The sequence below is a fragment of the Pipistrellus kuhlii genome, unplaced genomic scaffold (assembly GCF_014108245.1).
Source record: "Pipistrellus kuhlii isolate mPipKuh1 unplaced genomic scaffold, mPipKuh1.p scaffold_m20_p_10, whole genome shotgun sequence".
Taxonomy (NCBI): Eukaryota; Metazoa; Chordata; class Mammalia; order Chiroptera; family Vespertilionidae; genus Pipistrellus; species Pipistrellus kuhlii.
This window is the reverse complement of record NW_023425405.1, coordinates 6,450,031-6,522,119: the sequence shown is the minus strand read 5'-3', so window position 1 is coordinate 6,522,119 and position 72,089 is coordinate 6,450,031. Positions and strand designations below refer to the sequence as shown.

Here is a 72,089-nt window from a genome sequence, read left to right as displayed (position 1 = left end):
TCCCTATGTGTCTCTGTTACTTTTCTGTATCTCAATTCCTTTTCTCTTAGCCTCTTCATGAATTGATTTCATCAAACTGTAACTTACTCATAGTAACCAAAGTGAAAGGACTTTTTCTTCTACCTACAAGTAGGAGAAGCAGAGGGTCCGGATAGCATAAAGATTGGTTGTAGGGGTGGTAATAATATATGGAATCCACGAAGGAAAGTGATGAATGGGACCTGTGGAGGAAGGACCAGTGAACTGTGGTCCAATTGTTCCATAGGATAGAGTCTCAAGGTCCGGGCAGTTGCCCATGTTATTTCCTGCTACGTGTTAAAATGTGGCGTAGCATTTTGTAGACGCAGCAGTAAACAGGCTGAGTTTACAGGAACTCAGCCAGATGCAAGCAGCCAACTGCAAAGAGGAAACCAGCATGTAATGAGCAAGTGGTCGATTCAGCAATGGCTACACCTCCCTTCGCCTGCACAAGAGGTGCATTCGGTGCTGACACACGTTCTGGAGGCGTGAGGAGGCAGGAGGCTCTACAGGCAGGCATCCTGAGGGATCATCTTAAGGACACAGGCTTTCTAGATTCTTGTGTCTTTTTCATACAACAGGGATCAGACACTCTAAAATGACTTTCTAACACGTACATCACAAAACCACTCATGGCCGAACACAACTTTTAATTTGCTGTGTTAGAGGAATTAGCAAGGATTTTGGTGTTGACAAGACCTGCAGCTCTTGCAGTCCAGCTGCTTCTAGGCTGCGGCTGTTTTTTAAATATGAACAGACAACCATGAAACGGAGAATTTCTTTTCTTTTTTTAAGTTTTCTTTTCATCTTTATTACTGAAAGTACTATATATGTGCCCTCTTGACCTCTTGCAGCCTCCCCCCACCCTAGGCCATCAGCACCCTATTGTCTATGCCCATGGGTTATGCAAACAGTATAGGTACACAAAGTCTTTGGTTGATCACCACTCACCCTCTCACCCTCCCACCCTCCACTCTGAGATAGCCCACTCTGCTCCATGCTTTCATGCCTCTGGATCCACATATGAGTGAGATCACGTGATACTTGTCTTTCTCTGACTGAAATTGAGAATTTTCTCTATGAAATTGAGAATTTCTGACTAGGACAACTGAAGGCCCTCGTATTGAGCTCACACTAAAACATGTGTAGCACCACCCTGTCAAGACAGAAGTGAATTACAGCAAAACATGCACACCACAACCACCACTGAAGCTCATTTCTCATTCTCCAGACGTGTGCACGTGACCCCTTCGGAGCTAACTCAGCGTCTGCATCTCCTGCAAAGAGCAGCTTTGGAGGAGCTGCAAGAGCAGACGTTTAGGGAAAGTGGGACTGTGCCCCGTCAAGGTGGCAGCTGCAGAGCTTGAAAGTCAAGAATGATGAGGCCACTCAGCATGCAGGGCCCTGAATACTAGTCCTGCCAGCTCGATGGGCACCCAAGTTCACATACCAAACATGGCCGGTCTCCTGCCTCAGAGGTGAACTCTCCCTGACTAGCAGATTTTGGCAGGAGAGCTTCCCACTTTCTCTGTCACCTGACATCATAAACTTGACAAATGTTGTCTCTGCAATGCTCAAAGCCTTCTGTGGTGGCATTTCCCGCTGACTGCATCCTTTGTGTGGCCCAGGGCAAAATGGAAATGGAGAACTTCTATTCAACCAGCAGAAAAGAGGTTCTGTTAACGGAACTGAAAGTCTTCCTCCCTCACTCTGCCTGGTGTGTGTATCTGTGGTTTAACTTAGCCCTTCCCTGGGAACAGGGTCAGCCAGGTCCCTCCCCATGGTGACAGCAGTCAGGTTCTCTCTCCCTCCAGCTGCTGGATCACTCCCCAGGTCCCGGGGGCCATCAGCCCGACCCTCTGCCCAAATCTCCAGGAGAGAGTGACTACCCATAAGACTGTGACCTCTTGGCTAGGACAGGCTTGGCGCCTGAATCAGGGAGGGACACAGCTCACGCCCACAGAGTGGCTCCCTAAACATGTCCTGGCCCAGCGGCTGGGGCTGGGCCTATAGCAAGGTGACCAGATTTTAACATTGGTAAAGCGGGACACCATTGCCGGGGGAAGGGGGGGGTGGTTCTTGATTAAAAATTTGATCTATAGGGAGCAACAAAAATTTTCATAGAAGGCAAAAACAGTATTGTAATATATTTTTTAAAATTTCAACATAAGTACAATTTACAAATACAATAAATTAAAAAATCATGTATAGTATTATTTTATTCTTTGGCATATTTCTTATTTGAATGAATTCTAACTACTGATCAACAATGTGAACTTTGATAAGCAGTTCTCAATAATCAGTTCTCAGCAATTATTTGTTATTATTAAAGTTTAACATTATAAAATTAACAAAAATAATATAAAACTCATATCCTGGCTAAATAGCCACATGGCCGTCAAAAAGTCACTTCCCGTTCTCCCACCGTTCCCTAGCTTGTCGTGCATTCTTTCCAAAAATCAGGACTTTTTTAAAATGCTGCGGGACAAGGGACAAATTGTTTAAAATTGGGACTGTCCCGCCAAAAGCGGGACGTCTGGTCACCTTACCCTATAGACCACCCACTAGCAATCCTCCCCATGCCCACACCAGGGCAGCCGAGGGCAGCAGCAGCCATGAGGCCACGGCAGGGAAGACAAGGCCTGTGACACTGGGGGACGATGAGGCTGGCGGCAGAGAACCCTTCGGGCGTTGGATGGCCAGGGAACAGTGGCTCCAAGCCTCCAGCATGCTTCCTGGCCCAGTCAGGTTTCACCCACAGACACAGACTCAAAGATAAAGTTATTAAGAACTTTAAGTCAGTGGCCACAGAGCATTAAGCTCCAAGTAGGAGCTTCTGAGTGTGGGGCCCTGTGATGGTTAGTTTCGTGTGTCAGAGTGATTGTGCCATGGGCTGCACAGGTATTTGGTCAAACGTTATTCTGGACCCTGGCTGGGTAGCTCGATGGTTACAGCATTGCCCCTATATGCCAGCCAAGGTTGTGGGTTCGATCTCTGCTCAAGGCACATAGAAGAATCAACCAATGAATGCATAAGTAAGTGGAACACCTTACCAGTGTTTCTCTCTCTCTCAAATCAATTTTAGTAATAGTAATAATAATACCGTGTTTCCCCGAAAATAAAACATCCTCCAAAAATAAGACCCACTTACAGGTTTCCTTCTGAGTGAAATATAAGGCATCCCCCGAAAATAAGGCCCCCCTAGGCTCTGTCTCAGAAACTTTGTGAAACCTAAACTGCAAGAAGTTGTGACTTGGGTGAAGAATTCATGGGAGAAAATCACTGACAGTTGCATTACAAATGCACTGCGAGCAGGCTACCTTGACAAGAAGTACTCATTTAAAGACAGTGCTATTGCTAAACATGAGAGATTTGGTCCACTGATTCTGAAAGAAATGGAGTCACAAGAAATTCACCAGGAAATTCAGGAATTGGATTGTTATGATGATGTTCCAGAAGATGATGATATGATTGTCATTGAATAAATGAGTAAATTCTTGATACTGTAGGATTCACAGTTTGTCTGATTTGTGTTGACAACTACCGTACTACCATACCGTATACAGGTAATAAATTTCCTCCCTCCCTCCCTCCTTCCTTCCTTCCCTCTCTCCCTCCTTCCTTCCTTCTCTCCCTCCCTCCTTCCTTCCCTCCCTCCCTCCCTCCTTCCTTCCCTCCCTCCCTCCCTCCCTCCCTTCTTCCCTTCCTTTCTTCCTGTCTTCCCTCCTTCCTGTCTTCCCTCCTTTCCTCCCTCCCTCCCTCCTTCCTTCCCTCCCACCTTCCTTCCTTCCTTCCTTCCTTCCTTCCTTCCTTCCTTCCTTCTTTCCTTCCTTCCTTCCTTCCTTCCTTCCTTCCTTCCTTCCTTCCTTTTTTGTTTTTTTTTTTTTGTTTTGTTTTGTTAATCCTCACCAGAGGATATTTTCCCCATAGATTTTATTTTTAAAAATTTTTTTTAGAGAGAGTGGAAGGCAGGAGAGTGAGAAACATCATGTGAGAGAGAGACATTGATTGGTTACCTCCCACACAAGCCCCAATTGGGGCCTGGGATTGAACCTACAACCCAAGTACGTGCCCTTTGACCCGGAATTGAACCACAACCCTTTGGTGTGTGGGCCTATGCTCTAACCATTGATCTACACAAGCCAGGGCCCCCTTCTATTTCTTTAATCCCCACTGTTTCCAGAAGAGCCCTGAACTTTCTCTCCTCTTTCCAGCTCCATGCAGAGCTCCCTAGCTGATCTCTCCTTCTGGCACGCCCCCATCACACTCCCACAAGTACAATCAATTAGTGCCATCTTCTGCTAAGAAACAATCCATGGCTCTTCTTTATCCTAAACTTACTTTCATGACTCTTTGGGATCTAGCCTCCGTGTAGATCCCCAGTCATCTGCCTTCAGATCAGCCATTTTCTCTAGTCAGTTTTACTTCCTGCAGACTCATTTGGGCCCAATGCTCGTTTTCATGACAACCCCTTGGCCCACCTTATTCCTCAAGCCTAAAAGGAAATCCTCTACCCTCTAAGACCCATCTCAACCCATTTTTTTCCTTCATAAAGCCCATGAGAAACCTAGCCAATGCCAGTTCACAAAGGACCAGCCTTCTCATTTCCTGCACTTGAACCCTGCTTTCACTTGTAGTTAGTTATGCATTCCTGTAGCTACTGTCATTCAGCTTTGGCCTGTATTTCCTCCACTGTGTGATAACAAGCTATTCATAGATGCCACAGTGCATCAATTACCAGTATCTTTCCTTGGGTAGTATTATGTTCCTATTAGGAACCCTAGGCACAGTTCTTGAAATAATGAGTGGTTGAATTAATTATTGTTCATTGTAGTAGGCTGAATGGTCCCCCCCCCCCCCCCCCCCCCCCCCCCCAAAAAAAAGATACGTTTACATCCCAAACTCTGGAACTTGTGAAGGCGATCCCATTTGGACAAAGGTTCTTTATAGATGTATTTAAGGACATGGTGATAAGATCAAACTGGATTATCCAGTGAAGATGCAAAAGAAGAGAAGACACAGAGAGAAGGCAGGTGAAGACAGACACATTGATTGGAGTGAGGCACCCACAAGCCCAGGAATGCCTGGAGTTCCCAGAAGCTGGAAGAGGAATTCTGCCTTCGGGGCTCCAGAGGGAGCACAGCTGCATCGAAATCTTGATTTCAGAATTAATTCTGGCCCGAGAACTGTGCCAGAATGAATGCCTGTTGTTTAAGCCATCCAGGTTGTAGTAATTTCTTAGGGGCAGTCCTAGGAAACTAACCTGTCCATCATTCCCCTGGGCTATTTGTTGAAACTTGTCTCCATGGCTTCGGTGTGTAGGAGTGGAACCATTTTTATCTTAGAAGCCAAAGGGACAATGGCCCCAGGATCTTTGCATAATTTGAATTCTTTAAAACAGCTGGTGCAAAATCCCACAAGTTCTTTCAAAAATGGACATTCCAGAGACATGATTCTCAAGAATTCTGTCTTAGTCAAAAATGTTTTGTGTATAAAAAACAAAACTTTGAGATCATTGCCTATTCAGATGCAGTATAAGAAATGAAAGAGCGATCTTGTGTATCTTTTACCCAGTTTCTCCAAACAGTAACTTATGCAAAATCATAGTGCAATGTCACCAGTAGGACATTGAAATAGATAATACCCAACGATTTTATTTAGAATCTCCCAGTTTTCATTGTACTCATTTGTGTGAATATAGTTCATGTAATTTGATCACCATTGTTGGCTCATATACCCACAACACAGTCAAGACACAGAATTACTATTCGATTACCACAGGGACCCCTTTTATAGCCACATCCATCTCCTTCTGTTCCCCACCCCAACCTTCTTCTTGAGGCTAACAAATTACTGCATCTCTAGGAAATTATGTGGGGTGAAAAAAGCCAATTCCGAATTGTTACATAGCATATGATTCTATTTATAGATATGACATTCTTGAAATGACATTTCATATATGGATACCAGGTTTGATATGGGAACCCAGATTCTTTGTCCACCAGAATCAAAGAAATGAATCCACAAACAGAAAGTGGTATAGCAAAGGTGGAGATTTATTGAACAAGTACAGACTTCCATGTAGAAAGAGGGAAGAGTCCCACAGAAAGGATCCCACGTGGGGAGGGGGAAAAGGGTCCCACCGAGTTCCTTTTCCCTAGGGCTTATATAGGCTGCAAATCCTGGTGTCCTGATATCCCCTCTGATTGGTCACCATTCCCTTAGACTGGTTACTATGGTAACTCCAGGGCTCAAAGGTTGGACCTTGCGTGGGACGTGTGAGGTTCTCCCCCTCCTTCCTTATTGTTTTCCTATTCCCCTTGGACTTCCTTCTTCTCCTTATCAATGAAGGGCTTCCTTTTCTTTGTTTTGTAAATATAGACTTTTCTTGGCTACTTCCAGTTCCCTTGTCTTATGGTAATATACCTGCTGAAGCCTCCTTGTCTTATGGAAATGAAAATGTAACTGCACCTGGCTTCCTGGTGTGATGGAAATGTACCTGAAGCATGGTAGCAACCGTGCTTGGGTCTGTACTTACTTGCTTGCTAAAACAATAGAAAAGCTATTTTGATTTTCTGAACTTATGTATGCTATCCCTATACTCCATCGATGGTGGTTTGAATATCCCATTGATTGTGATCTCACTGGTCATCTAAGCACATTCTTCTGGGAACCAGGACAGCTCAATTATCCTAAATTGTCTCAGTAGCTACAGATAACTGAGCTTTGGTTGACTCAATGGTCCTGAAACCAGACAGCACAATTATCCTAAATTACCCCAGTGGTCACAGATAATGTGTTTCTGTTGATTCAGTGATTCATAGATACTTTAGATAACTAACTTACTCAATTTTGCTTCTGTAAATGCTTTGCACAAAACAGGTTCCTCATTCCAGACCCAAATATGTAATTGATACCTTTGTGATATTCTGCCAATATGAGCCAGATGTGGCAAGCTGTTCAGGGCTGTGAGATTTGGAGTGCTGAATGGCTCCCTCGTATGCCGCTGGCTTTTAATAAATGACTCCGTAATTTGACTTCTTGAGGCGTCCTTTGTAAGATGGGTACACTACAACATACCTTTTCCCAGTCTGTGTCCCTGTGTTTTTTCCCATGGACCCCAATTCTAAAAAATCCCTAAGCCTGCCTACATCCCCCTCAAATTCCTGCTTTAGGTTGGTGGTTGACAGGAGGTGTGTATTCTCATCAAAGTCTTTAAAAATTTTCAGGGGACTCAATGTTGTCCTATACAGTAAATTATTATTTTTTTCATTCAATAAACATTTGGGGAAATCTTTTGTGTCCCTGACAACACTTTCTTTGATGCTGGAAATATTCACTCTCTGCCTCAGGAAATGCAGAGATGCCTCTAAAATGGAATTATCAATATAAGGTAAGCCCTTTGGTGGGGAAAAGGACCCACCACGTAGGAGAGGCTTTAAGAGAGATAGATATGACTAAACAACAATTAAAACAAAGAAGCAAACAGAAATGGGGGGAGGGGTGATACAGAGATACAATGGTGTTCATGTAGAAAATAAGTTAAAGTTCTGTCTCCATTAAGGGGTCGTGAAAACCTGTGAGAGAATCAAGCATGGAAGTTAAGGATTTGGGAAAGTAAGCAATTCAGTTTAAGTACCCACAATTAATAACAGACCATGTGGCCTCTGGGCTCCCAGAAGAGGATAAAGAGACCAGAGATGAACTTGAGCACCTAGGAGATGTACCACTGGTAGGAGACGTCACAGTTCTGCTGGGCTGGGTGGTGGCAAGGGGAATGAAGAGCTATGGGGTGTCAATTCCTACAAATTGGCACAGGGTCTGTGCAAAGAATAACAGCACAGAAAGTAACTGCAACTGCACAATAAAGTCCTAAGAGGTCTAGAGAGAACTAAAGAAAGACTATGCACCGTTCCAGAAGACTGGTAGCCCATGCTGGTAAACAGTTTTGAATGCAGATGGGGGTGGTGGTTAAGAGCATTTAAGAATTCTCTGGGACCGAATATAGCAAGTGAGTTTCATCTCCCAGACTAAAAACTACACTACATGTTCTCTACTACTAACACAAACAAACAAAAAAACACCAAAAACTCTGTGAGGAAATTGTTTTTCTTCTCATTTACAGGGAGGAAGCGGGCTTGGGCAGACCAAGCATTTGTCTGAGGTCACTTAGCAGCTAGTAATGGATGGAGTTAGGATATAAAATTCATCTGTCTGACTCCAAATCCAGCCCAACTCTCTGGTCTCAGGCTTTTCAACAAGAGGAAGAATAATGGGGTCAGGGAGGGGCGTCCTGGAGGCACAGAGAAAAGGGGAGTTTGCAAAGGCGGCATTACTTTGGAATCTGTGGACACTGAAGGTTAAGTTTCCTCCTCCTGTTTTTTTGTTTGTTTGTTTGTTTTTTAGCTAAGTGAGTAATTTCCCTGGCGCTTGCTTCATGAGTAGAGGTGGAAAATTTGACGATCAGATAGAACGCTACAAAATACCAGATGCTATTTTTGAGTAGGACTTCTCTGGGTAAATAAATTACACTTAAAAATATGTACCAAACCTCAGTAAGACCGCAGCACTCTACAAGAAATGTTTCAAAATAAAATGAATAACGTAGGGACTCATAAATACCCTTTCATATTTGACCATGATACAAGGTCTGAGTGGCTCAGATGTGGTGCCTTTGGCGGGAGAGGGGAAATGAAGAAACTGTCATGGAAATTGACCTAAAATTGACAATCCAGTTAAAGAAATTGGACAGGTAACCTGATTCCTCTTACCTATCTAGGTTGCAGGTATATCAAGGAAAGACTGCACATACAGCTTTGCACAAATCATGCATCCTGTAAGATTTTAAAGTTAATGGAATTTTCTGGAATTCCAATGTTTTCATCTAATCCCCTGGACAGGTGATATTGAAATGAGCAATATTAAGAAAACATTTCAACAAACTTAATCCTGTATATAAAACTTCATGAAAAGAGCACACAAAGATGGCAACCATGCATGGAGATTTTTTTTTTCTTTGTTTTGCTTGTATATTTCTTAGACTCACTGTAACCACATGGGATTTTGCCTCATGGAGTTTTGGTGAATTATCTTAAGTGACTATGAAATAGACTAAAGAACAGGTCTTAATGCAATACTATCAATCCTATCTAATAAAGAGGGAATATGCTAATTGACTGTCACACCTCACAAAATGGCAGCGCCCACAGCCAATAAGGAGGAACTATGCTAATTGACTGTCTTGCCCTCAAAGATGGCAGCATCCACAGCCACAAGATGGCAGTGCCAAGTCCCCTCAGCTCCATCAGGGTGGAAAATGTGCAACACAGCCAGGACTACCCTCAGGCGGGTCCGGCTGCTCCACGGGCCTGCCTCCAGAATCCCCCAGTACCCTCAGCCCCCCAGCTGTCCAGAGCTGGTCTAAGGCGCAGGTCAGCTTTGGATGGTGGCTGCCCAGCTGCCCAGAGCTGCCCAAGGCTCAGGTATCCAGGGACAGCCGAGGCTTGTGCTGCCTGCAGTGGCAGCAGCAGAGGTGTGATAGAGCATTGCTTTCCCCTGAATGCCAGGCCACCTCCCACCCCTGAAAGCTCCCAGACTGTGAGAGGGGCAGGCTGGGATGAGGGAACCCCCCTCCAGTGCATAAATTTTTATGCATTGGCCTCTAGTTGGATAATATTTTGTTACCCATACTTCTACTGCTTTGCCTTTCAAAGCAAACAATGCATTTTCATTTAATGTAACCAGAGATCATAATGTTTAATAAAAATACCACAGTGTCAGTGAATCCTTTTGTGCTTAAAGGATTCCCGTAATAATTTCTTAAACAAGAACTGAAGTCACAGACTGAAACAATTACGTTTTAGGAAAACATAAACTTTTCTCAGTTGCTTCCTCTCAGAGTGTTCTGGTGAACTTGTTTGTAAAGGCATGTGGAAAGAAGTGTTTTCAGATGAATTAATGTGAGGCATATTCATCCATTTAATTAGAATTATTTGAATGTCTGGGGTGTAGTCACATTTTTCTATTTTCTTTGTAGCAGTAAGAATGTATTTTCTCTTGAGGATAAATATCTATAATTATAAAAGCATAATATGCTAATTAGGCTGGACAGCTGAACAACCTTCCAGATGTCCTTCTGGATGAAGCTGCAGTGGCAAGGGCCGAGGCAGAGGCAGTAGAAGGTGATCAGGCAGGCAGGCAGGAATCCCTGTGGGATTGGGCCTAAATCGGACATCCCCCAAGGGGTCCCATATTGCAAGAGGGTGCAGGCCAGGCTGAGGGACCCCCCTCCTGTGCACAAATTTCAGGCTCCAGGCCTCTAGTATATTTTATAAGACACCTTATACAATCTGTGTAATCTATCTATATCTATATCTATATCTATATCTATATCTATATCTATATCTATATCTATATCTGTATCTACATATATTAGTGACCTAGTGCACAGACTTGTGCACATTAAAAGGAAATTAACTAGATGGTGGCCAGTAGGGTGGGACTGGGTGAGATGGGCTGGACAGGCTCTGGAGCAACCTACTGTGGTCCCTCCCCAGCATCTGTGAAGTGAGCGGGGTCCCTCTGGCAGGTGGAGTCTCTCAGCCTGTCCTGTGGGGATCGGGCTGAAACCAGCTCTCCAACATCCCCCGAGGGGTCCCGGAGTGTGAAAGGGCATTCTTTACAACTGCTCTCCTACAGGGTGTGGAATGCAAACGCAAGTGTGCAGTAAACCAGATTCAGGGCCAACAGTGCTCCAGCAACAACATAACCCGTGGGCAAAGGTGGAATTGCATGGCCCGCGAGGAATCGGGCTCCCTCCTCTCTAGTTTCGGGGTGCATCACCCGAGAACCGCTGCTGCCAAGTCACTGCAGTTTGGCAGCTCCTGCATTGAGCATCTGCCCCCTGGTGGTCAGTGCATGTCATAGTGACCATTTGGACAGTGGGAGGGGCACTTAGCATATTAGCCTTTTATGTATAAAGATATATATGCAAGGTGTGTGTGTGTGTGTAGGTGTGTGTAGGCTGATTCCTTATTTTTTCCCTGGTATTACAAACAAGTAACAGTATCATAAAAGGCTTCAAAAAAGTTTCTTTTTCTTTTCTTTTTTTAATATTATGATGACGAGTCCAAAATATTTCTAGGAAGTAATATTTTAAAGACAAAAAAGAAATGATTCTTCCAAAGAAACCACTAGTTATCTTGAAAATATTTTTATAATACACACTTGTACATAATTTCAGGGAAAGGGAAATTTTTCTGTTGTCATGATTCCAATACATATTTTTGATGTGGGTTCCCATATTCAGTATATTATTTATTATGATTTATAACCAAGACAAAAATGCCAAATTTTCCCACATTGAAAGATCTGTTAAGAGTTAATCCAAAACAGTATCTCCTAAAGAGTAGAACCACAAGATATTATTTTTAAAAAATCAATTTTTATGATACCTAAAATTATCTTCTCTGTTGCTAGAAAAACAGTGATAGATGGAAAACTACAGTCATTCTCCATGCAAAGATATATTCATTATAATTTCATTGTATCTTAGATATGTTTCATTGTAAGTTAAACCACTTATTTCATATGGTCTGTGTTGCTTATGCATCAAATATGGTGTTATGAAATCTGTTGGGCATTCCAGCTTTTAAAATTACACTATTTTGCCAAAACCGGTTTGGCTCAATGGATAGAGCATTGGCTTGGGGACTGAAGGGTCCCGGGTTCGATTCCGGTCAAGGGCATGTACTTTGGTTGTGGGCATATTCCCAGTAGGGGGTGTGCAGGAGGCAGCTGATCGATGACTCTCTCACATTGATGTTTCTAATTCTCTATCTCTCTCCCTTCCTCTCTGTACAAAATCAATAAAATATATTTTAAAAAAATAAAATTACACTATTTTGCTTATATGGGATAGCCAAAGCAGTCAAATTCATAGAAACAGAAAATAGAAATGTAGTGGCCATGGGCTGGAGGGACAGGGGAATTGGAAGTTATTGTTTAATGGACTCAGTTTCAGTTTTTAAAGATGGAAGGCGTTCTAGGGATGGAAGGTAGTTCCGGAGGCATAAAAATGTGAATGTGCTTAATACTACTGGAAGGTACACTTACAATAGTTAAAATGGTAAGATTTGGGGATGATATTTAAAACAGTAAATGTATCAGATGTGCTGTGAAATCTGTGATTATTTCAACTTTTTTATTTTTATTTTATTTTATTGAGTTTTTACAGACAGGAAGGGAGAGAAAGCTAGAAACATTGGGAGAGAGAAACGTCAATCAGCTGCCTCCTGCACACTCCCTACTGGGGACGTGCCAGCAACCAAGGTACATGCCCTTGCCCGGAATCAAACATGGGACCTTTCAGTCCTCAGGCTGACGCTCTATCCACTGAGCCAAACTGGTTTCGGCTATTTCAACTTTTTAAGCGATACTATTTTACCCTTCCATGTTCATAAAAAAATAAATAAATAAATAAATAAAAATAAAACTATTAACCATGAAAGGTTTATGTTTATAGCTAAACCCAAAAAGAGCATGTTACAATGGGTCTTAGTGACCCCAAAACTGAGAAACCCCCCTAAATAGTTCCATAGCTGATTTGGGGATGTTAGCCCTGAAGGGAATGAGGAGTGTTTTTCCTCCAAAGACCTACTCCTTCACCATAAACATTAGCCTTCTCTTCCACTAATGTACACTGTATTCTTGCAGAGTCTGCTATTTAAGGTACAGACAATATTGTATGGTAGCCTCAAGGGTACTTTATTGCATACTTGTGTTTGAGTGCAGACATTCACCTGAGACATCACAAGGTCTCTGTTGATCCATCACACTTTCTGCGATAACATGGGTAACAGCCCTAGCCAGTTTGGCTAAGTGGATAGAGCATTGGCCTGTGGACTGAAGGGTCCTGGGTTCGATTCTCGTCAAGGGCACATGCCCAGGCTTTGGGCTCCACCCCTAGTAGGGGGCTTGCAGGAGGCAGCCAATCCATGATTCTCTCTCATCATTGATGTTTCTATCTCCCTTTCCCTTCCTCCCTGAAATCAATGAAGATATATAAATAGTGGGTAATGAAAAACAAAGGTCAGGACTCCCACATAAAGGACAATAGAATGGGGAAGGCCTGGGACACGGAACCTGGCAATTGAGCCTCTCTCCACAACAAAAGCAGAGGATGAGGGAAAGGAGAGGAATTTAGGGTGCGGCCTTTAGGCAGAAATCCAGTTGGCTTGCGAGGCCAACACAAGCTCCAAAAACAGAGAAGCTGGGAGATGTGGAGTCTACATAGACACGGAGGATGCAGCTTGGCTCATGCGCTGACTGGCCTGGCTTGGCAGGAGAGGGGTTGGCGGGAGGAGCAGAGTACCACCATTGCTCCGAATCGTACACTCACAGGCTAGATGGCATTTGACAGGTCTGAATGCACACTTTTGTGAGCATTCTGGAGAAGTTTTAAAACCACACCTTTCATATTTAATTCTTTAAATATTTAACTCAGCATATGGGATCAGATTTGACACTTTGACTCTTGTTTTTATAATTCAACCTCTGTGCTCCCCTCCTGTTCTTTAAAAGCGAGGCACAGCTGAAACTGGTTTGGCTCAGTGGATAGAGCATTGGCCTGCGGACTGAAAGGTCCCAGGTTCGATTCCGGTCAAGGGCATGTACCTTGGTTGCGCGCACATCCCAGTGGGGGGTGTGCAAGAGGCAGCTGATCGGATGACTCTCTGTCATCGATGTTTCTAACTCTCTATCCCTCTCTCTTCCTCTCTTTAAAAAATAAATTAAAAAATATTTTTAAAATAAATAAATAAATAAAAGTGAGGCACATTTCTGACCATCCATGTAGAGGCTTAACTTTATAACCCAATAGAAACCTGCTTGATATAAAGTAACCCTATACCCTACTCCCAGGTCTGGTCAGCTTTTTCCCTTCACCCCCAAACACTGCCCTCCAAGTCTCAGTGATGTATCTATAATAATAAAAGTGTAATATGCTAATTAGACACTATGACCTTTCAAACGACCTTCAGTTTGAAGCCTCCGTTGCAAGGGCTGAGCCCCTTGCCTGAATTTCGTGCATCGGACCTCCAGTTGCTCTATAAAAAGCTACCACAACATTTAGCAACTTAAAACAGCAACAATTATTTTTCAAGGTTCTGTGTGCTGCTCTGGCCGGCATGGTTGTTAGTTGGTTGAGTGTTCTCTTACGTATGGAGAGGTCACCAGTTGGATTTCCAGCCTGGGGTTTCAGGCTTGCTCCCCAGTAGGGGACGCAAAGGAGCCAGCCAATTAATGTTTCTCCCTCGCCGATGTTTCTCTCTCTCTCTCTCTCTCTCTCTCTCTCTCTCTCTCTCTCTCTCTCTCTCTCTCTCTCTCTCTCTTTCCCACCCCCCTCTCTCTCAAATATATAAAAACGTATTTAAAAAAGATTCTGCAGGCTGGCTAGTCTTAACAGGGCAGTCCCCATTTTGGAGTCACTCATGTGGTGCATTCAGCGAGGAACTTCGCTGGGGCGGACGGACTCATGCAAGATGCCGTCACTCCCGCAGCTGGTGCCTCGGCTGGGGTGACTGGAATGGTTTGCCCTAAGCAGGACTCCATGTCTCTCCTCATGTAGTTTTTCCTCGATCAGTAAACTAGTCTGAGTTTCTTTACACAGTGACTGGATCCCAGGTCCCACGACAGTGAGATGAAAGCTGCAAAGCCCAGAAGTCACACAGCATCACGCTCAAGGAGCTCCTTCTGTGGGTCACAGCAAGTCCCAGGACCAGCCTGAGCTCAGGAGGAGGCAGGGCAGGCTCCACCTCTGGAGGGTAAACGTGGCCTGAGCTTGCAGAAATGGGAGGAATTGTTGGTGACCATATTTGCCGACAATCTACTACCAGATAAACAGAAATCTGATGGCAAATGGGATAGTCTGCCTGAGAATGGGTCCAGTTAAAATTCTGGGTCTTTTCATACAAGTTTTGTATTGAACAATATTAGACAATCCTTCGGGGGGAAATAATGTAGTATAAATTATCGTTTCATATAAAACGTTGCACCCATTGAAGACAGGATGGATTTCCTTTTCAAATATACACAAGGACTGGGCTTTGAGGCTGGACATCTGGGTTTGAATCTTGGCTCCACCGGGGACTAGCAGTAATGCCTTGGGCAACTTCCTGTTCAGTGGCACACTTTCCCCCTCTGTATTTACAGAATTACTGTGAGATTAAGAGAGTCAACATATGTAAAGTGCTTAGAGAAGGGCCTGGCACACGGTAAGCATACTATAAATATTGGCTTTAACATGTACATCACCAGGATCTGTTACATAACAGAGCAGCAGGTGTTTGAGCCAAACCTCCTGGAGCTGAGGAGAGGTGAGGTGTTATTCAGTTTAGTCACTAATCCTGATTACTTCCGCTGCCTCCTCCCCCGCTTCTTGCCAAGTTAAAAGGTAGGTGAAACAGTTGTCTGATGAACAGGTGTTCTAAAGACGTGATTTGCCAACTTTTAAAATGGCAAGAAACATTACATTGTAACCCAGACACCCCCCCCATACCTAATATTTACAAATGCTTCATGAAACAATGCTTATCCTCAACTTGTGCTATGATCGCTGCCTTTCCCCCCCCCCCCCCCCCCATTTCAGTGAGTCCACAAGAACATGTTCATTGTGACCCACTGTTATTAACCTCACTGAAGAGTTCTAAACTATATATTGACATATGACATATTTTGAACACATTTTCAGCCCAGGAATTGCTTCGGGTGTGGCGCTGTAAGAATATGGCCTATGTCATTTCCATAGAGGCCACTTCAGTTATGGAGCAAAAAGCTCTCACAAATATGGCCTGACCCTCCCTCCTCAAGAGGCTTCATCCATTCTTTCCCTGGGACATGGGGTCTAGGGGCGGCATGTGTCCAGTAAATGTGCTTTTTGGTAAGAAACGAAGTGCCCTGTTTAGAGATGGATGGAGCTAGGGTGGGATTCCTACTTCACAACTCACTACACTATCTTTGTGAGCAAGTTATTTAAGCTCAGTTTTGGAGTCTTGGTTATTGATTTGTTCAAAGGTTACACAAATAATATCTACTCCGGGTGGGTTGTGGCCATTGAATGAAAGAGTCTAGCACGAAGAAGGCACTCAGAGTGCATTTCTTGCTTCCCCTACCATGGAAGGCAAACTCCAGGATGCTTCGTCCTTCTGTAGCTTCTGCGTTTGATATTTCTAGGATAGTGGTCGGCAAACTCATTAGTCAACAGAGCCAAATATCAACAATATAACGATTGAAATTTCTTTTGAGAGCCAACTTTTTTAAACTTAAACTTCTCCTAATGCCACTTCTTCAACATAGACTCATCCAGGCCCTGGTATTTTGTGGAAGAGCCACACTCCAGGGGCATATGGCTCGAGAGCCGCAGTTTGCAGACCAAAGTTCTAGGAGAAAAACTAAGACTTGGTAGAGTCCTTACTACAGTCAAACCCCTATTATTTCTTTAATGCCATTCAATTCCTACAACCATGTACTATCTTGATATATTACTTAATACTAGTTAACAATGGCAGTTAATAGTTATTAATTTTTCTGCACTATGGATATGAATCATGAAATAATGTGGTGTGCTCAGGTCAGGTTTTGTTTGGTGGGGTTTGGCTAGATTCCCTAGTTATGTGGAAAGAATGTGTGTAAAGGAGAAAAAACAGTTCTGTTATTTTGTTAAGTAAGTTGAAACAAAATAATGTGCAACACACACCCTACTTTCTCCTTGGGTGAACTTTAAGGTGATCAGACGTCCCGCTTTTGGCGGGACAGTCCCGATTTTAAACAATTTGTCGTGAGTCCCTTGGGGTTTTAAAAAAGTCCTGAATTTTGGAAAAAATGCATGACAAGCTAGGGAACGGCGGGAGAATGGGAAGGGAATATACAGTTTTCAGCGGCCATGTGACTATTTAGCCAGGGTATGAGTTTTGTATTATTTTTGTTAATTTTATAATGTTAAACTTTAATAATAACAAATAATTGTTGAGAACTGCTTATTGAGAACTGCTTATCAAAGTTCGCATTGTTGATCAGTTGTTAGAATTCACTCGAATGAGAAATATGCCAAAGAATAAAATAATACTATACATAATTTTTTATTTATTATATTTGTAAATTGTATTTATGTTGAAATTCTAAAAAATATATTACAATACTATTTTTGCTTTCTATGAAAATTTTTGTTGCTCCCTATAGACCAAATTTTTAATCAAGAATCACACACACACACACACACACACACCCAATGGTGTGTGTCCAGCTTAAAATCTGGTCACTAAGGTCACCTGAGTTCTAGTTCTGTGGCCAGGTGGCATGTTCAGGACAGGTGGCCAGCTTTTAAGGCAGGCGTCTTCAAACTACGGCCCGCAGGCCACATGCAGCCCGCGGAGGAGTCTGATCCGGCCAGCCAGGTTTTTTGGGCAGTGAGCGCAGCCGAGGTGTTACAGTTCGGCCGCCAGGACCTGCATATACACTGTCACTGCACGGCCGCTCTGACCCCTCTGCCTCTTTAAGAGCACAGTGCCTGCTGGGGCTCAGAGCGTGTGACGTGCCGCGCCACAGGCACGTCTGTGCTGTGCTGCGCGGCAATGATGTAAAAAGGCGCCAGCTTCACCCCCAGGCAACGTGGTGTCTGTGTGCTGTGCCTGCCTGTCAGTGAGGTTCTCCTCCTCTCCCTCCACTGCCTTCACCAAAGGTCGGTCGAAAGTGCCATAGAAAGAAATTTTTTCCAGATGGGGGTTTCTGCCCGATTGGGGGTTGGGGGGTTGGTGACTCATATGAAAATTCCCCTTTGGGGGGGGGGGGGCGTTCGGTGCTGAAATCAAAATTCTGCCAGTTGGGGGGTGGGCGTTGGGGGTGGTTGGGAGGTCAGGGCTTTGGTGCTGAATTGCCCATATGGAAAATTCTGCCAGTTTTGGGGGGAAGGTGTTCGGTGCTGATATGTGAAATCAAAATTCTGCCAGGTGGGAGGTGGGGGGAGGTTAGGGGTTCGGTGCTGAATTGCCCATATGGAAAATTCTGCCAGTTTTGGGGGGAAGGTGTTCGGTGCTGATATGAGAAATCAAAATTCTGCCAGGTGGGGGGTGGGGGGGGACTTGGACCAAGTCTCTTTGTGGAAGAATTGAGACTGACAGCATGCCGCCCCAGCCAGCAGCCTTTTTTTTCCATGAGGCAACCCTGATCGCATCTTGCTACTAATATAGCCAGGCCCATTCCAAACCAGAAAGTCAACTACAGTGTAAAAAGACGATTAAAGCCTTTTAAAGGGGTTTACATTAAAAATTGTATATGCATTTTGCATTTCCTTTTCAGTGTTCACATGCTGATTCCGAACATATCAATTTGGCTGTTATATAGGGAGATATAACCGAACCCCATCAGGGACTGAGCTGGTCTGCTTAGAAAAGCCTGCAAGAGGTAAGTGTCCACATCGGGGGCAGAGACCTACTAATGGGAGTTCATACACTGTGTGTGTGTGTGTGTGTATATATATATACACACACACATATTAGTATTTTACTAATAGCAATTTGGAATCCCTAGGAAACAATGATGTCAAGAAAAAGAAAAATTGACTCCGAGTGTAGGATATTCAAAGAACAGTGGACTTATGATTACTTTTTCACGCGGTACAAAGAAAAAGCTGTGTGTCTGATATGCCAGAATATAGTTGCTGTGTTCAAAGAATACAATTTGCGACGCCACTATCAAACTCAACATAAAGATAAATATGATTGTTTGGTCAGAGAAGTGAGAAAAGATAAAATATTAAAACTGAAACATACACTGACAACTCAGCAAAATACTTTTGTGAAGCAGAAGCAGCTAAATATTTCATCACTGCGGGCAAGTTTTCAAGTTGCCAAGCTAATAGCGCGCAATGGCAGACCATTTGTGGAGGGAGAATTTGTTAAAGAATGCCTTCTTTCTGTTGCCAAAGAGATGTGTCCAGAGAAGGCCGATTTATTTAGTACAGTGAGTCTTTCAGGAGCTACAATGACACGAAGGATTGAAGAAATGGGAGACAATTTGCAGCACCATTTGCAAAACTCTGCAAAAAAACTTTGCTATTTTTCCTTGGCACTCGACGAAAGCAATGATGTTCGTGATTCTGCCCAACTTCTCATTTTTATGCGTGGGACAAATGAGTAGTATTTTGAAGTCACAGAAGAGCTTTACTGCAAAGTATCAAAGGTGCAACCACAGGAGTGGATATATATGAAAAGGTTTGCCAAACTGTGAATGGTTTGGAGCTGGACTGGGCTAAACTAGCCAGTGTGACAACTGATGGTGCTCCTAGCATGGTGGGGTCTAAGAGAGGAGTAATTGCTCACATTAAACAAGAGATGGACAAACATAACCATCCTCATCCAATTGCCATACACTGCCTCATCCACCAACAAGCGCTGTGTTTTAAATCACTGAAGTGGGACTCTGTTATGAAAATTGTGGTATCTTGTGTTAATTTCATTAGAGTTCATGCACTAAACCACAGACAATTTCAGGAATTTCTGTCTGAGCTAAATGTTGCCCATGAGGATGTTCTGTACCACACAGGAGTCCGTTGGTTGAGTAGAGGGAGAGTTTTGAAATGTTTCTATGACTTACTTCCGCAGATTACAGCTTTTCTACTTTCAAAAAACAAAGAAGTACCAGAGCTCAATGATGCAGAATGGAAATGGTACCTTGCCTTTCTGACAGATATAACAGAGCTACTCAACAGTTTCAATCTGCAACTTCAAGGAAAGGGGAAGCTCATCTGTGATATGGCATAGCATGTGAAAGCATTTGAAGTAAAATTAGGCCTTCTCATCAAACAAGTAAAGGAGGAAAACTTCAGCCATCTCCCAACAATTCAAAACCTGTCAGCGGACAAACCATTGGTTGCATTCCCAAAGAAAACATGTGTGGATTCACTGGAATTGTTGCAAAAGGAGTTTCAATTTAGATTCAAAGAGCTTCATCTCCATGAACAGGACATACAGCTTTTTCGTAACCCATTTTCTGTTGAGATTGAAAATGTCCTTACAATTTACCAAATGGAACTGGCTGACCTGCAGAATTGTGACTCTCTGAAAGACGCATTCAAGTCAAGTAGCCTTCTGAATTTCTATGCATCTCTCCCCTCTGAGACATATCCAAATATCAGGAACCATGCACTCAAAATGGTAACCATCTTTGGTAGCACTTATGTCTGTGAACAGACTTTTTCAAGAATGAAACATCTGAAATCTCCAACCAGATCAAGATTAACTGATGCCCACTTGCATCACTTGTTATGACTAGCAGTGACAAATATGGAACCGGACATTGACCATCTCATTAGCCAAAAGCAGGCCCACAGTTCCCATTAAAATACTGGTAAGTGATCTGTTTATTTATAAATGTTCTTCATTTTATTTATATTGTATTTGTTACCTTTTTGCGAAATAAGATATGTGCAGTGTGGGTAGGAATTAGTAGTTCATATAGTCCGGCCCTCCAGCTCTCTGAGGGACCGTGATCTGGCCCCCACTTTAAAAAGTTTGAGGACCCCTTAAAACAGGTCAAGGAAACGGGACACATCCCGCCCCTTCCCCTGCCTACCCCACAACCCCCGCTGGGGGCGCCGCCGAGGCTCCCACGTGGCCGAGGCCCGGCCCCAGCGGCCCCTCCTTCCTCCGCCGCCGCGCGGTCCTCCACCGCCAGGGGGCGTGCGCGGCTCCGGCGGCAGGGCCCATTGGCGGCGGCGGGGCGGGGGAGGAGGCCCGGCGGCGGCTGGCTTCCTCCCGGCCACTGGCGGGTGCGTGGCGGCCGGCGGCGCTCGGAGGAAGCGGCGGAGCGCGCGGCCGGCGGCGGAGGGAGGAAGCGGAGGAGCGCGGGCGGCGGCGGCGGCGGCCCGGGCAGCACTGACGGCGGGGCGGCCGGAGGGCGGCGCGGGCGGCGGAGCGGCGGGCGGGAGGCCGGTGAGAGCGGCGGGGCGGAGGGAAGGGACGCGGCCGGGGAGGGGGATGGCGGGAGGGGCGGGAGCGCCGGCTTCCCCTGCATCCTCCCCGCCCCGGGCTGCCGCCGCCGCCGCCGATCGCCGGGCGGGACCGGGCGTCGGGGCGAGGCTGGCCCCGGGCCGCTGCCGGGCGCGGGCTCCGCTGCCGGCGTCCCGCCCGGGTCCGCGGAGGGGGCGGCGCCGCACCGGGCGCGGGGGTCGGGCGCGGGTCGGGGCGCGGGGCGCGGGGAGCAGGGGCGCGGGGAGCAGGGGCTGGCGGGGCTCGGCCGGGGTCGGCATTGTGGGCTGAGTGTCCGGAGCAGATGGAGTTGCTGTCCATGGAGCCCTGTGGAGGCCGGTGCAGCTCACTTGTAAAGTTTTAGTGTCTGAAGCGAGAGGTACTTTTATTTCTGAGCCACCCAGCCCTTTGGGGTTGGGAAGGTGTCCTTGGTGAATGTGCTCCTCCTCCTCCTCCTCCTTTTACCCACTTGTTACCTGGCCTCACCGTTCCCAGCTCTAAATGACATCAGGGATGGATGGACGGCTTGGTATTGAGAGATCCTGCTGTGTGTGGGGTGTGTGTATGTGGTTTCATCTGCCTTTGATTTACTTATTATTATTTTTATTTTATATATAATGCATGGCCACCATCTAATGGACAGAACCTCTTCTTTGTTTCTTTTTATTTAATAAAAAGAAACCATAAGGATACAATGATACTAGATACTGTTAGACTGCTTACTAGGTATTGTGCCAAGTTTGTTTCATAGGCACACTTGTTTCTTAGAACCCAAAGAAAAATGAACTCCCTGGGGTGTGGAGGGGGGGTGTTTGATGTGGATCCCGTACTATACCCCTTACTGTACCCCCTTTTACCCTTGACCACCTTAGGGATTAGTGCTATCCTGTTTCCCAAGTTTTGGGAAACATGACTGTGACAGTCATTCGATTCAGTCACCTACGTCTCAGAGGAGAATGATGGAGCTGAAAAATGTCCTGGCCTGGCCTGGCGGGTGTGTTCAATGGATAGAGCGAGGGCTGGTACATGGAAGGGTTGGCCTGCACCAGAGTGTGGCGGGTTGGATTGGGATCAAGGGCACATACCTGGGTTGCAGGTTCTATGCAGAGGTTCCATCTCCACCACCCTCCTCAGGGTGGGGGCAGGAGGCAACCAAGCCATGTATCTGTTTCACCCATATATTTTTTTTCCTCTTGCCCCTCCAACCCTCCTTTCCACTCTCTCTCTCAAAAAAAAAAAAAAAAAAAAAAAAAAAAAATCAATGGAGAAAATATCCTCAGGTGAGGACCAACAAAACATAAATTCCTGTCACTCGTGACATAGTACAAGGCATTGCTCACCTGTCTGTGGTGGTGCTGGTGTCAGCTGACCTGTGCTGACAGGGACGGAAAAGCAGGTACAGTTGGCCCTTGAACAGCTGGGCCTGGGGGCCACCAGTCCTTCTGCACAGCGGGAAATCCAGGTGTCAGTCTTGCCTTCGGCAGTCAGCTTTCCCATTTAGATTCCTCCCACTGCGGATTGACAGCTGTGGGTCAGATATACTGTTTCAGTCGACAGTGAGTTGAAGACCCAGATGTGAAGGGCTGACTGTATTTCTTAAAAAAAAAAAAAAATCTGCATAGAAGAGGACCCTCACAGTTCAAACCAGTGTTGTTCAAAGGTCAACTGTGTGTATATTCAGTAAATCATACTTGCTAATTATAAGAAACAAATATGTGACCGGTCTATGTATTTACTGTCCTATACTTTTTAATCATTTTAGAGTGTGGTCTTTTCACTTATTAAAAAGTTGGCTGTACAGCAGTATGCTGTACTGCACCTGCAGCAACCTGTATGTCTCATGTTCACTGCATCTCTTGATGGCATCATTTTCTCTGGTGCTGGATTTGCTGCTTTGTACTATAATATATATAGCTTGTAGCCTAGGACAGTGGTCGGCAAACTCATTTGTCAACAAAGCCAAATATCAACAGTACAAAGATTGAAATTTCTTTTGAGAGCCAAATTTTTAAAACTTAAACTTCTTCAAACGCCACTTCTTCAAAATAGACTCGCCTAGGCCTTGGTGTTTTGTGGAAGAGCCACGCTCAAGGGGCCAAAGAGCCACATGTGGCTCGAGAGCCGCAGTTTGCCGACCACGGCCCCATACCTGTCAATAGGAGGACCAAGAGCCAGCACTAGCACCAGCAGCCTGTCTTCACAGCTGGGCCTTGCCTGGGCACTTGCCTAGCCCAGTGGTTGGCAAACTGTGGCTCGAGAACACATGTGGCTCTTTGGTTCCTTGAATGTGGCTCTTCCACAAAATACCACGTGTGGGTGCGCAGATACAGTGCAATCGAAACTTCGTGACCCACATGCAGCAGTCGGTTGTCGGCCCGGGCCAGTCTATTTTAAAGAAGTGGTTCTAACGCCGAGCCACACTCAAGGGGCCAAAGAGCCGCATGTTTGCCTACCACTGGCCTAGGGCAATAGGTCATACCGCACAGCCCGGTGGTGTAGTAGCTGGACCATCTAGTTTTGTGTAAGTGCACTCTGTGATGTTCACCCAAGGACAGAATTGAGTAATGACGCACTTTTCAGAACCTGCTCCATCATTAACACACAAATTCCTACCACCTAGAAACACAGTACAAGGCGTTATCCCCTGTGCTATGTCACCAGGAGGTAGGACATGATTAAGTGGCACGTGACTATTCACACGGGCCTTGGAGAGTCCCAAGCGATCTCCATTTAACTTAGAAAATAAAGAGTTAAGCTAAAACCGGTATGGCTCAGCGGATAGAGCGTTGGCCTGCAGACTGAAAGGTCCCAGGTTCGATTCCAGTCAAGGGCATGTACCTTGTTTGCTAGCACATCCCCAGTAGGGGGTGTGCAAGAGGCAGCTTATTGATGATTTTCGTCGATGTTTCTAACTCTCCCTCTCTCTTCCTCTCTGTAAAAAATCAATAAAATATATTATAAAAGAAAAGAAAAAAGTTAATAACATGCCACTCATCACGAAATTAGCAGTCAGCGGCCAGCTTTGGGCTTACGTTTGCTGTACCTCTTTTAAAGGCTGCCCAGTCTCTTAAGTCACCATCCCTTCCGTTTGATACAGGTGTTAGAAGCGTCGTTTCACACATTTTGTGTAATGCTTTCTTATCACATTGAAAACTAGCATTTATTGATAGTAAGAAATAAAAAAATTCAGCCCTGGCCGTGTTGCTCAGTTGGTTAGAGCGTCTTCCAGATAGATGGTTATGGGTTTGATATTTCTGGTCAAGGAACATACAGAAATCAGCCAGTGGCACTAGCCAATTTGGCCCAGTGGATAGAGTGTCAGCCTGTAGACTGAAGGGTCCCGGGTTCAATTCTGGTCAAGGGCACATACGTTGGTTGGGTTCAGTGCAGGAGGCAACCAATAGATGTGTTTCTCTCACATCGATATTTCTCTCTCCTTTTCCCTCTCTTTTTCCCACTCTCTAAAAATCAGTGGAAAAATATCCTCGAGTGAGGATTTAAAAAAAAAAAAGAATAAATAAAAAGAACCAATGAATGCATGCATACATACATAGGAACAACAAATCCATGTTTCTCTTGCTCTCTCCCCCTCCTCAGTCCCCTCTCTCTAAAAGTCAATAAATGTTTAAAAGTAAAAAAGTTCAATGCATTGATTCTCAACCCAAGGATCTCTCCACAATCTACAAATAGGACTTTTGATTTTTTTGATTATACAATCTTATATTGGCTATATTAGTTTTAGATGTTCAGTATAATGACTTGACATTTTTATAACTAACAGTGTGATCACCCCACTAATTCTAGTAATCATCTGTCTCCATGTGAACTTTTTAGAAAAGGACACACACCAGGTTCCCCCAAATCCCCATTGTAGGGGCTTCTGTTTTAAAAGGAAGCTAAATGAAGAATTAGCATCGCTGGGTTAAAGCGACTTTCAAAATAAACTTAATGGGTGTTTTATTACAGAATTTTTATATGAATTGCTACCTAAAGCATTGCTAACTAGTTCTTTTCATAATGAAGCTACATTGAAAAGGAAAAGGCAATTGGTGGGAGGGTCAAAGAGCTAAGAGACTGTTAAGTGCAAAAAGAAGTAGTGTTCACTGTTGACTGACGATCATATGAGTCATAAGAATCTTCTATTTTTACCACATATTTTAGGTCTTAAATGGTGCATCTCAGTGTTTTAAAAAAACTTGTGTTCATTTAAAAATGTGAGAGTTCCTGCTCTGCGCCAGTAATTATGCGTAAGACAGCATGGTCCCTCACAAAGGTACCTTCTCTGATGCAGTAAGTCAAGCTCTTTTCCCTATTTTATACATTGCCTAAAGTTGAAAGGGGCAAGACCCAAGAAGCAACATCTTTTGGTCTTAGGTCTCACAAAAACTCATCTAGCTCAGAGCTTAGTACACTAGCAGAGATTCATCTTGAGCTTAGTCCCAAAGGATTCTGTCTTTGGGATCAGATAATCTAGATTTTAAACTATAGTTCTGCATTTCCTTACTTTGTGAATGGCATTGACCAATTTACTTAATATCATGCATTGCCTTGTTCTCTTAATCTGATTGGAGAGATTGGACAGGATTCCCAAGATCTAGAAACTTGACAAGGTTTTAGGATTTTTATTCAGCTCCTAAAATATAGTCAGCTGATTTTTCAGAAGAGGAAATGAAGTGTTTCAGTACTTCTGAGTTTCCACAGTTTTCTTGCTTGAAATTGTTCTTACATTACATTTTCCTTATTTCTAATCTAACTTTTTCATCTGCTGTTTATAATTATTCCACTTTTACTTCTACTCTGGTGAGTTTTTTCTTCTTCAATTTCCTTTTAAAATTCAATTCCTATAACAAAATTCACCATTTTAAAGTGTACACTTCAGTGGCATTTAGCACATTCACAGAGTTGTGCGGTCATGACTTCTGTTTAGTTCTAAAATACCGTCTTCACCCCAAAAGGAAGCCTCGTGTCCAGTGAGGAGCATGTGCCACTGGCTTCTTCCTCCAGCCCTTGGCAGCACCTGCCTCCTGTCTGTGGATTTACCTGCTCTGGTTATTTCATGTAAATGGAGTCATAAAATACGGGGTCATTTGCATCTGGCTTATTTCATTTACTACAATATTTTACGTGTTCATCCATATGGTGGCATGTATTAGGACTTCCTTTCTTCCTGTCACTGAATAATACTCCGCTACGGGTACATACTGCATGTTGTTTAGTCATTCATCCATCAGGAAAGCCTGGTGAGTTTTTGTGTGCTAGTGAGAAAAAGTTAGACATGGCCAGCAAAGAGTTCCTGAATTTTCATCCTAAATTCTACAAGGTTCATACAGGGGGTATCCTGGTATCAGGTGTATTTTACTCCCTGTCGATACCATCATATGCAGTAAGTGATCTTTAAATGTGTTTTGGAGGAACTGTGATTAGTAAAAAGGAATTATTAAATCGTTTCAGGAAATTTTACACTAGAAGCTGCTTACATTTTTTTTTTTTTTTTTTTTTTTTTTTTTTTTTGCAAATGGTTGCTAACTTGCATTGTTTGGATTTTTTGTTTGTTTTTAGAATTGATGAGCTATCCAGGACCCTTGGGCAGATGGAACTGTAATCAGAGAAATGCATGAATGGCCTTTCTCCTTTGCTAGTGGGCGTGAGATTCTTGGGGTGCCACTGTATAAGCATTTCCAGAGGCCCCGTGGGAGGATGACATGTGGCAGAAAGCTTTCTTTGTGTGGAATTACATCATTGGGTCTCCGAAGGCCCATTTCCTTTCATCCAGTCCTGCAGGATGTGCAGCTGGGACAGCAGAGCGAGAAGTAAAGCCAGTGGCCAAAGTTTCCCTTCCGTGGTGCAGCTGGGCTCGCTTTAGCATTAGGCTAGTTCACCATCAGTCCATTGTGTGTGGCATCCACGTGGCTGTGGGACATGCGGGCGAAATGCAGGGGCATAAGCACCCAGAGAGCCAGGAATGAGACCAGTTAGCAGGAGAGCAAATTCCTTTGTTGAGGAGTTTAAGTGTCTCCAATCTTCCAGCCCTGCACTGGCCATGCCTACTCTGGCCAATGACCCGTTCCCAGGTGTGACTGACAGGAAGGTACTTTCTTACAATGACCTGTTCCCAAGTGTGACTGACAGGCAGATACTTTCTTACAATGACCTGTTCCCAGGTGTGACTGACAGGCAGGTACTTTCTTACAATGACCTGTTCCCAGGTGTGACTGACAGACAAGCACCTTCCCTTTGTCACCCTGTTTTTCCTGGGCATTTGTCTATTTCTCCATCCAGTCCCTTTCCCCGGGGATCTGTGGGAACAGACGGGTGCAGCTTCCTGGAAAAGCTGCACAGATGAATGCCCGTAATATTTGGCCTTTTCCTTGCTCCTTTCCTGTTATTTGTAAGTAACAACAGTGTCAGAATCACTCTGCTCCTATTTTTGTTCACATGGGAGATCTGACTGACAGAATTAAGTCTCCCTTGCAGTTCTGAAGGTTAAGGGCAGTAAAGTGCGTGCCTATGTGGGGGAGTTCTTAAACATCCAGTTACATAGGAACCTGTAGCTTCTTATCTGATAGAATGTAAAATAGCTGCATGGGATGAAGATAGTTATATTGTATATAAATTTCTCTCTCATCCCTTTTTGTGGCAGTTTATTAACTGGATACTTCTTGACCCAACTTACGTTAAACTGTATTTAGTTTTATTTTTGTCAATGTTGTCAATAATATCTTTATTTCTATCCTTTTATTTTTTTTATTTTTTTTTTTAATCTTTATTGTTCATATTCTTACAGATGTTCCTCTTTTTTCCCCCCCTCCGTTGCTCCCCTCCACCAGGTTCCCACCCCACTCTCTGCCTTTCCCCACCCATCATTGTCCTCATCCATAGGTGCACAGTTTATGTTCAGTCTCTTCCCACATCCCCATCTCCCCCTTTCCCTGAGAATCGTCAGTCACTCCCCTTCCATACCTCTGATTCTATTATATTCAACAGTTAATATTGTTCATCAGATTTTTAAAAAATTTTTTTGGTTTTTAGATTCACTTGTTGATAGTTACATATTTGTTGTTCATAGTTTTTATCTTTATTTACTTTCTCTTCCAAAAGAACCCCCTTCAGCAATTCATATAATTCTGGTTTGGTGGTGATGAACTCCTTTAGCTTTTTTTTTTTTTTTATTGGTGAAGCTCTTTATCTGGCCTTCAATTCTGAGTGATAGCTTTGCTGGGTAGATTATCTTTGGCTGTAGGTTCTTATTATTCATCACCTTGAATATTTCTTGCCATTCCCACCTGGCCTGCATGGTTTCTGTTGAGAAATCAGCTGACAATCGTATAGGTGCTCCTTTATAGGTAACTACCTGCTTTGCTCTTGCTGCTTTTAATATTCTCTCTTTGTCTTTTGCTCTTGGAATTTTAATTATGATTTGTCTTGGTGTGGTCTTCTTTGGATTCCTTTTGTCTGGAGTTCTGTGCGCTTCCTGGACTTGTAAGTCTAATTCTTTCACCAGCTGGGGGAAGTTTTCTGTCACTATTTCTTTCAGTATGTTTTCGATGTCTTGCTCTCTCTCATCTTCTGGGACCCCCATAATTCTGATGTTGGTTCGCTTGAAGTTGTCCCAGAGTTTTCTTACATTATCTTCAACTTTCTGGATTCTCTTGCCTTCTTGCTTCTGTGGAGGAGTGTCTTCTGCCTCCTTATGTTCCAAATCTTTGTCTTGATTCTTGAGATCTTCCATTCTGTTTTTAGGACTCCATAAAATATTTTTTATTTCAGACAATGTATTCTTTATTTCTTGTTGATCCCTTATTATTTCTAGTTGATCCCTTTTCATATCCTCATAGGTCTCGTTTATTTTATCGGCCTTTTCTAGGAGATTCTTGAACAACCTTATAAGTGTGGTTTTGAACTCTATATCCAGTCGCTTTTGTCCTCCATTTCTTTCGCTTGTGATCTATTTCGTTGTCTCGGCATATTTGCAGCTTCCCTGATGGGGCGGAGTTTTAGGGTGGAGCCTACAGCCTTGGCTTCCGTCAGCCACGCCCTATACGGCTCTTGAGTCTCAGTATTCCTCAGGGTCCTTCAGTACTCACTGCAAGCACCTCTGAGAGTGAGGTGCCCTCGAGTTTCGCCTGCTACCAAACAGTCTAGGCTCTTCCCCAATGAGCCTGGAACTGGGGTTCATTTCAGTTGGAAGTGGAGTTGGAGGTGGCGTTCAGAGCAGACTGGAGCCCCTGTCTCCTTCCCGCCAGGGCAATCCCGCGGCACAGCCAACTGTCCCTTCTCTGAGCGCAATGTGTGCACTCTGGGGCTCTGCCTTTCGCCGCTCCCCCGGGTTCCGCCTCACAGCCCACGCTCCCTCTGTTTGAGCTTGGGTCCCCAAGGTCTGGCCTAGAACTGGGGCTCAGCACAGTCTGGAGCTTTTATCTCCTTCCCGCTAGGGAACGCCAGCCAGGCACTCAGCCTCCCCCTCCTCTCCGGCTCCGTTCTCTCCGCGCGCGCCCTGTGTCTCCGTACCTTAGGCTTTTTACAGCTCCTCCACTCTTCCTTCTGGTTTTCTCCTTGCTTCTCGTTGTAGAATTTCCAGTCAGTCAACTTTCCTATAGTTCTGGGTAATGTCCATTTTATATTTTAGTTGTATTTTATTTAAATTGTTGTGTGCGACTGCGGTTAGGTGTTTACCTGTGCAGCCATCTTGGATTCTCTATTTCTATCCTTTTATCTCTCTTTCTCCTCTTAGATGGATGGCAATAGTGTAAGATTAAATTAGTTTAGATTACTAATGTTTACATTTATTAAATGTATTGGGGTGACATTGGTTAAGATCTTAAAGGTTTCAAGTGTACATTTCTGTGAGACAGGATCTGTACATTGCATTGTGTGACCAACACTCAAAGTCAAGTCATCTTCCATCACCATGTATTTGGCCCCCTTTACCTTTTCGTATTACAGTTGTTTAGTCAACAGTTGTAGAACTCAGAAGGAGCAGGCAAAACTGAATGTCACTTTGTCTTGTTTCCTGTTTGGGGGATGTTTGTGCTCTCCGCTACAGAAATCTATCACTGTTTCATTTCTTCAACTGGATTATGACTTTTTAAGTGAAAATCTGCTTTGGTCGATGAAGAAAAACTGTAGGCGAACCTCGGGGTACTGCTTCTCTAACGCATTTGTAACATTGCAGACAGGAGTTTCATTGCTCTGTTCCTCAGCATGTTCTTCAGCATTATTTACCGCCGTCTCCCTCCTCTCCCCCACGGGGGACCGGATCCACAAGGAGAGAAGGAAAATTCCTATCATATGAATTTTAACTTTGGGCTTTTTTGGCGTAGAGTTTTATTTATTTTTTATTTTTAAATATTCTTTATTGATTTTTTACAGAGAGGAAGGGAGAGGGATAGAGAGCTAGAAACATCGATGAGAGAGAAACATCGACCAGCTGCCTCCTGCACACCCCCTGCCGGGTATGTTTGGCGGAGAGTTTTAATCTTTACTCCTAGGGATTCGGGGCTGAGGAATTTGCATTTTAAAAAGCCCACAGGTCATTCTGGGGTCCATGCTGTGGGTGACATCGCAGTTAGGGCTTCAGAAGACAGATACCATGTGTTGTTGAATCTAAGGTGTTTGTAAGGTCCAGCATTGTTTTATATGGCACTGAGAGAAAAACGTGGTGAGCCTAATCCTGACTAACGTGTTACATGGGGGAAGTAGCGAATCAGCAAAATAGTGAGCCACAGGCCCCTCTTTGTTATGATAAAAGGTTATTAGGAAGCATAGAAACCATGAAATAAAGTAATTATAATGCAACATTTCTTCAGACCTTTTACTATGTAAAATATTTGCTTATAATAAACTTTAATATAAGGTGTCCTTACTTGACATTTATTTGTCATGATGATTGTACTGATGACTGTTTTAAAATACAGATTAGCTATATTGTAGGCTATCAGGCACTCCCATTTGGCCCATATTGTTTTCAGTTGATAGTTGATGGCTCAGTTCAGGAACATTATTTCTAGCTTGTTTGTACTTTAGTAATTTACATTTGTAATTACAGTCCCCTCTTTGACATTGGGTATGGCTTGACCATTTAATTATCTTTATCACTCCCCCTAATCCTCATTAAGGGCAGCAAGCCGTTTATAAGCATATATACCAGGTACCGGACTGTCCCTCTCACGAATAATTTAGAACCGTGGTTGGCAAACTGCGGCTCTCTGGCCCTTTGAGTGTGGCTCTTCCACAAAATACCACGGCCTGGGAGAGTCTCTTTTGAAGAAGTGGCATTAAAAGAAGTTTAAGTTTAAAAAACTTGGCTCTCAAAAGAAATTTCAATCGTTGTACTGTTGATATTTGGCTCCGTTGACTAATGAGTTTGCCCACCACTGGTTTAGGATATAGTGAAAATAATCAGGGTTAGGCTAAGGTGACCAGGCGTCCTGCTTTGGGTGGGGCAGTCCCGATGTTTAACAATTTGTCGTGCGGCATTGGCCTTTTTTTTAAAACGCCATGGGAATTCGGTACAGATTGTTAAAATTCGGGACTGTCCCGCCAAAAGCAGGACGTCTGGTCACCTTAGGTTATGCCCCAGATTTTTGTCAGAGTGAACCTGAGCCCTGGCCCCCGTTTTGGGCATGTTGGGTATCGAAGGAGAGAGTATCTGGGTGAGAACAAATCTGTCTACACTAATGAAAGTGCAGTGAAGCACAAACCCACCTGCTCATGGTGCTTCCTTCCTCGGCATCATCTTGGAAAATGAATTATCTTTGTCAGGAAAAAGTTGCTCAGCTGTACATTAGACTTGGGATGGTAGCAGAGCCTGTGCCCATTTAGTTTTTAATCATTGGAACTAAGTGCTTGTTGATCCACAGAAGCCTTTCAGAAACCTGATGTCTCGCTTGTGAAGAAGTAGGAACTTGAGGCTCCTGAGCTGAGGCATGCTGCAGGAGCAGTACTACGGCAATCCGCATGCTGAGGTGACCCATCCTGAAAGACTTTCGCTCCCAGAATGTAGTGTGTGTGACCCGTCTGGTGGGTTGGACTTTGATAGGAACTCTGTGCTGAGGTGTCCTGAACTGAGTGACGGCAGGCTGGGATGACAGGTGGACCGTCAGTAACTGACTGCAGGGCAGGGGCAGGGGCAGGGGCGGGGGCAGGGGAGGACGCTCATTCCTGATGTGTTGCCACGGAATGAACTCCCAGAGGGCTCTTTCTGGATCATCTAGACCACATGTGTCAAACACAAGGCCCGCGGGCCAAATCCGTCCCGCCAGGCCTTGCAATGTGGCCCGCACCACGCTGTCATCACTGCACTCCGCTGCGTTTCCATCACAATGACAGTTTATGACTGTTCAGTAAACCATTCGGCCCGCGATTTAGGCTGGATTTTAGATTTTGGCCCCTTCTCTGATTGAGTTCGACACCCCTAGTCTAGAGGGAAGAGTCCAACAGCCCCCGCCAGGCACCACAGACCCCCGGCGCCTCTGTTTCTTGCTCACACGTGACCTTCCCTTACTGCTGCCCACACCCAGTCCTAAGGAGCAAACACTTCCTTAGGGCCTCGGCACCCATCCCGGCACTAGCTCTGCCTTCCCTTCTCTCACACCCTTCACCTGAGCCATGGAAGCTCCTTCAGATGCCTTCCATCTTTCTTCCCCCACTGTTCCCATCCAAAAGCCCCCTCAGCTCCCCCCTGCGGACCGTCCTCTCCCCTGGCTGCTGCTGCTGCTGCCCCAGGACCTGGGGCTTTTTCTGCCCAGCATCTGACTCAGCTCAGCCCTTGGTTTTAGAAGAGCTTGTGGCTGTGAAAGTTTTTGTGTAACAGGTACCTCCCTCTCCACCGAGACAGTGGGGCAGCGCTGGTGTAAGCAGGGCACTTGCATGATTTAGCAGGGCACCTTTGCCAACCGGATTTTTACTGGAGGTAATTACAAGTTGGGATTGTAGTTCTATTGGATCATTTTTTTATTCCTAAAAGGATGGCGTTTTATCTAGCTGCTGTAGCTCAGATGGGGGCTTTCTAAAATGTCACTTTCTCCATTCACTGCCAGGAGAGCCCCTTCTTCCCCATGTTTTCCCTCCCACCCCCCCTCCCAAAAAAAAAAAAAAAAAAAAAGGCATAGCTAAGGTTACCCACACCCTTGTTTTCAATGACTATGTGTGGATTTGAAAGCTGGACAGTGAAAAGGCTGATGGGAAAAACAAAGTGTTCAATTGAAATATGCTGTACAAGGCCAGCTTCATGTGGGAAGGGAGATTGTTTTTCCTTCTTTTTTGGAAGAGGATCATTATATTGTTTCTCATGGAGTATATGCTTTTAAAAAATGTATCTTTATTGTTGATGGTATTACAGATGTCATCCTTTCTCCCTCCATTAACCCCTGTCTGCCCAACTCCCACCCCCCCCCAGGCCTTCACCCACTAATGTGTGGGTCCATGGGCTATGCAAGTTCTTTGGTTAACCTTTTCTCAGCTCTCACCTCCCTTCTATCAGAAATATGTCAGTCTGATCCATGCTTCCATGTCTCTGGGTCTATTTTGTTTGTCAGTTTATGTTGTTCATTAGATTCCACATATGAGTGAGATCATGTGATATTTGTCTTTCTCTGACTGGCTTATTTCACTTAGCATAATACTCTCCAGGTCCCTCCATGCTGTCTCAAAGGGTAAGAGATCCTTCTTTTTTATTACTGCATAGTATTCCATGGCATAAATGTACCACAGCATTTTTATCCACTCATCTGCTGATGGGGACTGGGCCATTTCCATCTTAGCTGTTGTAAATAGCTCTGCTGTGAACATAGGGTAGGGGTGTCAAACTCAATCAGAGAAGGGGCCAAAATCTAAAATCCAGCCTAAATCGCGGGCCGAATGGTTTACTGAACAGTCATAAACTGTCATTGTGATGGAAACGCAGCGGAGTGCAGTGATGACAGCGCGGTGCGGGCCACATTGCAAGGCCTGGCGGGATGGATTTGGCCCGCGGGCCTTGTGTTTGACACATGTGACATAGGGGATACACAAATTCTTTCTGATTGGTGTTTCAGGATTCTTAGTTTTGCATTCTCTGAAATGGGATTGCTGGATCAGATGAGTTCTATTTTTAGTTTTTTGAGGAAACACCATACTGTTCTCCACAGTGGCTGCACTACTCTGCATTCCCACCAGCAGTGTTCTAGGTTTCCCTTTTCTCCACATCCTCACCAGCACTTGCTGTTGGTTGATTTATTGATGGTAGCCATTCTGGCAGGTGTGAGGTGATACTTGATTGTGTTTTTAACTTAAAAAATATTTTTATTGATTTCAGAGAGGAAGGGAGGGAGAGAGAGAGAAAGAAACATCAGTGATGAGAGAGAATCATTGATTGGCTGCCTCCTGCATGCCCTCTACTAGTAGTAGAATTGAGCCTGCAATCCAGGCTGAGCCCTGATGGGAAATGAAACCATTACCTCCTGGTTCATAGGTTGATACTCAACCCTGAGCCACGCTGGCCAGGCTGTAGTTTTAATTTGCATCTCTGGTCCTGGTCCTGGTATGTGAGGGAGGCGATCATTGATGTGTCTCACACATTGATGTTTCACTCTCTCTCCCCTCCCCTCCCTCTCCCCTTCCCTCCTTCTACTCTCTCTTAAAAATCAAAGAAAAATATCCTCAGGTGAGGGTTAACAACAGCAAAAAAATGAAATACATCAGTGGGTGTGTTTGTGTGCTTCACTTTCTTCTGTTCTTCTAGTCTTTGAGGAAGGTCCTCATACACAGTGCTAAGTCATTTTGTCAGGTCGCTGAAGTGGTTTCTGGCAGCAGAGATTAGCAGTTCCCAGAGCAATTTGCAAAAGCAAGATTGATGGGCGTGGAGTTTTGTCAACAAGCTCTTATATCGGACTATCTCACTGAACTGCTGGGGTGGGAGGGAAGTGGATTGGTTTGTATATTAGCTTCTTGCCCTTCACACGACCTTAGACAAATCCCTTGACCTCATTTATAATTCCATCCTAATACCCTCTACACTAGAGAGCTATTGGGAAGATTATATAAAATAAGAATGTGTGTGAATCACTCTGCTGTGTGCATCGTGTTACCTGGTTTGTGTTCACTGCCGAGGCCTTCCCCTGGTAAATGATTATTTTTATGGCTTATTTTGTTTATGTAGAATGATGTTCTTATAATTCACATGCTGTAGCAGGAGTCCATTTCTCAAGGAAAGAATGAATTACTTGACCTGGGTACGGTATTTGTCTGCTTTTCCTGAATTTGATTGATTCTAGGACAGTATCTGCTTTTTCAGGCCCAATTTTCACAAAACTTCCCTAAATTAGACAAAAGTAGGTAATTGGGCTAAAGAAGTGTTTAAATGATGAGACATTGAAAGCAATCCAGCATGTCATTTGGAGGCCCTGATTTCCTCTCTCTCCAGGCCAGGGCTGGGCCACGTGCTCAGTCAATGTGGATCCAGAACAGTGTCTCTCTGCCCAGTGGTCACAGTGACCTTCCCTCTGTGGGCTCAGGTGACCTCGCACTTCACCACATGTTAGCAACAGGGTTTGGCTCAGTCATTATCTGCAACACTCAAAAACTTGTTGTTTTGGCCTGTATGTGTTTCACAAATGTACTATCAGTGATGCTTTTTGTGTTTTTGCTGTAATCTGCCCTAAAAATATTGTTCCATACCATCAATATTCTAGTTGTGGTAAATGGATCTAATTTCTATATCTCTACCTTTTAATGAGCATACACGAAAAATTTTAAGTTATTTTACCTGTAGCTTCTGGATTACAGAGATTGGAGTTTCTAGCAGAGGCTTCTTACCCTGGTGTTCATTTTCTCTGGACTTAATTCCTACCTGGTGGCTGGAGGCTCAGCCTCAGGTTTATACAAGATCCCATTAAGTTTTTGCTGCCCGCCCCCTCTCCCCCCAAGATAATTATGTGTAATGAATTTCCTTGTATTTACTTACTTTTTATTTTTTACTTATTTATTTACTTCAGAGAGAGAGAGAGAGAGAGAGAGAGGAGAGAAAGAGAAACTGTGATTAGTTGTTCCACTTAATTACGCATTCATTGGCTGCTTTTTGTTTGTGCCTTGATAGGGAATCAAACCTGCAGCCTTGGTGGATGGGAACAATGATCTAACCAACTGACCTACCTGGCCTGGGCATGTTTTCCTTGTTTTTTAAATGTCCTCTTAAGAAGACAAGTTAGGAACAATTTTGAATTAACGCATCGTAAACCAATGCTCCTGGATTTGCTCTTAGATATGTTCAATAATCTTTCCTTATCTTATGCTCATTTACTCTCTTACATAATTAATTAGCTTCTTTTTATAAAAATTTTTTATTGATTCAGAGAGGAAGGGAGAGGGAGAGAGAGAGAGAAACATCGATGATGAGAGCAAATCATTGATTGACTGCTTCTTGCATGCCCTACACTAGGAATTGATGTACACTGGGAATCAAACTGTGACCTCCTGGTTCTTAGGTCGACTCTCAGCCACTGAGCCACGCTGGCCAGGCCCGATTTGCTTCTTAAGCAAACTAATTAAAATTGTGTTATGACTGACATTTGATAAGACTTTAATTTTGAGATTTTACCGAGTGTTCTTCTCTGATAAATTTAATGGAAAACAGTTGTAGTTGCTTATAACTGCAGTCTTAGCAGTGATCAGGTTGGAAGCAGGCCTGCTGGGCAGGGCAAAGAGATAGCAGGCAGATGGGGCAGTGACTTTAATTGCACTGGGTGGCCTCCTATCAGGTAATGGAAATAGTAAAAGGAACAGGAAGTGTATTTATTTTCAAAGAAATCTTCCTCGGCCACACTGGGATAAGAGTGAAGTTACTTTGGAGCATTAGCATATGAGCACAGGATCCATTTTTCCAAGAAGTCCAAAGGGGATTTGTAACCACTTGGGCTTTTCATGTGAAAAGCCAAGGGTTTTTCTGTTTGTTTGTTTGTTTGTTTCTGCTTTTATGGGATGGTTTATGGATATTTCAGAATCTCTTCTTTCCTTTTGGTATGATCTAAGCATGTGGCTAAGTAATTTAAACAGAGATAGAATATTTATCTTTATTGTTGAAAGTATTACAGATGTCCCATTTTTCCTCATTGACCCGCCCAGGCCTTCCCCACTCTATACTCTGTGTCCATGTCCATGGGTTATATATGCATATAAATACTTTGGTTAATTTCTCTCCCCTGCCCTTGCCTCTGAGATATGTCAGTCTGATCCATGCTTCCATGTCTTTGGATCTATTTTGTTTGTCAGTTTAATTTGTTCATTAGATTCCATTTACATTTAAGTGACTTTTCCTATTATGTAGAAGGTGTTCAGATAACTGACAAAGGAAATAAATCAATAATGCTTAGTTCAGCATTCATTCAAGTGTTGATGTTTTCTTAAAACAGGGTAGATAGGTCAGGAGAAAGAGTTCGCATAATGCATTGACCCTGTGCTCCTGGGTGAAAAAGAAACTGGTGTCTCACTTCCTTTCACTGTCTTTCAGGGGTTGGGCATTATTTTTATTTGAAGCAGAATCTATGTATTAATTAGGTCAGACTTCATCAAAACATCTATGAAAATACAGTCTAGTCTAAAATAAAGATATATTTTACACTTAACCTTAGCCAAAAGTATGAGAAGTGATAATAACGATGTATTTTTTATTAATATGACTTATTAATCCAAAATTTCTTTTGAATTTCTTTCCTGTACAATAGACTGAGTAGGCTTCTGTAGCTGACCAGTTAAACTTGGGCATGCATTTCCTGTTCATTTCAGTCATTTGTTTTTTTCCATTTGCTTTCTAAAATTTCCTGTCAAACTCGTTTACTTGCTTTTCCATTTGCTTAAAATTTCCCCCCCCTCTATTTTGAGTTTTTTCTTAGGAGGGAAATATACATACACAGATTTTTTTTTCCTAGTATCTCTTTCTTGTTAGTAAGATAATACCAAATGGTAATTTCTTCATTGATGGATACACACTATAAATAATAATTGCTGGAATATTTAAAATTGTAATTCTCTACTTCTGAATGTGCTCTTTTACAAACTTAAATGGAAAACATGAAGAGGAAGAGAACCCTGACGTTAAATAAAGAAGTGTTGTAGGTGGCATTATGGAGTGGAGTGAGCCCTGGAGTGGGAGGCACAGGCCCAGCTCCCAGTCCCATTCTCCAGTTAATTCGTCCCATCACTGGGAAAGCATCTGAACCTCTGTGGACCTCAACTTCAAATGGAAAGTTTGGAGCCAAGTATCCAGAGTTCCTCATGGATGCAGACTCACTGAGGGGAGTAAGGCATTGTCTTCTCTTCACAAACCTGGTGGCAGTTTTCCCCTTGTGTTGGTTCAGGAAGACATGCCTTGCTCACAGAGGCAGCATGGTCCGGCCGAAGGAGACAGACCCAGGCACAGGTTTCCCGTTAGATGCCAATGTTGTAGAACCTTAGAAATGTGGTGACGCTTAGTTTAATAAATACACTCCAAACTCAGCCTGAGGAGGAGTGTTCCTTCTGGATCTAATGCTGTTTGCCTTTTCTTTTGATTTTAGGAGCTTCTTTAATGAAGAGTGCCAAAGACTGAAAAACCAAACATGAGGGTAGCAGGTAAGATAATATGTCAACTCTGTAGAAATAATTTTGCTTGTTGTGTAACCTGTTTGTTTAGTAATGGTGAAAGGGGGGGATTTCAGAGAGAAAGAGAGGGAGAGGGAGAGGGAGGGGGAGGGGGAGGGGGAGGGAGATCTACCTTGCTGAGGAAAATGAGCGATAAAGTTTAAAAGCTTCAACATTTTTAATGTATATGAATAAATTAAAACTGTAAAGGATTCAATAGATTGTGTTTTTCATGTTACTTACGTACAGGGTGGGGCAAAAGTAGTTTATGGTTGTTCATATGGAAAATAATATCATCATTAATAAATAACACAAGAACAGTGTTTCATGTACTCACAACTGTAAACCTACTTTTGCCACACTCTGTTTGCTAATTCAAGTTCAGTCTGCCTAAATGACATTATGCATAGGCACATCTCTTTCTTAGGAAGTGGACCCTTTACATAGAAATTTCAGAGTGTGTGTCCAACATAGGCAATAACTTGTAACTCTCAAAATCAAGATAGTCATTCTTTTAATTATCATTTTCTTGCCCACAAACAAAATATTTTCCTAAGGGAACATCTGTAGCCAGTATTTAGTTTTTGTTTTCCCTGCTGCAGTGTTTCCCAAAGTGTGGTTTGCGTACTCCCAGGGGTATGGGAAGAGTTTGGTGGGGGTACGCGTTGCCCCGGAGTTTGGTGGGGATATGCATTGCACCGTGCTTAGCAGCGCCTAATTCTACGTTCTCATGTGTACAAGGGGTACTCAGCGTTACAAAAATTATAGAAGGGGTACACATATGTCAAAAGTTTGGGAAACTAAAGAAAAATCTTTCCAGAAACCAAGTGCTTGTTTGTGATTTTAAAAAATTATAACGTCTTTTCTTTTTAACAAAAAACTTTGAGTACAGTAGGATTGCAATTACATATTTCCAGATGATTTTCAAAGTATATTATTAACTAAGCATGGTTATTTGAAATAATCAAAGCAGATTTCCCTTGCTCACATGATTCTACATTCATTCTAGTTCAAATGGACTTGTCATCTAGTCCATTTTTCTGATTCTGACCATTGCTACAAGGCTAATTGATGAGTAATTATTCACTGAGTGATGCTTATTTCATGTTTGGCTCTGTTCTTAGTGTAGTTCCTCAAGGCCTTGCTTTCAATGAGTGAATAAGGAAGAGGAGCTGTTAGTTTATTGCTTTCCAACTAATTAATCCTTCTAATTTTAAAAACCATTCTGCTTGCTTTGAAATATGCTTATAGTCATTTTCATACAGTGAGGCATCAGTATCTAAAGTCCATGCTTTTTGATTTGTGAAAAAATAGGGAGATACTCATGCTGTTGTTTGATTAGTGCAGCTCAAGGCTAGAAGGAAGAGGGGATCTCATGGGAAGTTAGGAATGAGAACTATGGTGTGGATGGGGAGGCCCATCCAAGTTCAGCATTGCATAGTGATCAGCAATGGAAGAGCTCTGTAACAGACACCCCAGAACTGTGCCATTGCGGAGGCTCTGCTAGCCTTCCCCTGCCTGCTGCTCAGGGACCACCTGCTTGTTCTATTACTGTTGGTTTCTCCACCTTGAACTTCTTTCTCCTTTAAAGCTTTTGTGTCCTAGATCCTCTGATGGTCCAGTATAAGTGACTATGTCATGGTTTAAGACTGAGTTCTACTACCGATGAGTTATGTAAACTTAGGCAAGTGGTCAAAATTCTTAGCCTTGTCCCTCTTATTTGTAAAGGGAAAATACTATCTTAAAAATGCGTGCAAATGAGATTATGCTTATGAAGCATTTAGCTCTATAGTAGGCAGTCAGTAAATGGTATGTGTCTGTGCATCTGTGTTTATGGTATGTAGATTTGTGTGTGTGTGTGTGTGTGTGTGTGTGTGTGTATTTTCCTTAGTGTAGGCTGCAGTATAGCTTAGTATTGAATTCATTCTAGAACTTCCATGTATTATAAACTTGCTATTTTAACAGTGTAGTCTTGAGCAATGAAGGTTTTACCTGTCTGCTTTAAGCGCCAGGGAAGGGTGATCTCTAGTTGCACCTGCCCGGGCCTGCTAGGAAATGAGATGTTAACTCATCATGTGATAGAGGTCTTAACTGATCGGGAAGGATGCCACCTGTTCCATTCATCTATTTAGTAAACACTTGCTGAGAGTATTACTATGTGCCAGGCACTCACCCGCATACTGCATGGGGGAAGGGTTCAAAGCCTTGTGGAATTTTGCTGTCTTAGGCTCCAGAAATGTAGACAACTTGTAGTCACTCTTAAAGACAGGAAGCACAGTTTTTGGAAGGGAGACGATAAGAAATGGAGGGTCGAGGTTGATTGGGGTAGTGGTTAGGCTTTGTTCTGTCATTGCCCCCTGCCTTTCTGTGTACGGAGTGTTTCTCAGTAGAAACGAGGAGCTCTGAGAAACTGCTCCTCTCAGAGTCATTCGCCTTTCAGAGCATCCCAGTTCATTTTCCTCCCCCCTCTTAAGGATGGAATTAGCGCATCTGTAGGTTTATGAAATTAGGAGGAGTACAGTGCTGTTTTACTCTTTCTTTCCCAGTGAGTTGAGTGTTAGTAGTTTATCGGGAGACCATAGCCATTTGGTGACAGAGTACTGTACAAAGAACTGGGCCCTGTCAGGACGCCCGGTGTCTGGTCCTTGTGCTGCCACTAAATGGTCTGTAATCTTTGCTTCATCTCTGGACCTTTGTTTCCTTAAGGAGAATGAGATAACTGATGATCCTGCTTTCCTCTTTTACATCAATACTAGAGGCCCCAGTGCATGAAATTTGTGCACAGGGAGGGGCCCTAGGCCTGGCCGGTGATCAGGGTTGATCAGGTTTCCTGCCTCCTTGCCTCCCCTCCTCTTCCTTCCCTTGCCCCACCGCTGGTCGCCCTCTATGTTCCGTACCACCCTCTGGGGGTCAGTGCACATCATAATGAGTGATTGAACTTCCGGTCGATCTCCCCCCACAGGGGACACTTTGCATATTAGCCTTTTATATATGTAAATAAGTTAAACTTTTGGTAAGAGAGGGTAATTGAGATTAGACAGACAGATACTTAGATTGTTCCTGAATAACCTAATGAGATGGCTCTGCAATCCTAAGGGTGAGAGGAAGATGCTTCTTTCCCATCACTTTCCATTTCCTTTCCTGTCTTACACTTTCTCTTTCCTAGATTTACTTAGCCTCTGAGAAAAAGGACAAATGATGGTTCATATTAAGCAGTTAATTATAGTTAGTAGCAGTGCTAACTATTTGTAAGGCACTCAGGAATAGTTAAAAATGTGAAGTTATAAAAGATGAAGAGTCTGTCTTCATAGAGCTTACTCTGGAACCACATTGTGAATCATATGTGATAGGTGCCGGCTGACGTTATCCAGCAGTGGAGGAGGCCTGTCTTACACTGAGTATCCAGTCTGAGGATACTTACACTCTTTGGTTCCCATCCCAGGAGCACTCATGTGTCTCCAGGAGACAGGTTGGCTGGTGATAGGACATTTCTCTTGAGAGCTTCTTGCTGGGTGGACATCATGTGTGTTACATCAGTAGCTCCAGAAGGCCCACGGCTTTGGTGTCATCCCTGTATAGAACTGTTCCCCATCATATTTGAAAAGGACTAGGAAAGCGTCATCCAACAAACTTGGTGGCAGGCTTCCATTAGCCATGATACTTCATGTAGTCGGCCACCAGTTGATGGCAGGTCTTTTTTTTTTTTAATGTAATATTAGGCAGGTGACTCAAGCAGTTCTTTGTCTAGATTGCTGGTCAGTCTGATAATCCTTTGATCAGGAAAGTCCTTTATTTTGATGGATGGTTGGTACAGTTTTTGTTGAAACTCAAGTAAAATTAAGCTCAGTAGATAAAAAAGTAAAAATGTATTAGTCTTAAAATTTTTTTAAATGAACTTACACTTTTCATTGAAATGTTACATAAAAGTTCTGTGGGCTCATAAGCTGCTTTCTGCTCTTTCTGTAGGTGCTGCAAAGCTGGTGGTAGCTGTGGCAGTATTTTTATTGACGTTTTATGTTATTTCTCAAGTATTTGAAATAAAAATGGATGCAAGTTTAGGAAATCTGTTTGGTAAGTTCCATTTTTCGTCTTATTTTAAATCTTGTTTTTGATGTGAATGTCTCTTTACCACTTACCAGCATTGAGTTGCACTGTGTAGGCTGCCTGGAAAAGAAAATGTAATTATGCCAATTAAGTGTGATTCATTAGAATGTTTTAAAAAGCACAATAGAAAGTCTTAAAATCAATTCAGTATAAAGCATAAATCTTCTATTCAACATTTTGAGTATCTTTAAAATAGTGTCTTTTATACATGCTTAGAGTCATTAATCAATGCATTCTAGATGTGCACTGTGGAAGATACCACTGTCTGAGCTGGCTCATAGAAAATTTGGAATCAAACCTAGCCCTTAATTAAAAAGTGGTTAGGAGTCATGATTATGTATTTTAAATACCAGCCATAGAAAATCAGTGTGCTTTTCTACCCTTATTTTTCTCTTGCAACATTTTTCTTTTCACCAATTTGTTTAATGCTATATTGTAAACATACCATTGTAAGCTACCTTAACTCAGTTTTTAACATTTGCATTAATAAAAGAAATTAACATTTGAAATACTTGCATAGCTTTGGCTGCTGGATTTTAAAATCTACACTTGAAAGGTGAGGCTATGAAACCAGTTAACAGTATTTTGGCCTACTAGGCGGGAAGTGGATGAACAACTTTCAGCTCTCTGGAATAGCGAATTGTTTTCCATAAATTAATATTTGAAGAGAAACCACAAGAACCAATTCATTTCCTTATATCTTATTTCAAGACTCCCTTAAGCCAGTGCTTCTCAGACTTCACGGTCAGATGAATCTTCAGGGAGTCTTGGTAAATGCAGATTCTGACTAATTGTCTGGAATGGGGCCTAGGAGTCTGCATTTCTAACAGGCTCTCAGGTGATGCTGAGATTCCCACTCATGGACCACATTCCAAGTTTCAAAGCTTTAGACAATTCAGACATGTAGTCATCGATTTTTGTATAAACATCCTTAGGTGACTTTCTTACAATGACTGCTTAAATATACTTCCTCGTATTGCACTGAATTCTGCTCTTTATGCTCCCAGGTAATAGCAGTTCATTTGCTTCCGCCTCCTTAAGTTCTCTTCCGCATTAATGATCTGTCAAATAGCTAACTTGTAGTTCTACTCCGTCAGGTCATCTTTTCACAAGTTTTCATCTTACCCAGTTATGGATTCTTCCCTTTCAGTCGTTTCTCTTAATGTACTGGTTCTTCTTCAGAACCTCTGTTTTCAGCTCCCATCTTAACATGAAGTTTCCTGGCTCCAGCATCGAGTCGTTACTGCAGAGTATAGTGAGGCTTTATCTACTCCTCTGCATACGGTATTTCTGCTCCTGCGGAGGCACAGCTGGCGCCCGGGAGAGGGCAGCTGGTTTCAGAGGACTGAGGGCAGAAAGACACTGAGGGCTTGGGGGACTTGTCCAGTGTGCCGTGGGAACAACGTGGCTAGCTGATTCTACTAACAAAGGCCAATGGTTAAGGAAGAAGATTATGGGATGGTAGTTGAAGCAAGCTGAACATTTTTTTTCTTTTTCGAAGTAATGGAGAGACTTCCATTGGTCGAGAGGACAAAGACTCAGTGAATTACAAGCCAGTGGGAGGAGACTGAACAGATCAGAAAAGCAGGATCCTTGAGAGAAGGGAGGCAGTGGGACCATTGGTACAAATACAACGTCAGGGAAAAGCCCTCTGTTCTCAGAGAGAAAAGGCTGCGTGAAGCCACTGTTCGCCCTAGTTCGGATCTTCATCTCTAGTCAGGACCATTTCTATGAGCATCAAGGGATCTCGTTATGTCTGCTTTTCCTCTTTGACACACGCCTGTCTCCCAGCTGCCTCTACTCGCCCCTCCCACCCGGGCCGCTCACTCACCATCCAACCTGCACGGGATCTGGAGACACAAACCCTGTCCTTTGTACCTCAGCCTTTGCTCATGCTGACTTCTCACCCTGCACATCTTCCTCACTCCCCTTCATCTGTGCATCCTTTCCTTTCTCAAAACTGTGTAAGTGCCCCTTCTTGAGAGAAATTGTATTTCAACCTCCCTCAGTCCTCTAAGAATGCATTGCTCATGTTTCTGAACTGTTTGTTCTAATGCATAATATAACATATCTCACTTGGACACTGATTTTATTCTGCCTTATATTGTAGTTTCTTTTCTTTTATCCTTTTCATGTATCTGTCTTTCCTTACCGCAGAAAAAGTCTTGAGGGCAATAATATCTTGATGCTTCACCCAGCATCTCGTGCTAGGCCCTGTAAATAGCAAATGGGGAATGAATTTTGGTAGTGGAGGACTAGGATTTTGACATGGAAAGAGTGAGTTTATAAGATCGGATTCATTGAAAGCTGTATTAGTTGAAAAGCTGCTGGTCATCAGCTATGAATAAATGCTGAGCTACTTTAATCGTTGCTTCTCTTATTTTTCATCTTGATTTTTCCTAATGTTGGTAACTGCCAGGCTTTACAGTGTGTGTTTTAGCTGTTTAACTCAGGCATGCTTAGGCATAACTTAAGTTGTACACTGTATCCACCAAACCTTATTGGATTCCAGACTATTGAATTGGTGAAAATTGAATTTGTATGGTTATATTTTACTTCTCATTTCAGAATAATTGAGCAAAGATGGAGATATGGTTGTCTTTGCCGTTTGTTTAGCATCTAACTTAATTTACCACAGGGTAACGAATTTAACTGAACATTGAGATTGTTTCTGTAATTCAGTATTGTAGAGGGCCCATGAGATTATGTTGTTTTGTTTTTGTTTTGTTAATTTCTTCAATTACAGTTGACATACAATATTATATTAGTTTCAGGTATACAACATAGTGAGTAGACATTTATATAACTTATGAAGTCATTAGTAACTATAATTCTCTTGGTGGTGAATAGTACCCTGTTTTTCATCTTGCTGATATTATAACTTAGTTGATAGTTTCTATAAATTGGAATCCAAGTAGATTATATAGTACTCTTGTAGAAAAATAAGATGAACTTACTTCTAGAAAGGAAGAATTAAAGATTTTGTATACAATTAGTAGTTGAAAGGTAAAAAAGTCAGTGGTGCAGGGGCAGGCTAAATAGCCATCTCAGGAGGTGATTAAAGAAAAACTGCATTTATTTAAGGAAAAGGGATGGGAGATGGGGATATCCAAAGGGAAGAGCTGCACAGCACTGAGCCAAAGGGTATTGGGTCCATGACGGCAGCAAAAATGTGCTTAGGACAGAGACACAAGGACCTGCATCGAAGCAGCGACAGGAGAGCTGAGGCCGAGCTGCTCTGGCTCACTGAGAAGTCAGAGAAAAGGGGGCCTTGGAGACAGGTTCAGAGGGGTAGCCCTGGACGAGCTACTGCTGCCCATTGCTCCCCTGGTTGTAAGCTTCGTAGGGTCCCTTAGGGATTGGGGATACACGGGGTTCTTCGTCCTGATGGAAATCTCTTACAGGTGGAAATCTCAGGGGAGGGTCTTAATAGAGCAGTGGTCAGCAAACTTATTAGTCAACAGAGCCAAATATCAACAGTACAACGATTGAAATTTCTTTTGAGAGCCAAAATTTTTAAACTTAAACTTCTTCCAACACCACTTCTTCAAAATAGTCTCAGGCCGTGGTATTTTGTGGAAGAGCCACACTCAAGGGGCCAAAGAGCCGCATGTGGCTGTCAAGCCGCAGTTTGCCAACCACTGCAATAGAGTATCCGTCAGCTTTCCAGCTGTGCTCTTTCGGGGTGGAGGTCTCCAGTGAGAGGTCGGCGCCGGGTGGGAGGGTGGGGGGGTCATTAGTCAATGCAGCTGGTCCTGAGGCAGCCACGGTGCCCCTTGTCTGGTTTTGCTGCTTTTCTGGGCCGGGAGCTGAAACACACTGTGGCCTCGATGTTATCTTCAGGGAGGGAAAGGTCAGGGGCTCTATACCGCCTGACCAGTGACATAAAAGATCAGAGGTCCAAACCGCGTGACCAGTGATAAGCTAGGGGAGGATGAGTCACCCTGCGGTGAGGTGCTTGTTTTTCCAGTTTTACCAAAGGACTTTAATTGTGATTTAAAAAAACAAAACACAATATTTAACAAAACTTTTTATTTTATAGATACAGATGCACTTATAAGAAATATTAAGTGCATGAGAAATAATAAGTGCAATAAGAGATTTTATATACCATTTACTTAGACCGAGTAATGTCTTGTGAAACTATAATATATACACTGTCACCACCAGGATATCAACACGGATGCAATCTGCCAGTCACAGTTATGATTGTGATTTAAGGTAGTGTTAGTTTTCAGCATGGACACCTGGCTTCTAGTGAGAGTAATGAAAACAGTCCAAATTATTTTTGCATATTGCTACAGTAAGTACTTAATGTCCCATTGGATTGATTTATTCTTTCCCCTTTCAGACTTAAATGGTTGAAATATTATATACATGAGTTACCTCACATTACTAAAGACTAAAGTGTAAAATAATTATGATTTCTTCAGCCTGATTCATTGAAAGACATTCACTGATGAGACCAAATCAGGAATGTTTATTAGTATTTTTCCTCGAACTAAAAAAATGTTGAAAAAATTAAGAATTAAAGCTTTCAAGGTAGTTTGAGGAATAAAAGCCGCAGAAAAGGCAGGATTTTTGTGTTGGCTGTGCCCAGGTACTGCGTGTGGAAAACATCCCGTCTTACTTAGGAAAGTTCACCTGTTTGGCCACCAGGTGTTGAAATTCTCAGAATTGCAGGCCTAGTACAGGGCCTTCAGTTGGATGAATATTGGATAAAAATTAGTTCTCATCTGGAAAGAAAAGTCTTTCATAAGCTTCTTTACCTTTAAGCATCTCTCTTTACTTAATATACAAATTAAATGGAGGTGTTGTTATTTACTTAAAAGCCTGTTGAATAAGAAACCGCTTTTCCCAAAATTGTATGTATCCCAGTAACAGTTTTTGAAATGAGTAGCATTTACTGTTTTTATGTTTGTTAAGTTTTACAAACAAATTGGACTCTTGCAGAGGCTCATCCCTGCTTTTGCTTCTGCCTCCTTTTCTTCAGCCAGACTCTCTCTCTGAGCATTTGGTGATTGTCGGTGTCTCTGCGAGTCTCTCCTCAGCCCTAGCTTCACTTTAAATCCCCTGTTGGGTAGCCCCACCCATCATTGGCTAATTTCCTAGTTTATAGCTGTCCCAGGTCATATTTAAGGTTGACCTCTGGACTTTTTCTCAAGGGTCTTCTCCCAGTATCTGAAAATTAACAAGTTCGACACAGAACTCATCGTCCACCCTCCACTCCCTTCTCCTCACTTGATTATAAACATTTTAAGAGCAGAAATGATGTTTCCCTCACCCCCAATTGGCTCATGTGAATGAATAAGTGAATGGTTCTAAAACCAGATGTCTGAGAGACAAACCTGATTCCCCTCTTTCCATCATTCCTCCATCTGGACCATGTCCAAGTCCATCCGTGTTGCTTCCTTAGTTTGTTCTGAACCTGCCTATCTTTCAAGCCCACCTTCACTACCTTTGTTCGGGCTACTCTCCTTTTCTACCTGTATTACTTCAGCAGCTTCCTGGTGGACTCCTTGTCTCAAGTCTTGAACCCTCTTCTATCTGCTCTCCACTCAACAATCAGAAGACATGTTCAGCTCCATGTGATTATACGCCCCAGATAGTCTCATTTCTGGGGATGGTGCAACATGAGTGTGGATGCTAGAATGAGATATGGCTTTGGAAATGATCTCTGCCAATTACTAATTATGACTTAGAACAAATCAAATCACTAAGCCTCTCTGTTCCATTTATTTCTCTTTAAAACAAGGATGATGCTCATGTCAATACTATATGCAGGAGTGCTGGTAGAGTGCCTAGCATATGTGATGAGCTATGTTATGTTACCCCATCCCAATCCCATTGTCTTTCTCTTATCTTGCTACCATGTTAGGTATACCAGAATTCCTGACTTGATCAGTGGTTCCCTGTCAGCATCTTAAAACCTGAATTTGATATACATGTTCATTCAGGACAAAGTAGAATTGAGACTTTCTAGTTCTCAGGAGCTTACTCATTGGTTACTAACAACTTTCTGAGCTTTCTCATTTATAAAAGTGAGAGCACTGGACCAGATGATCTCTATAATTCTTCCCCAACATTAGGGAAAATGACATAATTAGGGAAAATGACATAATTTGCCAATTTGAAAAAAACAAACTCCAATAATTCCAGTACCCTAATTTACTAACTGGTCATTTTTTGTTTCCTTCAGGTCTTTTTTTTTATCCATGAGTATTTTTAGTTCTTACAGATAAGTTTTGTTTTCGCTTTTATTCCAAATTAGAGGCCTGGTGCACAAAATTTGTACACAGGGGTGGGGGGGTGGGTAAGGTGTCCCTCAGCCTGAGCTGCACCCTCTCCAATCCAGGAACCTTTTTATGGGTTAGGCCTGCTCCCCGTGGTTCTCTGCTCTCTGTGGGGCCTGCCTGCTCCACACTGCAGTGATTGCCAAGCAGGCCGTGCTGGGTGCTGCCTGCGGGCTGTGCTTCACTGCTCCGGGATCACTGAGGCTGTGCTGGGTGCCGCCCATGGCTGCGCTTGCCTGCTCCCAGGTCACCACAGCGATGGCCAAGCTATCAGTCTCCACTGAAGTGATGACGTTAATTTGCATACCTACTTCTGATTGGCTGTGGTTGTCAAAAACCTGCACAATGTTAAATGTCAATTATGGTCAGTTTGCATATTTCTCTTTTATTAGTGCAGATGCATTTGACCTTTCCTATTACTACAGTGCCTTAAAGGACCCCAGAGGTACATAAGATTCTGAGTGTCCAATAGGGTTATGAGCCTTCGTTTACTTAGTCATTTTTCTCTTTTTATACATTTACATATTTTTCAGCTTTAACTTCTGTTCTTTAGTTAGAGTTTTGGACTTAGAAACAGGACATTGACAATTATCTAAAATAGTACAGAAATAAAAACTAAGTAACTATTTATAGTCCAACAGCTGGCAAACACTTACGGTGCTGCATACTTATTAGCCCGATCAGGAAACGGCTGCCCACAGAACTATTGAGGATCTGGGCTAAGATCAGATGTTAGTTAGTGCCTTATTTTATTTTATTTATTTATTTATTTTTTAAATATATTTTATTGATTTTGTACAGAGAGGAAGGGAGAGAGATAGAGAGTTAGAAACATCGATGAGAGAGAGTCATCGATCAGCTGCCTCTTGCACACCCCCTACTGGGGATATGCCCGCAACCAAGGTACATGCCCTTGACCAGAATCGAACCCGGGACCCTTCATTCCCCAAGCCGACGCTCTATCCATTGAGCCAAACCGGTTTCGGCTAGTTAGTGCTTTAAAAAAAGCTCAGTCTAGGTGGTCAGGTTGAGATCTGCTGAAATCAAGCTAAGATTTGATCAGAAGGTTCTGACAACTTTGAACTGATAAATTAGAAAACTCTTAGTAATGACCTCAATTTCTTTATTACAGTCAATACATTTCTATTGTAGAGAAAAGCTTTCCACCACCACCATTGCTCTTGTGTTCCCTCCACCCCCACATCTCCTAGCCTAAGCACTAGGGTAGGTTTCTGTATATATTCCAGGGCTTTATATGCAGATGTACATAACAGCATATTGCAGCAACAACTTTTAAGTACCCTAATAGTCACCAGGTATGTATTTAAAGTCATTTAAAGGTTTAAAGGGAAGTTTGAAATGCATTTGATAACACTTACATGTGGAATCAGCAAAAAACAAGCTCATAGAAACAGTGGAGTGGTGTTCACCAGGGGGAGAGGAGGTGGAGGAACTGGGGAGGTATTGCTCAAAGGGTATGACTTCCAGTTATAAGATTAACAAGTTCGGGGATCCGATGTTCAGCATGGTGTTTATAGCTATTAATACTTTATCATGAACTCGAATGTTGCTAGAGAATAGATCATAAAGGTTCTTACCACATAGAAATGGTAACTCTGAGAGGATGGAGGTGGCAGTGAATATGATGGTGGCAGTCATTTTGCAGTTTTATAAATATATCAATCTGTTGTGCACCTTAAACCTGCACAATGTTAAATGTCAGTTACTGGTATATCTCAATAACGCTGAAAAAATAATTTGAAAAAATATGGGTAAGTTTGTAGAATAACTTTCTGATTAGGATTTAAATGTTTAAATAAAAAAAATAAAAAATGTAGAATAAATATAAAATGTTCTATCTATAATAAAATACTACCCCTCCATAATTTTTGTACATAATTATTTATATTCTGAATTTTGTAGATTAAAGTTACTTTCTCACTGTTTTTTTAAAAGTGATATTCATGTTTTATTTAATATATACCGAGCAATATTCATTTTTATTTTTATAGGCCTGTTAGCTCTAAATATGTTTTAAAAGTGGATACTTGCCAATAGCCTTATTCCTACTAACAAAGATAACTTTATTTTTCTTAGCAAGGTCAGCGTTGGACCCAGCTACACGTTGTAAGTATTTCATCCCAATAATTTGCAGATGATTTATTCTAATTTTTTTCTTAGGCATAAGAGAACTTATATTCGAACAATGGAGATATTTCAGTGTGAGCAAAAACTGTTTTAGAAATTGCTTTTTGAGGTTACAAGGATGATATTCGATTGGATAGCCCACTATTCTGGGTATTTACTCATAATGAATATCGTTTTTATTAATGTTTTTTTAGTTTTAGTATCGTAAGCACAGGAAGTATGTAAAAGGAGAACTAGCACTTGAGCAGATTATTCAGCAATGCGTTAGGCTTTTTAGTTTGCAACCATTTATTGTGCATGTATGCACTGAAAATGCAAAGTAACAATTCAAGCCTATCCCTCCAGCCTGAATTTAAACCATAAACTTAAAAATAATTAGATAATATATATTTACCCTCATCAAGATCATATTATTTGATTCATTTATGTCCATTATTAGCTTGTTTCCTCAGTGCTTTTGTTTTATTTATTTAGAAGCTCAGGCTCTTTGGAACCCCCAGAAAAAAAAGATCCTAGCATGTGTTTTAAGATGATGTATCTCGGTGATGTAAATTCTCTTGTAGTTTGAGATTTGAAACAAACTGATTATAAAGTCCATTAACATTGTGGTTTTTTAAAAAATCTGTTTTCTTTTCCAAAGCTACAAAACCTCCCAGATACAAATGTGGGATCTCGAAAGCTTGTCCTGAGAAGCATTTTGCTTTTAAAATGGCAAGCGGAGCAGCCAATGTGGTGGGACCCAAAATCTGCCTGGAGGACAACGTGTGAGTGTCAGCCCACCGAGGTGCTGTGAACCCCTGAGCCTGGTGCAGGGGTCTTTTGGGAAATGTATCGGGCTTGCTTTTACTAAAGAAAAGTGATTTCCATTTTTATTACACGTGTTTTCCCATGCTTTTAAGGAACCTTTAAAGTTCTTAAATTTCATATTAGAGAGTGACATATTTATCCAGGTTCACAGACAGATGAGGGGTTTCTTAAGTGAATTCTCTAAATCTGTGCAATTCCATATTAGAGCCATAGACCTGTGTAGCTATTTAATTTGGATTTTTTTAAAAAAATATTGACTTTTTACAGAGAGGAGGAGAGAGGGATAGAGAGTTAGAAACATCAATGAGAGAGAAACATTGATCAGCTGCCTCCTGCACACACCCCCACCGGGGATGTGCCCGCGACCAAGGCACATGCCCTTGACCGGAATCGAACCTGGGACCCTTCAGTCCGCAGGCCGACGCTCTATCCACTGAGCCAAACCAGTTTCGGCTAATTTAGATTCTTAAATCATATGGAAAAGTTACTTCATTTAAGAGAATTAAAATAGAAAGTTCTGTTCCTCGGTCACACTGGCCACACCTCAACTGCTCAGTAGCCACACATGGCCTGCGCCTACTGGCTTGAGCAGCATAGAGAGTATTTGCATGCTGCAAAGTCCTATTTCGGCAGCGTTCAACCTTTTCATCTCACGGCACACACAAGCTACTGAAGTTCTGCAGCATACCAAAAATAGGTTTTGCTGATCTGATCAGAAAAAATAAAAAGTGATTTTGGTTCGTTCACTCCAGTCAGCTATTGTTGTGTTGGCTGTAGTCATTTTTCACTTGACAACCTAAGGAAAAAAGGGCAGTGCCCTAACTAGTCAGATAGTGCATGTTGAAAAGTGCTGTCCTATTTGATAGCCATGCCCTCGCTCATGCACACTGTCTTACACACCAGCACCTTTCATTTTAAGAGTTAGAACGCTGCCTGTTGAAGTGTGAGATCATCAATTACAACCTCAAGCCCATGGGGCACGGACCTGCTTGCCACTGAGCTGACTGGTTCCCTGTATCAGCACGCTGTACAAAGGATTGTTTTCAGGTTTTCAGTCCCTACCTCTTTGTCAGCTGCCGTTGGTTCCGGTTCCTGCCTCGGAAGTTACAAACCTGTTTTGGCTGCTTTGGATCTGCTCTGGCCTAGAAAATTAGATATATGAACTTATTTGAACTCATCTGTCTGACAAATGTGCCATTAATGATGATAATAAAGAGTGAGGTAATTTTATAGATAGAGGGGGAGGAAACGAGGCTGTTCCTCCCAGCATTTCATGTGTCTTTTCTTTTTAATAGAGAAACTTTTAAAAATATTTATCTTAGTCCCTTTTTCAGTTAGCTACGGGCAGGTCCTAGAGTCTCTTACAATAACACTTTCCTTGTACAATTAAAGGCTTGATCTAGGTGATCTTTAAGGTCCTGACTCGTGTGCTTTCTTTTCCCTCATGATAATCCATTGCTAATTTGTTGTCTTCTGATTTCTCATTATAATAGTCCTGTTTTACTGAATTGTAAGGGAAAAAAAAAGCACTTGGATTTCAGTTTGTAGAGCTTATCTATAATAATAAAAGGGTAATATGCTAATTAGACCGATGTCATTCCGGACATCCTTCGTGACGAAGCTGGGGAAAGAGGGAAGCCAGCCTGGGTCCTGGGTGCCTGGAGAGAAGCTGGTGCCCACAGCCGGGGGGAGGAAGGCCTACTCTTGCATAAATTTTCATGCATCAGGCCTCTAGTCTATACTAATAAAAGGGTAATATGCTAATTGGACTAGGAGATCTTCTGGACATCCTGGACAAAGCCATGGTGACAGAGCTGGGGCAGAGTTGGTTAGGGGAGATCAGGCCAGGAGGGGAGGGCAGATGGGAGTGATCAAGCCTGCGGGGGTGGCTGGAGGAGAGGCATGCCAACTGGGGGAAAGCAGGTCAACAGTGGGGGTCAGTTAGGGTTAATCAGGTCGGCAGGGAAGGGCAGTTGGGGGCCAGCAGGCTGACAGGCAGAGTGGTTAGGAGCCAGTGGTACCGGATTACGAGAGGGATGTCCCAGATTGGAGGGGTGCAGGCTGGGCTGAGGGACACTCCACTGCCCCCCCCCCCCCCCCCCCAGAGCATGAATTTCGTGCATCAGGCCACTAGTATTAAATAATATCCTGCCTGTTAACAGAATGTTCCTATCTTTTTTTTTTTTTTCTATCTTACTTTGTTTGGCTAGAAAGGCCAAAGTTTGATTCTAAATAATAGGAAGAGAGTTCATGCCTCACTCATTGTATTGAATAGATTGGCTTTGGAGATCTCCTCTACCCACTTGAAGTAGGTATGTAAGCTTTAATGCAGAGAGAGATCAAACTTGTTTCTCTGTCCAGAACCACAGGTCAGAAAGAAAAGAACATGTGGGCAGTAGAGTTTGGTTCTAGCAAGGTGGGAAGCTCAGGTGGAATTTGTGCTTCAGTTTCTCTCCCTGTAAAATTGAGGCAGGCCACTTACTCATCTTCCTTCCAGGAATTGTCCTGCCATTCCCACGAGAGGTTAAATAATTGATGGGATTTTATAGCGAAGCCTGTGCCATGAAATCGAATCCCTGGTAAAGGCTGGCCAGGCATGCCTGGTGGAGACCCTGCAGGGACTGGCACTTCTTCCAGTTCCTTATGTTGCTAGACTGGTGGTTTTTCCAATAAGAAGTGAAAGGAATAGTGAGTTTTCTTAGCTTGATTCATTCACTTCTTCATTAAGTGATGATGGAGCGTCGTCCCCGCTGAGCTGGAGCTCACAGCTGGTGGGTCTGTATTAGGATTTCCTAAACAGCAGGAAAAGCAAGCATCACCCGTGTGGGGAGTGGCAGGGCTGGTGGGGGTCAGGTGACTGAGATGAGGGTGAGGTGTCCAACTTCAGATCCAGTGAGTCAAGAGGAGTTTAGTCTGAGAACTGAAGGGTAAAAGGAAGACAGCCAGGTGAAAAGTAGGGGAAGAACATTCTAGACAGAAGGAAGGACATGCTCAAAGGCCCTAGGGTGGGAAAGAGCCAGGCGAAGGGGAAGGGATTTAGAAGTTGGAGGCAGGGCACATGCCTGGGTTGCTGACTCGATCCCCATCGGGGTGCATATGAGAGGCAGTTGATCCATGTTTTGCTCTCATATTGATGTTTCTCTTTCCTGCCCTTCTCTCTCTCTCTAAAAAAAAATAAAAATTTAAGTATATGATTGTTGAACCACTAAGCTGTACACCTTAAACCAGTGATTTTCAATCCATGTGCAGCATAAATTTTTAAAACATATAATACCTGACTGTTTAATCAGGGGCACTGATTTCTTTTCCCTTATCAAATTAAAAAGTGGCAACAGCCAACACAACAGCCGTCTGGTGTGAATGCACTGTCTGAACCATCAATATAAAGGTCATGTAAAAGAGTTGCATCTTATTGCATAATAGGATTACATCTGATTGATTATTCTTGGTACCAGAAATCCTTATATACAAGTGTGGGCACCTGGTTTTTTAAAAAGTCACTTTGGAGCAAAAATTACTATTATTATTATTTCTGTAAATCTATTAAACTCGTACCTTTTTTTTTTTTGTCACATTGGCACAAAATATATATTTTTTTGTGTGCTGCAGCATTTTAGTAATTAGTTTATGTGTGGAGATGAAAAAGTTGAAAATTGCTCCCTTAAACAATACAGAATTTAAAAACCATAAAAAGAAAAAAAAAAAGTAGAGCCAGGCCCGCAGGCACTGTCGGCCATGCCGGAAAGGACTGAGGTATGGTTCTAAGTGCTTTGAGAAGTTGTTGATGGTTGAACTGACATGTCATGAGTTCATTTTTGTTGACTACAGTGCTGTGACTGCTGCCCGCAGTGGTCAGAGGAGGGAGGAGGGACGGCCAGGCCCAGGGCTTCCCAGCTCTTTGACACAGGCTTCGCGTGTACACGCACTGAAATATGTCAGTAGATGTTAAAAATACAGAAGTGGACATTTTTATATTTTCCTAACGTGTCCGAGCACCTGCAGCTCACCGTGGAGACTGTTACTCCGGACGAGTGCTTCTCCGTCGGCTGGCTCTGCTCCCCAGGGGGCATTTGTCAAGACCTGGCAGCTTCGGGGCTGTCACCGTGTGGAGGTGCTACTGGGAGGAAGGGGCTGGGGCGCTCGCTCTTAATTTTCTCACGTTGCCCAGGACCGGCCCCTCCACAGGAAGGATCAGGCCCAGGATATCACAGACCGAGTTTGAGCAATCCTAATGCAGACCCAGGACAGCAGTTGCAAATGGGTTCCTGTGTCATGGTTTAAAGCACATGTGTCAAACACAAGGCCCGCGGGCCAAATCTGTCCCGCCAGGCCTTGCAATGTGGCCCGAACCGCGCTGTCATCACTGCACTCCGCTGCGTTTCCATCACAATGACAGTTTATGACTGTTCAGTAAACCATTCGGCCCGCGATTTAGGCTGGATTTTAGATTTTGGCCCCTTCTCTGATTGAGTTCGACACCCCTAGTTTAAAGGCTAAGTAGATGCAGTTGAGATATATATTATGGAGATGAAGGTGGATTTCATTAGCTAGAAGCACAAAATCCTGGGTATAAACATAAGGTGTCTCACAACAAAATTGTAGCTTTTTTTACTTTTGCATTTAAAGAACCCATAGAATTTATTGCAGACATAAGCTCATTTGGTTTTAGTTTATGTGAAGTTTATATTAGGAATAATACTTTGCTTATTTTATGTAATCTTCATATTTGGTATAGGAATATATACTAGACTGCTTTGAGGGACTTTTGTTTTTTCCATCAAGGAGTCGGATAGTATTTTTGTTTTGAGTGCCAAGAAGTAAAGAATAATTATTTAAAATTCAACCATTTAAAAATGTAAAAAACATTTTTAAAAAATATATTTTTTTGATTTTACACAGAGAGGAATTGAGAGGGATAGAGAGTTAGAAACGTCAATGGAAGAGAAACATCGACCAGCTGCCTCTTGCACACCCCCTACTGGGGATGTGCCCGCAACCAAGGTACATGTCCTTGACCGGACTCGAACCCCGGACCCCTCAGTCCCGCCCCGCAGGCTCTATCCACTGAGCCAAACAGGTTTCGGCATAAAAAATATTTTAAGTTCATGGGAAATAAAATAAAAAATAAAAAAAACAAACACCCATCATGGCTAGATTTGTACCATGAGCTGTAGTTTGTTAAACCCAAATCTAAACTAATCATTTTAAGTAGTAGCTGGAATATATAGTTAGATATTTGAATAAAAACTACCATATATTTGAAGATGTAGACTCTATATGGTCATATAAATATTTACTTTTGCTTAGAGATATGGAGAGGTAGGGGAGTGGGGAACCTTCATATTCATGGAGGATAAAAGAAAATTTCAGCTTGTTAATAAGAGTGAGCACTAACATTGATTTAATATCTTCAGTTGTAGGTTTCCTGAATAAATTTGTTTTCAAAAATTGGTGAGCTTCTGCCCTCTTGTGGGAAGCTCATGTCATAGCGCTTCTGTGTTGCCTTTATTTCTTAGCTCAGACAGACACAGCTCCATAGTCTGAGATGATCTCTTCTTGGAGAAGACACTGTGACAGTTACTAATGTAACAAGTTAATCACAGCTGTTACCTTTTAATATTAATAATATAGCTCACTTATATATTTCTGAAAGAAACAGAGCAAATGCATTTTGAAACTTCCCTTCCTATATTCCCACCAGTAATATGAGAGAGACAGTTTCTTTGTATTTTGCCAGCATTTGGTGTGTCACTTTTGAGTTTTATTTTAGCTGTCCTAATAGGTATGTAGTGTGACATCTCAGTTAATTTTCTATTCCTTATGGCAATAATGTTGAAATCTTTTGTGTTTTGTTTCCCCCCAACCCCCATCTGAATATCCTCTTCAATTAAATATCTATTCGTGTCTGTTTCCCTTTTTGTTTGGGTTGCTTGGGGTTTTTTGCTGCTTAGTTTTGAGGGATAGAACTGCACTCATTCATCAGTTGCAACCATAGGTTAACCATAGATAAGAGGTCTGTGAAAATCACTGAGCACATTCAGTGAGAAATCAGTTGGCTATGTGGAGGTACTAAGGTATTAGAGATTTTATTATTTGTGAAATTATGCATCCCATATGTTTTATGTCAGTAAAACTTACAACAAATTTATATATCTATGTATATATAGAAGTATAAATATCTAGACACGTGTGAGTGTGTGCATGTTCATCTTGTATACTCCTCTTCAACTTCAAGCTAGTAGTTAAATAGTGAACAGCACACTACTGGGAGTATTACTGTTACCTTAAAGTTACCCACGATTTCGTTTAATAAATCTAATTGAACAGACCAAACCGACAACAAGCAGATGTCTCACTGGTGCCTTCCCTGTCACGCATCATTGTTTGTATGTGAGATGCCCGTGGGCGCAGCTCCCTCAGGTGTGACCACAAATGACTGGTTAGGTGCGGCCATTATGTGCATACAGTTTACTTCTGAGTGTAGAGAGCCTTTATCCTGACAGTCACGAGGCGCATGCGCACAGTTAGGTGACACACTCGTGGAAGAATGCTCCCCACTCTTCTTGCTCTCCGATTGTGGACGGTTTGGGGAGCATCTCACTTCTACGTTCTCGTCACACTCGATGTTGCAGGAATGGTGTGGCAGGGGTCCTCAAACTTTTTAAAGTGGGGGCCAGATCACGGTCCCTCAGAGAGCTGGAGGGCCGGACTATATGAACTACTAATTCCTACTGTAACACCTCGGCTGCGCTCACTGCCCAAAAAACCTGGCGGGCCAGATCAGACTCCTCTGCGGGCCGCATGTGGCCCGCGGGCCGTAGTTTGAAGACGCCTGGTAGAGGACGTGCGTGGTGTCCACGTGTTGTTAGGATTTCTAACGGGGTTTCATAGTCTGACGCAGAGCAGCCAGAAATAGCCTAGTCTTCTGCCCTAATTCTTCTGTGAAATGTCATTTATTTAAGAACATTGCTGTAAAGACGTTGGGCTGTTTACATAGATAATATCCCTAGTCTTTTTTTGTTTTTGCATAATTTTATTTTTTGAGCTATGGATATATGTTTATACAATATATAATTCCAAATTTGTCTTGACTTTTCCCCCTGCAGTCTAATGAGCGGTGTTAAGAATAATGTTGGAAGAGGGATCAACGTTGCCCTGGTAAATGGTAAGAATCCCTGCGTTAGCTTTGGGATGTATTCAATGGTGTTCACATGCTCCTCAGAAAAATATGCTCTAATATAAGGGGTCAGGTCAGAAAGTGCCATTCTTGACACCAAAGTCCCACCCCCTTCCTACTGCCCTAAACAAACGCAGCTGTGGGGGGTGAGGGCGGGGAGACTGTGTGTCTGAGGGTGTGTGACACGCCGTGTTGGAAGCAGCAGCTTCCGTGGCAGCCTGTGGACAGCTTCTCGTGGGATTGACAGGATTCACCCAATCTAGCATTAAACCGGTGAATTCTCGCTGCAAATGCTGGAATCCTCTAACGTGTGAAGGTAGATTGACATGAATGAGAGGGCGTAAAAGACAGAGGGTGATGGATACAGGATGGGGTTGGGCGAAATGAAAAGTAAGAAATAATTTTCTATAATAGTATTTGTCCACATTCTCCTGGCAAATTCACTAGATAAATACATTTATTGAATCCTGAACACATTGAGTGTTCTTACAAAGTCAAATCTGAAAGCACAAATCCGTGAAGTGCGGGCCCTGCATGCTAGTCTCTGTCTGGCTCCATGGCCCCGTGAGGCTGTGAGGGGGTTAATACCAGCCCCCCTGACGGGCCATCACGTAGGGAAAGATTTTACTTCCTTCACAACGAGAGCTACATTTTTTGTGTTTCTACCTTCTTCAGTTTCTTAGTAAAAGGTTCCATACTGATTTGTCTATTTAATTGTTAAAAAAAATAGATCTTGAAAGGGAACTGAACGTACGTTTTATAAAAAGATGTCTAACTTGGAATCGTCTGTAATCTGTTGTGGTTTCTGTGTGCTGCTTTTGAGAAAGTCCTACCCAAAATTACCCTTTAGAAAAATAGTTCAGGTTTTAAAATGATTTCTTAAAACAATTTATGTCAGCCATTGACTAAGATGCTTGTTTTATACAGTAGAGTATATTTCAGTTGCATAATTCGATATGAATTCAATCTCTTTTAGGAAAAACGGGAGAAGTATTAGACACTAAATACTTTGACATGTGGGGAGGAGGTAAGTTTGAATAACAAGTGACCGTTCTGTTGCTAGCACTGCCTTCTTTTTTCTTTTCCTTAATCCTCACCCAAGGATTTTTCCATTTACATTGATATTTAGAGAGAGTAGAAGGGAGGAGAGGAGAGAAACATCGATGTGAGAGAGACACATTGATCTATTTGCTTCCCGTACATGTCCCACCCGGGACGGGGGATCAAACCCTCAACCCAGGTATGTGCCCTTGACGAGGAATCAGGCCTGAGACACTTTGGGGCGCAGACCAACCCTCTGACCATTGAGCAACACCGGCTAGGGCTAGTACTGCCTTCTTAATCACCTCAGTATAATGGAGCCCATTAATGAGAGCATAATGGCACCATTAAAAAAAAATCCTCACCGAAGATGTGTTCCCGCTGGTTTATAGAGAAAGGGGAAGGGAGAGGGAAACATTGATGTGAGAGAAGGACATTGATTGGTTGCCTCCCATACATGACTCACCTGTGAATCAGTCGGCAACCTTGGCATATGCCCTGACCAGGAATCGAACCCACAACCCTTTGGTGCTCCAGCTACCTGAGCTACCTGGCTGGGGCCATTATGGCATCATTTTTGTGCTCATTTGCTTCACTTTCTTTTCACTAAATATCCAGTTATCGGTCATATTGTAAATTGTTTTGTGTTTTAAAACAATTGTGGAGTATAGTTAAGAAAAATGATATAAAAATTAAGATTGAAAGCATCTGAGTCCTGTTTTCTGCAGGACAGCTCATCAAAGCTTTGGGCTCCTTTAGGTGTCTGTCCAAAATTGTAAAAAAGAGAAAGGAATTTGAAGATGGCCATAACAAAGCGTTTTGAACTGACTGAATTGATCTTCTTTACATAGGGTTTTTGTCTGAAAAGTAAACCGTAACCAGGATTATTGTTACAGTAGCTGGGTGTCTGAGAGAAGGAACAGAGCTGTCTTTCTGGCGCACAGGCCAGACCCCTTTTATTGAATATTAGGAGGTCCCTTCGAGAGCAGGCGGCAGCCCCTCACCAGCGTGCAGAGACAGGAGCTGGCTCCGTGATGCAGGATGCTCCTTCCCCCCAAAAAAGAAAAGATTTCTCCCTCAATTTTGAAGGAAGACCGCACCGACTTACCTTTTGCTGCTTCTCTAAGTTGATGTGGGAAATTTACCAGCTCAAGGCTGCTTTCTGCACCTCCCCATCCATCCCCTAACATGGCCAGGAAGCCAACAGAGTTTTCAGGCAATTCAGCTTTCCTAATATTTCTTTAGCTTTAACAAGAGGCCACGTATTATTTATTTTTAAATGAGATTAGGAGAACTTTTCATAGCCGTGGAAACTGTATAAACTTAAAAACGCTGCCATCGATGTTAGTTCTAAAGCACAACTGTTTTCACCATGAATTATTACACAGAAACACGCCAGCAGAATGGGACGGGAAGCCCCGGTCCCCATCACAGGTGGATTCATTGCTGCTGAAAATACGCCTCCGGTTAAGAAATAGTTGCAGCTTACTGCCATTTTTGCATTTAAATAGAAATGATTTGTTAGCTGCTCTACATATTTTCAGCATCAAGACTGCTATTATAAAATACAACCAGCTAGAGAAAATCTTAGGAGTCTTTGCTATGGAAAGAAACCGCAAATTTAAAGTAACCTAATCTATATTCTTTCCATTTGTTTATGCTAAGTAGATCTGCCCGGAAGATCCCTGAAATCGGGGTGTGTGTGTGTGTGTAAACATTTGTATAATACTTTGAAGTTACAGACCTTTTGCGAATTGAATAAAATGTGTGTATCCTCTTTTTAGAAAAGTACCCAGACAAACGCATTTACATGAATGGAAGAAGTTCATGAGCCTTTCTCCTGCTCCCTGACTTGCTTACTTCAGATCATAAGCTCATTTAGCCCCTGGAATATCTGTGCAATGACATTTAGGATGAATCAGGATTGACCATTTTAAGTTCATGGTGGAACAAACTTAATGTTAAGTTTAGGAACAAACTTAATTCTTCAATATGTTCATAACATTTATCTTTCTTTTGGTTACTTTACATTAGAACTTATTAACTTATGAACTTAATATTTTATCTTATTAACTTTACAGATTATCTTGATGGTTACTCGGTCATTAAAAAATCCTCAATCTTTTCTTTTTCTTCAGACGTGGCCCCATTTATTGAGTTTCTGAAGTCCATACAAGATGGAACAATCGTCTTAATGGGAACGTATGATGATGGAGCAACCAAGTATGTAAACTTCCAAAGCTGAACAACTTTTTCAGCTATATCTTATAACTATAAAAGTAATACATTTTTATTGAAAAAATTTCTAGGTAAGAAGCGAGTTCCAGATAAATACTATTAACCTTTTTTTTAGTTTGTTTCCTTCTATCTTTCTGTGTATTCGTTGTGTATATGTTATTGTGAGAGAAGGATCACATTATGCGTAAAGTTTGTTCTCTTTTATGTTATTTTTTAACAACTTTAAGTTTTCCCTTATATCAACATTCTTTGATAGAATTTTCATGATTGATCCACAGTTGACCCTTCTTTATTTAAGAGATCCCTGTTGGAAGAATTGGGCTGGGGTGGGAGCCAGGTAAAGGGGGGGAAGTGGAGGACATCTATAATAAACTCAACAATAAAATAAAATTTAAAAAATATATATATATTTCATTGATTTTTTACAAAGAGGGATAGAAAGTTAGAAAAATTGATGAGAGAGAAACATCTATAAGCTGCCTTCTGCCCACCCCCCACTCCCCTGCTTTACTGGGGATGTGCCTGCAACCAAGGTACATGCCCTTGACCAGAATTGAACCTGGGACCCTTGAGTTTGCAGGCCAATGCTCTATCCACTGAGCCAAACTGGTTAGGGCAATTTAAGAAAGAAAAAAAAAGTTCCCTGTTATTGCCAAGTGATTTTATTCATCTTTAATTATGTCCTTAGAGAAAAGTTCTAAGTGGAATTAATTGTGAAAGAATAAGTGTGATCTATTTTCCATAAAGTTTAATAGATAGTAGTTTGTAACTTTTACTTAAAATTATAGAGGTTGTAAGAATTTGGAAAAGATAGAAATGCACAAAGAAGAAAACAAGATACAGTTCATGTCACTACTCAAAGATAACTATTGATAATACTTTATCTCTCCAGATTTTTCAATGCACATATTTTCTTTATCTTAAACGTTTGGAATAGTAGCATTTTTTTAATGTGTTGAATACTTTCCCATATCATTGTGTATTTTTTCAAATTTGTTCATGTATGCCCAGTATAGGTTTTAAATATGTGTCATGACTTAAAATCTCTTTAATAATATACCTACTACTGAACTTTAGCAAAAAATACGCTGTCGTAAATTTTTAAAAAATATATTTCCTTAAGATAAATGTTTGTGTTTTGTTTTTTTTGTTTTCTGTTTTTTTTTTAAGTAAGGTTATTGAATTAACGAAATGAGCACAATTTTTAAAAGGATTTCTAAAGTTTGGGCCAGTTTTATATGTCTTTTAGAATCAAAAGTTCCCAAACCTGAAAGGTTTTAGAAAGGAATCTTGTTAATATGCCTTCTCTTGTAAATGGTCTTCTGACCATTCGGTTTGATTCTCCTTGATTTGTAAGAGCCCTTTATGTATTAAGGATATTAAACATCATATTAGATACAGAATTTTGCACTTATTTGCTTTTAATTTTGTTACTTTATAGTGCTTTTTGACTTTCAAAAGTTTAGACTGATTTTTATGTAGTCAAATCTGTGGATTTTCCTTTTTAGTTTTTCTACTTTTATACTTAGGACCTATGTTTCCATCTCTAAATTAGATATTTAGTAGATCTTTCTCTCCCAGTAACTTCCCGTATGTGTTTAAAATCCACTCCTCGCTCTCCCATAGTGACTTACACCGCCCCAGAGGTGGCGGCATCCACAGAGAAGTTCCACCCGTTGTGATGCTCTTTCAAATGTAGATTGGACTTTGTTTTTACAGTTCTGTTCATCCATTTATTCCTGCTTCAATAAGACACTTTCAATTTTTAAAATTACTGTTTTATAAAAATAAGTTAATACTTTCTGGTGGGGCCAACTCCCACCTACTAATCTTCTTTTTCAAAAAACAGTATTTCCTATGACACTTTTTTTCAGATGATTTTTGTCAAAAGTTTAAATATATTTCTTACAGATTTTAATTGAAAGGGTTTTTATTTACAAATTCCGCACAGGAATATGGCATGTCTTTCTATTTTTTGATTTCTTATACATATATGTGATGTGTGTGTAGCCACATTACTGCTGACTTCCACCAAGAGAGCAGTGCCTCTTAGGAACGTTTCTAAGCCTAAGCCGTTTCACTGACCTTGTGCCGTTTACCTAACTGCGCTGAAGAGTTGTTAAATTTATTGTTCAAATGTTAAATAAAACTGGCATATTCAACCATTGCTATTTTCCTACGTAGAACTACATAGAAAAAAACAAAAAGTAACTTTTGCTACTTGCTGTTGCTGAGAAATGAGGCTATTACATGGATAATTGATGAGATTTTAAAGTGTGTTTTTAAGCCTTACTTTTCTGAATCGACATACATGTCTGCTCCTTTGCACAGTTGTTCGTTATTATACCCGATGAACATCAGCCCTGTTCCCCTCCTGCTAATAACAAGCTATAGACATGCCTAAGAACAGGCAAGGTGTGTGTGTGGGTGTGTGTGTGTGTGTGTGAGAGAGAGAGAGACACTCTTTATTGGCGGTCATTCATCCAAGGCACCAAAAGCAGTCTCAGGCCAGGGTTCACCCTCTGGGTGAAAGTTGTACAGCTCCTTTTGGAGAGAACGCCAAGGCACTCAGCATCATGCTCAGCGAAGCCTGAACGGATGGCGTCTTTGAAGTCAGGGCTCTTTAAGGCCAGATTCTCCAGCAGTTTCTCTGTGAGTTCCTCCGCTGAACTGCTCACTCGTCATTTCTCTATTTGAAATAAAATGTAAAATCTGTTCTTGTGTGAATGTTATGTTCTCAGGGTTGCCTCTCTAAATTCTGCCTGAGAGTCTTTTGCTGGGATAAATGGAACAATAAAACAATAAATATGTTCCCCCCAATCATTTGGTACTTCAAGTATTTGAAGCTCAATGGCATGCCTCTTAGTTTTCTCTTCCCCGGCTCAGTAGGAAGGCTCTTTAACCTTTTATCGAGTGGTATTCTAGGTCCTCCTGGCTGCCTTCCCGGGGCCTTCTCTGATTGATTATCTTAAACTGAGTGCCCAAAGGGAGCAGTGTGTTCCAGATGTGGTCTGGCCCGCCCAGCGCCCCGTGCAGATGCTAGCTCACCATGTGTGGAGATCACATTTCTCTGAATATTCATGCAGACTCCTATTAGTTTTCTTTAAACACATCACATTTTTGGCTCATGAGCTTTGGTCAAGTTAAATTCTCAATCTTTTCATTTCATCTTAGGCTTTTGTGTTTTAACCAGAGCCAAGTCAGGTCTCTCCAGTCAGAACTTGATTTTATTTCATCTAAATGAAGGACTTTATCGTCATGTGTCCTTGTTAAGTTTAACTTCGCTCACTTGGGCCCAGTTGGCTTTGATTCTGACATTTGTCCTAGGAGGTTTCGGTGATGCAGGCTTTGTGTTCTCTCCAAAGTGGTTCTTCTGTCTAAATCTAAGTCATTGATAAAAGTGCTTGCCCGGCGGCCTCCTGCGAGGGGCGTGCCCATCAATCACAGGCAGAGGCTGCTTTCCGAGCTGCCAGGGGGCCCTAATGGCCATGCCATCCAGCTGCTGTTTTAATCTTAACTCGAGAATCTCAAATTATCCATGTAAGATCCTCAATTCTCAGCAAAAGCAAGTAACAAGTTAACTTTTTTATTTTATTTTTTTAAATAAGAAAAGCCTGTTCTATCCAGGAAAATGGGAGTGGTTGAATATGCCAGTTTTATTTAACCTTTGAACTCTATACATTGGTGACACATTTTTAGTTGAATTAGGCAAAAGGCACAATGTCAGTGAAACTATTTCACTTAGAAACATTAGTAAAACGGCACTGCCCTGCTCTCTCAGCGGAAATCGCCTATTTTCTGAGACTTCCCAGGTGCCCTGGGAATGGATGAACTGAGCTAACGGCAGTGCCCCGTTCTGCCGCCCGAAACCTCCTCACAAGCGGAGTGGTTGAGATCACAGTGACTTGATTATTTATTCCTCCCTCCTCTGTGTCCCCACCTGTTGCTGGTGGAATTCCCGAGGCCTTGAGGTATCTCGAGATGCTTTATTGATGAGGTACTTCTTAATAAAACGAGCTTAAGATATAATTGCAAGATCTCATGTCTTTTGTCACTAAAGAATTCAAATAATAGGAAGTAATGGGGTGCTCACGTATAAGGTGTGAAAATGTTGAGTCACTATATTGTATACCTGAAACTCATATAACTATATAATATTGTATAGTATACTTAAGTAAGAAAAACTTCAAACTTACTCTAAAAATTTTTTGTGTGTTTTCTTATTTAAGCTGCCGTTTGCTCATTTACCTCGTTATGGGTTAGAGGCCCTGGGTGAGTTGGGATTCTAAACTGACTCGGTGCGCTGTGTTATTGTTATTCTTTCCCCCTCAGACTCAACGATGAGGCGCGGCGGCTCATCGCGGACCTGGGCAGCACGTCCATTACCACCCTGGGCTTCAGAGACAACTGGGTCTTCTGTGGCGGCAAAGGCATTAAAACAAAGAGTCCTTTTGAGCAGGTTAGTGTCTTAGGTTTAATCATCGATGGACAAAGCCAAACGTGTGGGATGGTGTGGTAAATATTTTAATCCCAGTTATTTGAAACTTGGGTAAAGCCGCCATTCGGTAGGGTCATGTATTTTTTGTAAGTCCTGGGGAATTTTTTTCCTACATGGCAATGCACTGGCATATGAGTACTTGTGCCTGAAGCCTTTTAGGAAGCATTGGTTATTAAAGATTTTAATTGAGCTTTTGATATAATCAGTTAAGTTTGAAAACACTTTAGAAGTTAGTAGAATGTAAACTTCACAAGTGATCCTTTACAAAAATCTGCAATGCTTAGTTCTTTCAGCGGGTTATGTGAAGGTCTGCCACTGCATGCCAGGCCCCATTTAATAGCTTGAACAATTTCTTAAATCCTTACCCGAGGAAATGTTTTTATTGATTTTAGAGAGAGAGGAAAGGGAGAGGGAGAAACATCGATGTGAGACAGAAACACCAAACTGTTGCCATACATGCCCTGACTGGGATCGAACCTGCAACCTGGGTATATGCTCTGACCGAGGACCTTTTTGGTGTACGGGACAGTGTTCCAACCAGCAGAGCCACCTGGCTTGGGCTTGAACAGTAATTCATAGGATCTCCTTGTTGACACGAGTGTTAGTGAAATGAATGCACTAAACTGTGCTATTGCAGATAAGCAATCAGCAGAGTTTTTTAAAGCTGTACTGTGATTGTGTCCGACAGCACATAAAGAACAATAAGGACACAAACAAGTATGAAGGCTGGCCGGAGGTTGTGGAGATGGAAGGATGCATCCCCCAGAAGCAAGACTGACGCGGAGAAGATGAGGGGCACGCGCTGTCCCTGCCACTGAGGACCACAGCAGAGAACCCACATGTACATATTTTAAGAGCATGCAGCCATCTCGGCGTGTGCACGAGCATTCTCTTTGGATACCATGATTATTTATTGCTAACGTAAATAGATACTGTAAATAGCCATCAGAATGGTCAAATCACTGTACCATTTCTGAGCACATTCCTCTAATAGTACATCTAGCTGCTATGGAAATGACATCTTTCAATTCTAAAAGCGTAATCTATCGATAACTGAACAGATTGAGAAAAATATACTGAAATATATACTGGTTGCTGTGAAAATCTATCACGGAATCATATGGGCTTAAGGGAGGAGACTTTGTTTTCTTTTATATATATATGTATACTACTTTTTGATAGTAGTATCTTTTAAATTATATCTAGCTAGTTGTGTGTGTAGTGTTACTTTACAGTCTGGCTCTCTTGATGTACCTCTTTTCTTAGTCTTTCTCTTCCCTTTCCAAAAAACCTAAAAATAAAATGATAGGAAAACTTAGATATGTGAAAAGCACAATAAAATTCTTTTTTTAATGTACACAGTAACAAATAAATATATAAATGCAGATGGCTTTCAGGACTAGCCTGCTGGGAGACTTGTGTTAGCAATGTGAGTAACTTGATTTTGTATAAGCTATTCAGAGTGAGGGGGGAGGTGGCACTCCCCAGAATTGGGGATCCAGGCCACACCCCTTCCCCAGCCTGATTGGGCCATTCAGGACAGCACGTCAGAGCCGCACTGGCATCTGTTTCTCTTTCCTTGTTATCAGTGTTGACAAGGTGTTTTGGAACGAGGCATGCTTTAATATCACAATAATATTGATTTGTAAATCAAAAAATTAATTTTGTGTTTACTTCATTTAACTTTATAATACCAGTTTTTGCCAGATATATAGCAACATATTCAGAAAAGACCTAATTACTGAATGGACTGATATTTACAAAATAATTTTATTGGATGCAAAACTACTCTACACACAATTCTAGATAAAAATACAGAGATCTAACTTTTTTTTTTGTTAACTTCAGATGTTCACTAATTGACTTAAGTCTTTTGTTTAGGTTATTAAATACTAATTGTGTCTGAAGTATCTTAAACTGGGACATAAAATTAATGCTCAGACTGCCATTCACAATAAAAGACGGCATTTAAATTTGAATCTAAATTTCAGATGACTTGTGTAACAAAACTAGAAGCAATATTTTTTTATTTTGCTGTCAACAAGTTGGAAGCTGTTCAACTACTTCTTAAATACTAATGAGGTTTGGGGTACTGTTTCTTCCCTCAAATAGTGTAATTCATGAATAAATGCACCTTACAAGTTCAACAATTTTTGTAAACTTCAGATTTTGGTGCTTATATGCTAAATCATATTTGGCATATATATTCTGACATTTAAAAGACTTCCCTCAATTCTATAAAAAAAAAATAAAAATAAAAATAGGTGTCTTACAGTTCCAGGGATTGTGAAATGTTGCATTTTTAAAAAGTTATAATGAAAATAAATACTCATGGTTTTCCATTGTGAATGTTTTTGTATTATCTGGCAAAATAATATACTTATAAAACTTCTCAGTAAGATTTGCCAAGCATTTATTTTACTGCTTAACATGCAAAATTTACATCATTCCAGTGGTTAAACACACTAATATCTTAACGTGTATAGAATTAAAGTACTGAAGGTAGCAGGACATCCCCTTCAAGATAAGGAGTACATGATGTTACAGAGCTTTGTAAATGTGTATAAAATGTCAAAAAAGGCATAAAAGTTGATTATGTAATTGCTTTGGTGCAGTTTGCTTTTGGCTTAATTCTGTCTTGTATAGATTGTGCCAGTTTAACTTTGGAAGCAATAATTTTGCCACATTTCATTTTCTATGTCTTTTAAAAATTGGCATTATAAATGAAATAATGTTTATTTAATGTTAAATATTTTCTTCATTAAAATCAGAAATTTGGCATTGACACTTTGGTATTTGAAATTGTGCTTAAGAATTGATGAATGCATACTTTTTATTTATAATCATAGATTATTTCCCAGAGCAAGTATACTATAACATGCCTATTAAAACTAAACAAAGACAGTAGGAAAATAGTAAGATATTTGGAAAATTAAAGAAAAATTGATCCAGCCTTTATATCCCTGACTTTAATTTTATTAAAGTAAAATTCATCATTGATTTTCCTATATTTCATTGTTTTGTTTTGAAATGAATCAGCTAATACTTTTATAATTTTATGTCAGATGGAGCTCAATGCATTTAGCCTGTATTGCACTTTATGCTCTAACAGTTTATACAAATTGTAAATAATTTGACCTTCCCCTTCCAAAAAAAAAAGTGATAGTTTCATTCAGTTTGATTAACATTCTCCATTTTTAAATGGAAGAATGAGGAATTGTGTGTTTAATTAGTACAGCAGTCAAAAGTAGAATGTATTTAGAACACTGAAAAATATGAAAAGGAAAAATGGCTTGTGTTGATCAGGGGAAAGATTCGCCACATAACTTCTTAAAGGCCTTGGATAGCAATGAGTATTTGATGATGTACCTCATCAATGAGCCAAAGAATTTGTATGCATAGATGCATACCCCATAAACACAGACAATAGGGTGGTGTAGGCCTGACAGTGAGGGAGGGTAAGAACTGGGTGGAGGGCGTCAATGGAGGACATCTGTAATACTCTCCACAATAAAGATTTAAACGATTTAAAGGAAAGTAGGGGTTATATACTAGAAATATATAGGCAATTACTGACTTACATTCATATATGTACCCCTTTTCTTGGTTTAGTCCGGACCCACAGGTAAACTAAGAGCTGTAAAATAAACTACCAGATTTTGCCTTTTCTAAACATTCCTTAGAATTATTTTGTGTCTCTTCCCAGGATGACTTTTCTGTCACAGATTTGGGTTTTTGTTAAACCCAATGGCTATTTATCTCCATTCCCCTCAAAGCTCCCCCAGTTTAAGTAGGCCTTGTCCTCTCTTCCTGCTTGTCACCCCTCCCCCCATCCTGCTTTGAGGTTCCAGTCGCATCAAGCATTAGAGTGAAAGGCACATAGGCCTGGTGGCTTGGGAATGCCTGTAGGTTGCTGGGCAGCATGGGCAAAGCCTGCCCAGCAGTCCCAGAGGCTTCTCCATCAGAGCCTTCCTCCGAGCCAGCAGGGCCAGACTCCTGGAGGAGCACTCAGAAAGCAAGAGGGATTGGCCAGCCGTTCTGTTGGAGACAGAAGAGGTTTCTCTTGGGTTGGTTCCAAGGGCTGTTTATAAGCAAACTTAACCCAGGGAAGAGACACACACACACACACACACACACACACCGGCAGCACAGATAGTTCTGGGGTACAACTAGCTGCCATTACTGAACTCGCTGTTCAGCTCTGCACAAATGATGCCTAGCACTGGGGTGCAGTGACTCAACAAGTGGAGGCTCAGTTGCTAAAAGATAATCCCTTTTGTTAGAGAAAATTGATTTATGAACCAGCAAGCTCCTAATGTTGCATATAATCAGACCGTATCTGTTTCACTTGATACAAAAGGGGCCTAAGATTTTAAGGAAGAGAGAATGGTGCAATGAGACAGTGTAGGATACTGGTTAGGCCACAGGCTGTTCCACTGTCCGCTACGTGAGAACCTTGAGAAAGTCAACATCCTCACCTGTGAAACAGGGATAATACTGTTTGTCATTAAGTACAACTGCTCATATTTTCAGTATTGCTGACTGCCTTTTGCAAACCAGTGGTGTTTTAACCCAAGAGAAAAGTTGTCAACCTCTTGAACTTTGCAGTTCCATGAGACCAAGTGCTGCAGTTGGAATGTGTTCTCCCAAAATTAGTATGTTGGAACCTAAGCCTCAATGTGATGGTACTGGGCAGTGGAGCCTTTGAGAGGTGATTACGTCATGAGGGCAGAGCCCCCAGGAATGTGTTTAGTGTCCTTATAAACGCAACCCTAGAAAGCTCCCTGGCCCCTTCTGAGAAGCTGGCCACCTGTGAACAAGGCGGCAGCCCTCGCCAGACACAGGACCTGCCGACACTTTGCCCTTGGATGTTCTTATCTCCAGAAGTGAGGAAAATAAACTTCTGTTGATTCTAACCACCCAGTCTGCAGTGTTTTGTTACAGCAGCCCACAGGGACTAAGACACCAAGCCTGAATGGGACCGTGAAATGACCAGGGCACTAAGGTTCTAGGAGAGGAAGCAGCTATTGTCACCTGAGGTTTCCCTGGACCTCCACACCTCAGGGTATATACTCCCTCCCCTTTCACTCAATCCACACTGACAATAAACTGCCTTTCAGATGCAGAATTCACGCTTTGTGCATTTCCTGGTA

General features: G+C 42.1%; 1 protein-coding gene and 1 long non-coding RNA gene across 4 annotated transcripts; one reads left to right on the top strand and one right to left on the bottom strand.

Moving 5' to 3' along the window:
• Positions 1-20,817: 20,817 nt before the first annotated feature.
• Positions 20,818-68,940, top strand: FAM3C (FAM3 metabolism regulating signaling molecule C). 3 transcript variants are annotated; one of them, XM_036425419.2, is made up of 10 exons: positions 20,820-20,839; positions 38,567-38,621; positions 42,597-42,701; positions 51,125-51,154; positions 51,816-51,939; positions 59,089-59,147; positions 60,136-60,186; positions 62,339-62,423; positions 66,771-66,897; positions 67,625-68,940. In XM_036425419.2, the coding sequence occupies exons 2-10, from the start codon at positions 38,609-38,611 to the stop codon at positions 67,712-67,714; spliced, it is 684 nt and encodes a 227-aa protein (XP_036281312.1). In that variant the 5' UTR covers positions 20,820-20,839; positions 38,567-38,608; the 3' UTR covers positions 67,715-68,940. The 3 variants fall into 3 exon arrangements, with proteins under 3 accessions (XP_045432286.1, XP_036281312.1, XP_036281311.1); XM_036425418.2 differs by lacking the exon at positions 20,820-20,839 and adding an exon at positions 20,945-21,002; XM_045576330.1 differs by lacking the exon at positions 60,136-60,186 and having other exon boundaries at positions 20,818-20,839.
• LOC123651749 lies at positions 68,808-71,435 on the bottom strand. The gene is made up of 2 exons (XR_006740630.1): positions 70,560-71,435; positions 68,808-70,305 (listed from the first exon to the last, which is right to left on the bottom strand). It is a non-coding gene; the product is annotated as an uncharacterized LOC123651749 (long non-coding RNA).
• Between the last annotated feature and the right edge of the window lie 654 nt (positions 71,436-72,089).

Excerpts from the sequence above, each read along its gene's own strand:
- FAM3C (XM_036425419.2), top strand. Across the intron at positions 51,940-59,088 it reads ATCTGCCTGGAGGACAACGT|TCTAATGAGCGGTGTTAAGA; the intron begins GTGAGTGTCAGC and ends TTCCCCCTGCAG. Across the intron at positions 62,424-66,770 it reads TATGATGATGGAGCAACCAA|ACTCAACGATGAGGCGCGGC; the intron begins GTATGTAAACTT and ends TTTCCCCCTCAG.